This window comes from Salvelinus fontinalis, chromosome 1 (genome assembly GCF_029448725.1).
Source record: "Salvelinus fontinalis isolate EN_2023a chromosome 1, ASM2944872v1, whole genome shotgun sequence".
Lineage (NCBI taxonomy): Eukaryota > Metazoa > Chordata > Actinopteri > Salmoniformes > Salmonidae > Salvelinus > Salvelinus fontinalis.
In genome coordinates this window covers 64463428-64534468 of record NC_074665.1, presented here as the reverse complement: position 1 = coordinate 64534468, position 71041 = coordinate 64463428, and the positions used below count along the sequence as shown (strand labels likewise).

The 71041-nt window shown below is 44.5% G+C and overlaps 2 protein-coding genes across 2 annotated transcripts; one reads left to right on the top strand and one right to left on the bottom strand.

The window, feature by feature from the left end:
- Positions 1-25267: 25267 nt before the first annotated feature.
- Positions 25268-46163, bottom strand: LOC129859737 (mitoferrin-2-like). The gene is made up of 4 exons (XM_055929850.1): positions 45432-46163; positions 33290-33518; positions 28731-28787; positions 25268-27845 (listed from the first exon to the last, which is right to left on the bottom strand). Exons 1-4 carry the CDS (start codon positions 45780-45782, stop codon positions 27268-27270), a joined length of 1215 nt encoding a protein of 404 aa, XP_055785825.1. The 5' UTR covers positions 45783-46163; the 3' UTR covers positions 25268-27267.
- A 13713-nt stretch (positions 46164-59876) lies between these two features.
- Positions 59877-61843, top strand: LOC129859355 (BOS complex subunit NOMO1-like). The gene is made up of 2 exons (XM_055929074.1): positions 59877-61359; positions 61833-61843. The coding sequence occupies exons 1-2, from the start codon at positions 59877-59879 to the stop codon at positions 61841-61843; spliced, it is 1494 nt and encodes a 497-aa protein (XP_055785049.1).
- Positions 61844-71041: the final 9198 nt, after the last annotated feature.

The window sequence follows — 71041 nt, the reverse complement described above, 5'->3', positions numbered from 1 at the left end:
TGAAAAGGGTGGGGGGTGTTTAAAGGTGAAAAGGGTGGGGGGTGTTTAAAGGTGAAAAGGGTGGGGGGTGTTTAAAGGTGAAAAGGGTGGTGTGGGGGGAGTGTGTGTGTTTAAAGGTGAAAGGGTGGGGTGGGGGGAGTGTGTGTAAGTGTGTGTGCAGGCGTTAATGTGTTGTCCCAGGGCAGACTTGGGTCAGGAATCAGGAAGGAGATGGGTCATGGTTAATACCTCTGTTTAAAAGACAGAGCTGCTTCCCCGGACCCTGTCAACCCAGCCGCATTAGTGCTCCACACACACACACGGCCAATATTCCCACTCAGAGGACTGCTCTGCTGTGTTCCAGAAACTATTAGCTGATAGCATCGCAGCTTGTAGGAATGTAAACATTTACAGTAAAACCATAAGAGATCTCCTCCCCTCTGGGTGTGTTGTATCCATCACAGACAACCACATTTTCCCCCAAAGACGAGGGTTTTCTCTCATATTTCACATAAAAATGGATGGTTCATTGAATGATTACTCATGATACATGATTTCCTCTTATATTACATTGGTGTCAGCAGTGGGATTTTATTATATGCCTTTGGATAACAATAATCATCTTTTAGATTTTACCTAGGAAAATTGATTCCACTTCATACAGAAATAACTTTTTGACCCAGGAACATTTCCCTCAATGCGGCTTTGATTGAATTCTCCCTTGACCTTTCAGAAATGTTTGTAGGCACTACTCTTTCTTAAATAAACTTGTTTTGATTTCATGTTATTCTGAAGTTTGAAAATTCACAAATGTTTTCTCTCTCTCTCTCTCTCTCTCTTTCTCTCTCTCTCTCTCTCTCTCTCTCTCTCTCTCTCTCTCTCTCTCTCTCTCTCTCTCTCTCTCTCTCTCTCTCTCTCTCTCTCTCTCTCTCTCCCCCTCTCCCTCTCTCCCTCTCTCTGTGTGTGTGTTCTAAAGCATTGGGAGGGGTCATAGTGAGGATTAGTAAAGGCAGTCTGATAGATGAGACCACCCAGGGGAAGGAGGAATCAGGGTTATTTATGATCACTAGAAGGACTATAGTGTTTGAGTGGAGTCCATTAGATTATGAGGAAGTAAGTTTCTTCAGATAGATAGACACTAGACAAGATGCACTAGACTGGACAGACAGACTTTTCAGAGTCTGATCACAACGCTAACAACAACCCCTTGTCACAGATCTAAAAGAGCCTGAGTTGTGCAGTTGATCTTGGTTCAAAACCCAGTGGTATTTTATCAAAGTAGAAACCTCTAAAACCAAGCTGGACCTTCCTCTCGCCCTCACATCTATGTTATCTAATATTTCGAATATGATCTAATTATTTGTTTACTTACACTATGTGTAGTTTATTTACGGTAAAAACAGGGGCAACATGGGTAAATATGGCACTTTGCTTGGACATTCAAATAAATATTTCTCAACTCAACTTAAAAAGAAACTCATTGCTACACTCTCCTTCAGGAGAGAAACTCTCACAGAAACATCTATGTTCTCTTGCCTTGGACATGCTATGTGTGTGTGTGTGTGTGTGTGTGTGTGTGTGTGTGTGTGTGTGTGTGTGTGTGTGTGTGTGTGTGTGTGTGTGTGTGTGTGTGTGTGTGTGTGAGGGGGTTCAGGATCAGGAGTAGCTTTTCAGGGAACGTGTGTCCGGGGGGTGGTGTGTGTGTGTGTGTGTGTGTGTGTGTGTGTGTGTGTGTGTGTGTGTGTGTGTGTGTGTGTGTGTGTGTGTGTGTGTGTCACCGACCCCCTCCACAGGTGTGAGCTGTGAATGACACTGACCCGAAACTTGGGTTTCCAAAACAGAGGCTTACACTATGACTCAGGGGAGTGTGTGTGTTTCTTCGTGTACTATATATACAAAAGTATGTGGACACCCCTTCAAATGAGTGGATTCAGATATTTAGCCAGCTGCCTCTTGGCAGGGCAGGCCAGGCCAAGCCAGGGTGAATATTTGTGAAGCATCCTGTCCATAGAAGGCCAGCTGAGTGGATGATATCCTCCAACCTGCTACATCCCCTCCGACCGCTCCCACACACTCTCTGTCTCTCTAACACACACTCCCTCAGCCCCAGAGCTTTGGCCAGAGGAATTTAGATGTTTTAATTAGTGGTGATAAGCAGAGACAAGTAGAGCATTGAGAAGCTGACACAGAGCAACATCCACCATCACAAACCGATAACAACCACACTCACTCAGAAACTACTTACCACCTCTCTTCCTCTACTCCCCCTGTCTGCCTAGTCCTCCCTACTCAGGCTTTACCCAGCAAACATGACCCCGTTGGCCAATGTGGGTATTTGGTGGGCAAGGTGGGCATGGGCTAGCCCACATCAACCCGACACGGGCTAGCCAACAACAAACCCAATACAGGGTAGCCCACACAGTTTCTCTTGTAAAAATTATATGTATGATACAACTTGTTGGTTGTATTTCTGATACACTGTATCACTTTCCCTAAATACCTTTAAGGCTTGAAAATGATGCAATTCATGCATTGAATTAAGTATATTATAAGTAAATACATTCCTATTAAATAGCAAAGGCGTATCGGCCCAATGTGGGCAGCCTACATGGGACCAATATTTTAGCCCACATTATGCCAATGTGGACATGTTTGCTGGGTACTTACTGCCTCTCACGAGCATCCAAACCACTCTCTTCTTCTGTTCTCACAGCCTTCTCCACTCCCTCCCTCCATCCTTTTACTCCTCCACCGAGTGTCTGTGGTCAGGTAACACACATACAGTACACAGTGTCCGACAGGTCAAGGCCTGGACAAGTGCGTGTGCGTTAGAGAGAGCTCACGTGGGGGGGGGGGTTAGAACCGCCTGAGACTTTGTCCGACCTTGAACTGAAATTGTCTCTCTAGGAGGTCTAGTCACGTAGAAGGTACTCACACGTGCGTGCCCACACACACACATGCACACAGGCATGCACACAACACACACACACTAGTCACATAGTGGGCTGCAGAGCGAGATGGGAGGTTACTAAGTGTTCCTCTGTAAGACTTTCTGCAGGAGAGGAGTGGAGCGGATGAAGCTGCTATTGTTCATTTTAGGACATGGAGTGATAACAGCCAAGTCACCGTTCTGACATGAGACTGTGATAGCTTGTTTAGTGCTAAAGACTGTCCAAGATATTCTACGTGTGAGAGCATCAGCTACTGTACTCCACCAACAACTCCTCACTGCTCCAAAGTAGCTATATGTGACAGGGACTTAGTGAAGAGGAGTAAAAACACGCCCCAAAAACCTCATAGTGTGCTCACAGACACACTCACTGTGTCAATGTGTTTTCACCAAAGTTACTGTGGGATTTATCTCCAAACTTATCTTATTTGTTTTTTTTACCCCTTTTCCCCCCAATTACAAACTTGTCTCATCGCTGCCACTCTGGTGGTGTTGAGAGCCGTTTCTAAACAGGTAATAAAGGGGGAGGATAAAGAGACAAAACCTTAGAGACGTACAGACTTATCAGAGGTCTGAACAATCTTCATACGCCAACAGGAGACCATGTGCTGGCCATGACATAGCTTATCATTAGCAGAGGCACAGTCAAGTCCCTGTTTCCATGAAAAAACAATCTATTTCATTTACATTTCAACAACAGCTGGCTAAATGTGTATGACGTGTAAGTCTTTGTGCAGGGTGCATCTCCCCAACGGGCTCAGGAGAGGAGAAGGTCAAGTCATGCGTCCTCCGAAACATGACCCGCCAAGCTGCGATTCTTAACACCCGCTTGCTTAACCTGGAAGCCAGCTGCACCAATGTCTCGGAGCAAACTGACAACTGAAGTCAGTATGCAGGCGCCCGGCCCGCCACAAGGAGTCGCTAGAGCGCGATGAGCCAAGTAAAGCCCCCCAGCCAAACCCTTCCCTAACCCGGACGACGCTGGGCACCGCCCTATCGGACTCCCGGTCGTGACACAGCATGGGATTGAACCCCAGGCTGTAGTGACGCCTCAACACTGCGATGCAGTACCTTAGACACCTGCACCACACAGGAGGCCCCAAATGTATGTTTTAACAATGCTCATGAGAACACAGTGATGATTTATGCAGTTGAAGTAACCAATGCAAAAATGTGTTGCATGTGATGGGTAAGTATTCCAAACTATTTTTAGTTAAAGTTCAAGTTCTGTTGATAAAGTCTAAAACCTATTCATTATACATAGTTTGGTCCTGGCCTTGCTGTGTTGACTAGTTGACTAGTGCTGCAGGCACATTGTTTGACAGGAGAGGAAGACAGTGTTTCTTTTATAGTTCAAAGTACAGACGGCCTCTCTCTGTGTCCCTGACTGCACCTGCGCTGTTAAAGCCAGACACACACCGTTCCGTCTTGTCCACACCTCTGACAGATCAGTGACCTTGTTTTAAGCCTGTGGCAGGGTGTGTGCATGTGTGTTCATGTCTGTGTGTGCATGTGTTGCTCACTAAAGAGCTTGTCGGAAGATTTTACGACCTTGTTTACCTTTTGAAGGAATTTTGTCACAACATCTGAGATGGAGGAATGGGTTGCATGGGCAGACAGGGAGGGAGGGGTGTATGAAAGGGTAGAAAGAGAGAGTGGTGGACACCTGCACTCATCTGCAAGAATGCTAGTTTTCACCAGACCCTCTACAGGCTTAACCCTTAATGCCGAGGGGAGGTACGTGTGTGAGAGAGAGCGAGAGAGAGAGAAAAAAGGAGAGAGGGAGAGAGAAAGAGCGAGAGAGAAAGAGAAGACATGTATTGCCTGGGGACATATAGAAGGAGGAACACACACGTCCCGAAGCAACAGATGCCTTTGTGACATACAGATATAGAGTACCAGTCAAAAGTTTGGACACACTTACTCATTCAAGGGTTTTTCTTTATTTTTACTATTTTCTACATAATAGAATAATAGTGAAGACATCAAAACTGTGAAATAACACATGTGGAATCCTGAAGTAACCAAAAGAAATGTTAAACAAATCAAAATATATTTTACATTTGAGATTCTTCAAAGAAGCCAACCTTTGCCTTGATGACAGCTTTGCACACGCTTGGCATTCTCTCAACCAGCTTCACCTGGAATGCTTTTCCAACAGTCTTGAAGGAGTTCCTACATATGCTGAGCACTTGTTGGCTGCTTTTCCTTCACTCTGCAGTCCAACTCATCCCAAACCTCCTCAATTGGGTTGAGCTCTGGTGATTGTGGAGGCCAAGTCATCTGATGCAGCACTCCATCACTCTCCTTTATGGTCAAATAGCCCTTACACAGCCTGGAGGTGTGTTGGATCATTATCCTGTTGAAAAACAAATAATAGTCCCATTAAGTGCAAACCAGATGGGATGGCGTATCGCTGCAGAATGCTGTGGTAGCCATGCTGGTTAAGGTGCCTTGAATTCAAAATAAATCACTGACAGCATCACCAGCAAAGCATCCCTACACCATCACACCTCCTCCTCCATGCTTCACGGTGGGAACCACACATGTAGAAATCATCCGATCACCTACTCTGCGTCTCACAAATATACGGCGGTTGGAATCAAAAATCTCAAATTTGGACTCATCAGACCAAAGGACAGATGTCCACCGGTCTAATGTCCATTGCTTGTGTTTCTTGACCCCAGTCCTTCTTCTTATTGGTGTCCTTTAGTAGTGGTTTCTTTGCAGCAATTCGACCATGAAGGCCTGATTCACGCAGTCTCCTCAGAACAGTTGCTGTTGAGATGTGTTACTTGAACTCTGTGAAGCATTTATTTGGGCTGCAATTTCTGAGGCTAGTAACTCTAATGAACTTATCCTCTGCAGCAGAGGTAACTCTGGGTCTTCCTTTCCTGTGGCGGTCCTCATGAGAGCCAGTTTCATCATAGCGCTTGATGGGACTACACTTGAAGAAACTTCAAAAGTTCTTGAAATGTTTCATATTGACTGACTTTCATGTCTTAAAGTAATGATGGACTGTTGTTTCTCTTTGCGTATTTGAGCTGTTCTTGCCATAATTTGGACTTCGTTTTTTACCAAATAGGGATATCTCTGTATACCACCCCTACCTTGTCACAACACAACTGACTGGCTCAAACACATTAAGAAGGAAAGAAATTCCACAAATTAACTTTTAACAAGGCACACCTGTTAATTGAAATGCATTCCAGGTGACTACCTCATGAAGCTGGTTGAGAGAATGCCAAGAGTGTGCAAAGCTGTCATCAAAGCAAAGGGTGGCTTCTTTGAAGAATCTCAAATATAAAATATATTTTTTTGGTTACTACAGGATTCCATATGTGTTATAGTTTTGATGTCTTCACTATTATTCCACAATGTAGAAAACAATAAAATAAAGACAAACCCTGGAATGAGTAGGTGTGTCCAAACTTTTGACTGGTACTGTATATACACCGATCTACACATTAAGACACACCCACCATTTCTTTGTCCATATTTGTCTTCCTCTCTGATCCTGTATTTGAAGAAGTAAACAGAAACCCTCCTGTCCTTCCTTCCCTCGCTCCATCTCTCCTCTTTCAGTATCACCATTAGTCTTTGCACGCTGATGCCAGCTTGCATGTTGGGTGGCAATTAATCATGTTAGCCAATGCAGGACCGTTCACAGTACCCCCCCCCCCCCCCCACTGTACCACACACACACACACACACACACACACACACACACACACACACACACACACACACACACACACACACACACACACACACACACACACACACACACACACACACACACACACAGCCTTGACTGTACCCTCCCAGTTGTAGCCCATTAGATGTGGCGTGTCTCTCTAAACATTTAGATGTTTTAGATTTATTGGGGAAGCCGTTTACTCACTGCAAGGCTAGCATGATGTCTTTTATTGGACGAGAAGTGTGAGGTATCCTGTTTCACAGACACACAAATGTGTATGCACGCACGCAAATACACACACACATGCAAACCGAAGCACATGCCCACGCATGCACACACACTTTCTCCCATAATCTCATGATATCTTCCACAGCATAGACAAACAGTTAAGCCAGCTGTGCTCCATGCCTCAACAGCGCTATCCCATAGGGTGTGTGTGTAAGTGTGTTGTGTAGTGTGTGCTAATCATTTTCAGCTTGTATACTTGGTGGTGGGAAGAATATGTCTCTGTGCTCATCATCTGTAGTGCAGGTGCACTTTCTCCTCCACATCTGAATTCTCTGACACACATCCATAGATGAATGTCAATGGGAGAATATCTCTGCTGAAATTGAAGTTACAGATTTCTATCCACAGTAACTCATGACTTCCACTCTTTCTCTGTCCTTTGCTATGTGCAGGGAAGGCGGTCTCTCTGTCCAGAGTAACTCTATCTGTGACATTATCTGTGTGTCTGATGGTATCGTTACAGGTTGTGTTGTCCAGCCTGCTCCTGTGGTCAATAATGGGGATTAAACCTGATCACGACAACATATAGCATCTTTACTCACATCTCTAATTCACTCACACATTGTCTCAATGGTCAGATATGTTCAGTGTGTGCGTGTGTAATATTTTACTTGCTGCCAGTAAGTAATGGATCACTCATTTGCAGTTAAAATCTGCTTGGGTTCTTGAATAAAGATAAGCTGAAAGCTGGGTTAGTTGGTTTACTACAGGGAGAAGAGTAATGGGGAACTGCATTAGAGTCCAAACCTCCCAATGCTCTTGTCTTGTACTCTCCTGAAACACTCCTCTTTGGACAAAACACAGACCTTAAAGCACCAGCTACAACTATAACTGGTCGTTCCAGCAATTGGTTCCATTTTGAGTAGTGCAATTTATAGGATTTTTAAAAATGCTTCTAATTTTAACATTCTGTCATGAAGATCACATGTTCAACTTAATTCAAAATGTTTTCCCATCTCAACAGGTTGAATAAAAAAAAAGACTATACTAAGCACCTATTAAGGTAACCGTAACAGGGTTGATAATTTAATCATAAATCCCCTTGTGACAGGGGCAATTGAATGCTAGCTTCACAAACAAAATGCAATTCTTAAATAATTTCTGTCCTGTCTATCTATGGGTAACAGTTTTCCACCACAAAACACCAGAAAATGGCCAAAAGAGTAGAACCAGCTCACCTGCTTTTATTTCTTTTGGAAATAATATTTAAAAAGTAATAGTTTCACCATATTAAAACGAGAGTTCAGTTCACATAACAAGGTGCACCTGTAACAGTCCTGACCTGTTTTATGTTGTTTTTATGTGTTTATGGTCAGGGCGTTAGTTTTGGGTGGGCAGTCTATGTTATCTGTTTCTATGTTGGTTTTGGTTTGCCTGGTATGGCTCTTGATTAGAGGCAGGTGGTTTGCGTTTTCCTCTAATCAAGAGTCATATTTAGGTAGGGCATTCTCACTGTTTGTTTGTGGGTGATTGTCTCCTGTGTCCGTATGTTATGTTTGTACCACATGGGACTGTAGCGTTTGTTTGTTTCGTTTCGATGTCGTCTGTTTCCTGTACGTAAGTTTATGTTTAGTTATGTAAGTTTATGTTCAGGTCTAGTCAACGTCGTTTTGTTATTTTGTAGTTTTGAAAGTGTTTTGTTTCGTTTCGTGTTGCCATCTTTATCGTTGTTATAATAAAGATGGCTTATTTCCCACAAGCTGCGTTTTGGTCTTCAGATCCCTCTCTCCTCACCTCATCCGAGGATGAGGAGAGCGTCACCCGTTACAGAATCACCCACCACGCTAAGACCAAGCGGCAAAGGGAAACTAAACGGAGTAAGGGACAGGAGAGAAAGGAGCAATGGACATGGGACGATGTTTTGGATGGAAAGGGTGTCTACACATGGGAGGAGATCCTAGCTGGTAGAGATCGCCTCCCATGGGAACAGCTGGAGGCACTGAGGAGAGCGGAGGCTACCGGAGAGAGGAACCGGAGCTATGAGGGAACGCGTCTGGCACGGAAGCCAAAAAAGCCCGTAAGTAATTCCCAAAAAATTCTTGGGGGGGGGCTAGGAGATAGTGGGCCAAGGGCAGGTAGGAGACCTGCGCCCACTTCCCAGGCTTACCGTGGAGAGCGGGAGTACGGGCAGGCGCCGTGTTACGCAGTAGAGCGCACGGTGTCTCCTGTACGAGTGCATAGCCCAGTGCGGGTTATTCCACCTCCCCGCACTGGGAGGGCTAGATTGGGTATTGAGCCAGGTGTCATGAGGCCGGCTCAACGCGTCTGGTCTCCAGTGCGTCTCCTCGGGCCGGCATACATGGCACCTGCCTTACGCATGGTTTCCCCGGTTCGCCTACATAGGCCGGTGCGGGTTATTCCACCTCCCCGCACTGGTCGGGCAACCGGGAGCATTCAACCAGGTAAGGTTGGGCAAGCTCAATGCTCAAGAGTGCCAGTACGTCTCCACGGTCCGGTATTTCCGGCACCACCTCCCCGCCCCAGCCTAGTACCTGCAGTGTCTACACTACGCACTAGGCTACCAGTGCGTATCCTGAGCCCTGTTCCTCCTTCACGCACTCTCCCTGTAGTGCGTGTATCTAGCCCGGTGCCTCCAGTTCCGGTCCCACGCACTAAGCTACCAGTGCGTCTCCAGAGCCCTGTTCAAACTGTATCTTCTCCCCCTACTAATCCTGATGTGCTTGTCCTCAGCCCGGCGTCACCAGTGCCGGTGCCGCGCATCAGTTGTGGAGTGGGCTATGAGAATACAGTGTGCCCTGTTCCTGCTCCTCGCACTAGTAGGAGGGTGCTTATTATTAGCACGGTGCCTCCAGTTCCGGCACCACGCACCAGGTCTACAGTGCGCCGTATCCGGCCAGAGCCATCCGTCTCCCCAGCGCCATCTGAGCCATCCGTCTCCCCAGCGCCATCTGAGCCATCCGTCTCCCCAGCGCCATCTGAGCCATCCGTCTCCCCAGCGCCATCTGAGTCATCCGTCTGCCAGGAGCCTGCAAAGCCGCCCGTCTGCCATGAGCCTGCAAAGCCGCCCGTCTGCCATGAGCCTACAGAGCCATCCGCCAGACAGGAGCCGCTAGAGCCGTCAGCCAGACAGGAGCCGCTAGAGCCGTCAGCCAGACAGGATCTGCCAGAGCCGCCAACCAGACAGGATCTGCCAGAGCCGCCAACCAGACAGGATCTGCCAGAGCCGCCAACCAGACAGGATCTGCCAGAGCCGCCAACCAGACAGGATCTGCCAGAGCCGCCAACCAGACAGGATCTGCCAGAGCCGCCAACCAGACAGGATCTGCCAGAGCCGCCAGCGAGCCATGAGCAGCCAGAGCCGTCAGAGAGCCATGAGCAGCCAGAGCCGTCAGAGAGCCATGAGCAGCCAGAGCCGTCAGAGAGCCATGAGCAGCCAGAGCCGTCAGAGAGCCATGAGCAGCCAGAGCCGTCAGAGAGCCATGAGCAGCCAGAGCCGTCAGCCTGCCATGAGCGTCGAGAGCCGTCAGCCTGCCATGAGCGTCGAGAGCCGTCAGCCTGCCATGAGCGTCGAGAGCCGTCAGCCTGCCATGAGCGTCGAGAGCCGTCAGCCTGCCATGAGCGTCGAGAGCCGTCAGCCTGCCATGAGCGTCGAGAGCCGTCAGCCTGCCATGAGCGTCGAGAGCCGTCAGCCTGCCATGAGCGTCGAGAGCCGTCAGCCTGCCATGAGCGTCGAGAGCCGTCAGCCTGCCATGAGCGTCGAGAGCCGTCAGCCTGCCATGAGCGTCGAGAGCCGTCAGCCTGCCATGAGCGTCGAGAGCCGTCAGCCTGCCATGAGCGTCGAGAGCCGTCAGCCTGCCATGAGCGTCGAGAGCCGTCAGCCTGCCATGAGCGTCGAGAGCCGTCAGTCTGCCATGAGCGTCGAGAGCCGTCAGTCTGCCATGAGCGTCGAGAGCCGTCAGCCTGCATGGACCTGCCAGAGCCGTCCAGCCAGGACCTGCCAGAGCCGTCCAAACAGGACCTGCCAGAGTCCTTCAGCCGGGATCTGCCCCTTGTCCCGGTGTTGCCCCTTGTCCCGGTGTTGCCCCTTGTCCCGGTGTTGCCCCTTGTCCCGGTGTTGCCCCTTGTCCCGGTGCTGCCCCTTGTCCCGGTGCTGCCCCTTGTCCCGGTGCTGCCCCTTGTCCCGGTGCTGCCCCTTGTCCCGGTGCTGCCCCTTGTCCCGGTGCTGCCCCTTGTCCCGGTGCTGCCCCTTGTTCCGGTGCTGGTCCTTCTCCTGGTGCTGCCCCTTGTCCCGGTGCTACCCCTTGTCCCGGTGCTGCCCCTTGTCCCGGTGCTGGCTGTTTATTTAGGGGAAAGTAGTTTTAGGGTGGTCAGTGGAAGGGGTAGACAGAAGAGGGGAGTGACTATGGTGGTGTGGGGACAGCGTCCTGAGCCGGAACCACCACCGTGGTCAACTGCCCACCCGGACCCTCCCCTGGACTTTGTGCTGGTGCGCTCGGCGTTCGCACCTTGAGGGGGGGGTACTGTAACAGTCCTGACCTGTTTTATGTTGTTTTTATGTGTTTATGGTCAGGGCGTTAGTTTTGGGTGGGCAGTCTATGTTATCTGTTTCTATGTTGGTTTTGGTTTGCCTGGTATGGCTCTTGATTAGAGGCAGGTGGTTTGCGTTTTCCTCTAATCAAGAGTCATATTTAGGTAGGGCATTCTCACTGTTTGTTTGTGGGTGATTGTCTCCTGTGTCCGTATGTTATGTTCGTACCACATGGGACTGTAGCGTTTGTTTGTTTCGTTTCGATGTCGTCTGTTTCCTGTACGTAAGTTTATGTTTAGTTATGTAAGTTTATGTTCAGGTCTAGTCAACGTCGTTTTGTTATTTTGTAGTTTTGAAAGTGTTTTGTTTCGTTTCGTGTTGCCATCTTTATCGTTGTTATAATAAAGATGGCTTATTTCCCACAAGCTGCGTTTTGGTCTTCAGATCCCTCTCTCCTCACCTCATCCGAGGATGAGGAGAGCGTCACCCGTTACAGCACCTTAAAATGAGGGACAGGATTTTGTTAACCTTAAAATTAATCACATAATAATCGCCAGAAATAACTTAGTCAAAGAAACATAACTAGGGCTTTACAATGATGGTGAAAACTTGGAGAAATGTTTGGGTTACTAGAAGTCACATGTCAAAATGCTGAATTCTGGCACTTTAGCAAGTCTTAATTCATATTAAAAATCATATTTATTGAATTTTCCATGTGGTCTATATTAAAGGACACCTAATTTAATATAACAGACTTGTAAAATTCCACATGAACAATTTCTACTTAAAATATCAAAGGGAGCCTCCCGGGTGGCGCAGTGGTCTAGGGCACTGCATTGCAGTGCTAGCTACGCCACCAGAGTGTCTGGGTTCGCGCCCAGGCTCTGACGCAGCCGGCCGCGACCGGGAGGTCCGTGGGGCGACGCACAATTGGCATAGCGTTGTCCGGGTTAGAGGGTTTGGCCGGTAGGGATATCCTTGTCTCATCGCGCTCCAGCGACTCCTGTGGCGGGCCGGGCGCAGTGCGCGCTAACCAAGGGGGCCAGGTGCACGATGTTTCCTCCGACACATTGGTGCGGCTGGCTTCCGGGTTGGAGGCGCGCTGTGTTAAGAAGCAGTGCGGCTTGGTTGGGTTGTGCTTCGGAGGACGCATGGCTTTCGACCTTCGTCTCTCCCAAGCCCGTACGGGAGTTGTAGCGATGAGACAAGATAGTAATTACTAGCGATTGGATACCACGAAAATTGGGGAGAAAATGGGATATAAAAAAAAATATCAAAGGGCACTCATTTCGTGGAACAACCCAACTGTCACTGTCACACGCACGCACACACACACATGCACACACACGTGCACAGAGAGCATGTAAGAGCATCACTCTCCCATCACTATCCCCTTCATGTCCTCCCCTCTCTCCTGATGTGGGAGTGAGAGAAGCAGGCAGGTGGATTATCATCAACAGCTCCTCCATCCAGCATCACCCCTAAGAGAGCATGGGACCACAACCGGTGTGTGTGTGTCTCACACCTCATCCATTACATCCTGAGCCAGGCATCAGCACATTAGCACCAGAGCTTGCATAGAGAGAGACAAAGAGGGAGAGAGTGACAGAGATAGCGAGAGGGAGGGAAAGAGAGAGTGACAGAGATAGAGGGAAAGAGGGAGAGAGGGAAAGAGGGAGAGTGACAGAGATAGCGAGAGGGAGGGAAAGAGAGAGTGACAGAGATAGAGAGAGAGGGAAAGAGGGAGAGTGACAGAGATAGTGAGAGAGAGGGAAAGAGGGAGAGTGACAGAGATAGAGAGAGGGAAAGAGGGAGAAAGTGACAGAGATAGAGAGAGAGAGGGAAAGAGGGAGAGTGACAGAGATAGAGAGAGGGAAAGAGGGAGAAAGTGACAGAGATAGAGAGGGAAAGAGGGAGAAAGTGATAGAGATAGAGAGAGAAAGGAAAGTTGTATATTACGGTGAGAAAGTGACTACCTTATCCGCTTTACTTCAGAGTCCAGTGCCATACTGATTTGAGTGGGCTTTAAGATGATGAAATGCGGTTGTGAAAGATACAGTCACAAATGAAATGATTGGCAGTAGCACCCTTGATTAAAGATTAGCAAAAAAAGACCATTCTTCCATAAGTGCAAATCAAAGCGTATCAAGGATCTGGAAATACGCAGTTTAATGTACAGTTGAAGTCAGAAGTTTACATACACCTAGGTTGGAGTCATTAAAACTCGTTTTTCAACCACTCCAAAAATGTCTTGTTAACAAACTATAGTTTTGGCAAGTCGGTTAGGACATCTACTTTGTGCATGACACAAGTAATTTTTCCAACAATTGTTTACAGACAGATTATTTCACTTATAATTCACTGTATCACAATTCCAGTGGGTCAGAAGTTTGCATACACTAAGTCGACTGTGCCTTTAAACAGCTTGGAAAATTCCAGAAAATGATGTCATGGCTTTAGAAGCTTCTGATTTGACATAATTTGAGTCAATTGGAGGTGTATCTGTGGATGTATTTCAAGGCCTACCTTCAAACTCAGTGCCTCTTTGCTTGACATCATGGGAAAATCAAAATAAATCAGCCAAGACCTCAGAAAATAATTGTAGACCTCCACAAGTGGTTCATCCTTGGGAGCAATTTCCAAATGCCTGAAGGTACCACGTTAGTCTGTACAAACAATAGTACGCAAGTATAAACACCATGGGACCACGCAGCCGTCATACTGCTCAGGAAAGAGACGCGTTCTGTCTCCTAGAGATGAACGTACTTTGGTGCAAAAAGTGCAAATCAATCCCAGAACAACAGCAAGGGACCTTGTGAAGAAGCTGGAGGAAACAGGTACACAAGTATCTATATCCACAGTAAAACGAGTCCTATATCGACATAACCTGAAAGGCCGCTCAGCAAGGAGGAAGCCACTGCGCCAAAACCGCCATAAAAAAGCCAGACTACGGATTGCAACTGCACATGGGGACAAAGATCGTACTTTTTGGAGAAATCTCCTCGGGTCTGATGAAACAAAAATAGAACTGTTTGGCCATAATGACCATCGTCATGTTTGGAGGACAAAGGGGGAGGCTTGCAAGCTGAAGAACACCATCACAACCGTGAAGCACGGGGGTGGCAGCATCATGTTGTGGGGGTGCTTTGCTGCAGGAGGGTCTGGTGCACTTCACAAAATAGACGGCATCATGAGGATGGAAAAGTTTGTGGATATATTGAAGCACCATTCATGACATCAGTCAGGAAGTTAAAGCTTGGTCGCAAATGGGTCTTCCAAATGGACAATGACCCCAAGCATACTTCCAAAGTTGTGGCAAAATGGCTTAAGGACAACAAAGTCAAGGTATTAGAGTGGCCATCACAAAGCCCTGACCTCAATCCTATAGAAAATTACTGTCCAGTAGTCTTTGTATGTATTTGTGTACAAATACAGTATATACAAGAATTCATACTGAAATATCACATTTACTTAAGTATTCAGACCCTTCACTCAGTACTTTGTAAAAGCACCTTTGTCAGGGCCTCCCGAGTGGCGCAGCGGTCTACGGCTCTGCATCGTAGTGCTAGGAATAACTACAAAAAATATATAATATAAAAACACCTTTGGCAGCGATTACAGCCTTGCGTCTTCTTGGGTATGACGCTACAAGTTTGGCACACCTGTATTTGGAGAGTTTCTCCCATTCTTCTCTGCAGATCCTCTCAAGCTCTGTCAGGTTGGATGAGGACTGTCGCTGCACAGCTATTTTCAGGTCTCTCCAGAGATGTTCGATCGGGTTCATGTCCAGGCTCTGGCTGGGCCACTCAAAGACATTCAGAGACTTGTTTCGAAGACACTCCTGCCCTGTCTTGGCTGTGTGCTTAGGGTCATTGTCCTGTTGGAAGGTGAATCTTCCCCCTAGTCTGAGGTCCTGAGTGCTCTGGTGCAGGTTTTCATCAATGATCTCTCTGTACTTTGCTCCCTTCATCTTTCTCTCGATCCTGACTAGGCTCCCAGTCCCTGCCGCTGAAAAACATCTCCACAGCATGATGCTGCCACCACCATGCTTCTCTGTAGGGATGGTGCCATGTTTCCTCCAGACATGACTCTTGGTACTCAGGCCAAGGAGTTTAATCTTGGTTTCATCAGACTAGAGAATCTTGTTTTTCATGGTTTGAGTACTTTAGGTGCCTTCTGGCAAATTCCAAGCAGGCTATCATGCGCCTTTTACTGAGGAGTGGCTTCCGTCTGGTCACTCTACCATAAAAACCTGATTGGTGGAGTGCTGCAGAGATGGTTGTCCTTCTGGAAGGTTCTCCCATCTCCACAGAGGAACTCTGGAGCACTGTCACAGTGACAATCGTGTTCTTGGTTACCTCTCTGACCAAGACCCTTCTCCCCCGATTGATCAGTTTGGCCGGGCGGTCAGCTCTAGGAAGAGCCTTGGTGGTTCCAAACTTCCTCCATCTATAGAATGATGGAGGCCACTTTCTTCTTGGGGACCTTAAATGCTGCAGAAATGTTTTGGTACCCTTCCACAGATCTGTGCTTTGACACAATCCTGTCTCGGAGCTCTACGGACAATTCCTTCGACCTCATGGCTTGGTTTTTGCTGTTAACTGTGGGACCTTATAAAGACAGGTGTGTGCCTTTCTAAATCATGTTCAACCAATTGAATTTACCACAGGTGGACTCCAATCAAGTTGTAGAAACATTTCAAGGATGATCAATGGAAACAGGATGCTCCTGAACTAAAATTTGAGTCTCACAGCAAAGGGTCTGAATACTTATGTAAATGAGGTATTTCTGTTTTTTATTTTTTATAAATTTGAAAAAAATTCTGAAAACCTGTTTTCACTTTGTCATTGCGGGGTATTGTGTGTAGATTTCTGAGGGGAAAAAACAATTTGATTCATTTTAGAATAAGGCTGTAATGTAACAAAATGTGGAAAAAGGAAAGTGGTCTGAAGACTTTCAAATTCACTGATGTCACAGTTAAATTACGTTGTTCGGCCAGATGTGCTAGAGAGGAACAGCTTCTGCAGACGAAACACCATACATCAGGCACACTGTCAGCTACAATTATTACTGCTGTCCAGTAGTCTTTGTGTTCATCAGTATTACTGCTGTCCAGTAGTCTTTGTGTTCATCATTACTAATGCTGTCTAGTAGTCCTTGTGTTCATCATTACTACTGCTGTCCAGTAGTCTATGTGGTCATCATTACTACTGCTGTCCAGTAGTCTTTGTGTTCATCATTACTACTGCTGTCCAGTAGTCTTTGTGTTCATCATTACTACTGCTGTCCAGTAGTCTTTGTGTTCATCATTACTACTGCTGTCCAGTAGTCTTTATGTTCATCATTACTACTGCTGTCCAGTAGTCTTTGTGTTCATCATTACTACTGCTGTCCAGTAGTCTTTGTGTTCATCATTACTACTGCTGTCCAGTAGTCTTTGTGTTCATCATTACTACTGCTGTCCAGTAGTCTTTGTGTTCATCATTACTACTGCTGTCCAGTAGTCTTTGTGTTCATCATTACTACTGCTGTCCAGTAGTCTTTGTGTTCATCATTACTACTGCTGTCCAGTAGTCTTTGTGTTCATCAGTACTACTGCTGTCCAGTAGTCTTTGTGTTCATCAGTATTACTGCTGTCCAGTAGTCTTTGTGTTCATCATTACTAATGCTGTCCAATAGTCCTTGTGTTCATCATTACTACTGCTGTCCAGTAGTCTTTGTGTTCATCATTACTACTGCTGTCCAGTAGTCTTTGTGTTCATCATTACTACTGCTGTCCAGTAGTCTTTGTGTTCATCATTACTACTGCTGTCCAGTAGTCTTTGTGTTCATCATTACTACTGCTGTCCAGTAGTCTTTGTGTTCATCATTACTACTGCTGTCCAGTAGTCTTTGTGTTCATCATTACTACTGCTGTCCAGTAGTCTTTGTGTTCATCATTACTACTGCTGTCCAGTAGTCTTTGTGTTCATCATTACTACTGCTGTCCAGTAGTCTTTGTGTTCATCAGTATTACTGCTGTCCAGTAGTCTTTGTGTTCATCAGTATTACTGCTGTCCAGTAGTCTTTGTGTTCATCATTACTACTGCTGTCCAGTAGTCTTTGTGTTCATCAGTATTACTGCTGTCCAGTAGTCTTTGTGTTCATCATTACTAATGCTGTCCAGTAGTCTTTGTGTCCATCAGTATTACTGCTGTCCAGTAGTCTTTGTGTCCATCAGTATTACTGCTGTCCAGTAGTCTTTGTGTTCATCAGTATTACTGCTGTCCAGTAGTCTTTGTGTCCATCAGTATTACTGCTGTCCAGTAGTCTTTGTGTCCATCAGTATTACTGCTGTCCAGTAGTCTTTGTGTTCATCATTACTACTGCTGTCCAGTAGTCTTTGTGTTCATCATTACTACTGCTGTCCAGTAGTCTTTGTGTTCATCATTACTACTGCTGTCCAGTAGTCTTTGTGTTCATCATTACTACTGCTGTCCAGTAGTCTTTGTGTTCATCATTACTACTGCTGTCCAGTAGTCTTTGTGTTCATCAGTATTACTGCTGTCCAGTAGTCTTTGTGTTCATCAGTATTACTGCTGTCCAGTAGTCTTTGTGTTCATCATTACTACTGCTGTCCAGTAGTCTTTGTGTTCATCAGTATTACTGCTGTCCAGTAGTCTTTGTGTTCATCATTACTAATGCTGTCCAGTAGTCTTTGTGTCCATCAGTATTACTGCTGTCCAGTAGTCTTTGTGTCCATCAGTATTACTGCTGTCCAGTAGTCTTTGTGTTCATCAGTATTACTGCTGTCCAGTAGTCTTTGTGTCCATCAGTATTACTGCTGTCCAGTAGTCTTTGTGTCCATCAGTATTACTGCTGTCCAGTAGTCTTTGTGTTCATCATTACTACTGCTGTCCAGTAGTCTTTGTGTCCATCAGTATTACTGCTGTCCAGTAGTCTTTGTGTCCATCAGTATTACTGCTGTCCAGTAGTCTTTGTGTTCATCAGTATTACTGCTGTCCAGTAGTCTTTGTGTTCATCATTACTACTGCTGTCCAGTAGTCTTTGTGTTCATCATTACTACTGCTGTCCAGTAGTCTCTGTGTTCATCATTACTACTACTGTCCAGTAGTCTTTGTGTTCATCATTACTACTGCTGTTCAGTAGTCTTTGTGTTCATCATTACTACTGCTGTCTAGTAGTCTTTGTGTTCATCATTACTACTGCTGTTCAGTAGTCTTTGTGTTCATCATTACTACTGCTGTCTAGTAGTCTTTGTGTTCATCATTACTACTGCTGTCCAGTAGTCTTTGTGTTCATCATTACTACTGCTGTCCAGTAGTCTTTGTGTTCATCATTAAAACTTAAGGAAAACTTAAGGAAACATCGTAGGAAGAAGGAACACTCAAGAACACGGTTCTATAAAAAACCCTTTAAGTTTGTCAAAGACCTCTTCGCAAAGGAAAAGTGCGGAATCCTAAAAACTCCAAAGCCAGAACTGGAAGAACATCTGGAAAAGGTCCACCAGGACACGAAAAGGCATGAGCAGATAATCATCCCACATGACATCCCACCTATTCAACCACCAGAATTCAATCTGGACACTGACCCTCCAAAATGGAAGGAAGTAGAGAACGTTGTCCGACGAGCAAGAGCGGCCTCGGGTCCTGGGCCTAATGGAGTACCATATAAGCTCTACAAGAACGTCCCGGATGTTCTTCGCTTTCTTTGGAGGCTCATGAGGATAGTGTGGCAGAAGGAAATAATACCAAAGGCATGGCGAAGGGCTGGTGGTGTGCTAGTCCCGAAAGAGAAGGATGCGACAGACATCAGTCAATTCCGACCAATCTCCCTTCTCAACGTCGAAGGGAAGATCTTTTTCAGTATAATAGCACAGAGGCTGTCCACTTACCTGGAAAGGAACAAGTACATTGATACATCTGTACAGAAAGCAGGCCTTCCTGGTTTCTCTGGTTGCCTGGAACATACTAGTATGATTTGGCACCAGATCCAAACAGCTAAGAAAGACAAGAGAGACCTCTATGTCATCTTCCTCGACCTGGCCAATGCCTTTGACTCAGTTCCCCATGAACTCCTCTGGGAATCCTTCAACTTTTTCCACGTACCAGAACCCATCACTACACTGGTAAAGGCCTATTTCCAAGACCTGCAATTGTGTTTCACAACACCTGACTTCACAACAACATGGCAGCGCTTGGAAGTGGGCATAATGGCAGGCTGTACAATTTCACCTCTGGCCTTCACTATGGCCATGGAAGTCATCATCAGGGCATCGAGATGGGTGGTCGGCGGTGAGAGAACTAAGGAAGGGCTCCGTCTCCCACCTATCCGAGCATACATGGATGACATGACTACACTGACCACCACTGCAGCATGCACCAGGTGGCTACTTGCAAAACTGCAGGATAACATCAAGTGGGCCCGGATGAAAATCAAGCCAAGCAAATCTCGAAGCATCTCCATAGTCAAGGGACAGCTTAAAGATGTGAGGTTCTGCATTGGAGATGACCGATACCAACGGTGTCTGAGCAACCCGTCAAGAGCATGGGTAGATGGTACAACGAAAGCCTCCAAGAAAAAGATCAAGTGCAGCAAGTAAGACAGGACATCGCCAACGGACTTGAGAACATCAACAAGACCCTACTGCCTGGGAAGCTCAAGCTTTGGTGCCTACAGTTTGGACTTCTCCCCCGGTGTGTGGCCACTCACCGTCTATGAGTTCCCAATAACAACAGTGGAGAAGATGGAGCGAACCATTACCTCATACGTGAAGAAATGGCTAGGTGTCCCACGATGCCTGAGTAACATCGGCCTCTATGGCAAAGGGGTCCTTGAACTACCTCTTACAAGTCTAACGGAGGAGTACAAGTGCTGTCCAGTAGTCTTTGTGTTCATAGTTTACATACCAAATACGTCAGATGTCAGATAAGAGAGGCAAAACGTTCATTTGTTTTCAAACTAGTTACAAAGACACGCACACCCACAGACCAACATGGCTTAGCTCCAGACTAAATAGTTTATATTAGGATAGGCTGGGAAATGGTGTCAGAGAGACTGTATCCCCCCCACACACACCCAGTCAGGCTCTCATGAGGAGCATCACCAGAGGCATGGGTGAGCCAGCTACACCACAGACAGGAAGATATATGCAGGGCCAAACACACACAGTGAGAAACAGATAGACACACACACACAGACGGTTCATTATAACTTGCTGTTTGAACAGGTGTCTGGCTGACAAGAGACAGTGTTGTGTGTGTGTGAGTGAGTGAGATGAGTCAGTGAGACATCACTCTACACCTGAACCTGTGAAAGCCGATTCTTTCTAAAGCTGCTTGCCCAAAACATCACTGTCTTAGCTAACCAGAGGACACCATGCTTTAGGCTACTTCTCCTAGCTCTGTTCAAATGATTAAGACAACACACGCACTAAAGGACCTAACAAGGGGAAGTACTGGGAGAGATCACTTTCTAACATTTAAATGCTAATGGCTTTAATTTATTATCGGCAGGCTATCCAGGAAGTACATTCCCCTAACATGTGGTTTACAATGACAACGGAGATACAGCTGACGTTGGAAGTTTACATACACCTAAGCCAAATACATTTAAACTCAGCTGTTCACAAATCCTGACATTTAATCCTAGTAAAATTTCCCTGTCTTAGGTCAGTTAGGATCACCACTTTATTTTAAGAATGTGAAATGTCAGAATAATAGTTGAGAAAATGATTTATTTCAGCTTTTATTTCTTTCATCACATTCCCAGTGGGTCAGAAGTTTACGTACACTCAATTAGTATTTGGTAGCATTGTCTTTAAATTGTTTAACTTGGGTCAAACGTTTTGGGTAGCCTTCCACAAGCTTCCCACTATAAGTTGGGTGAATTTTGGCCCATTCCTCCTGACAGAGCTGGTGTAACCGAGTCAGGTTTGTAGGCCTCCTTGCTCACACACGCATTTTCAGTTCTGCCCACAAATCTTCTATAGGATTGAGGTCAGGGATTTGTGATGGTCACTCCAATACCTTGACTTTGTTGTCCTTAAGCCATTTTGCCACAACTTCGGAAGTATGCTTGGGGTCATTGTCCATTTGGAAGACCCATTTGCGATCAAGCTTTAACTTCCTGACTGATGTCTTGAGATGTTGCTTCAATATATCCACATCATTTTCCATCCTCTTGATGCAACCTATTGGGAAGTTCACCAGTCCATGAAGCTGCCACCCGTGCTTCACGGTTGGGATGGTGTTCTTCGGCTTGCAAGCCTCCCCCTTTGTCCTCCAAACATAACGATGGTCATTATGGCCAAACAGTTCTATTTTTGTTTCATCAGACCCGATGACATTTCTCCAAAAAGTATGATCTTTGTCCCCATGTGCAGTTGCAACCGTAGTCTGGCTTTTTTATGGCGGTTTTGGAACAGTGGCTTCTTCCTTGCTGAGCAGCCTTTCAGGTTATGTCGATATAGGACTCGTTTTACTGTGGATATAGATACTTTTGTACCTGTTTCCTCCAGCATCTTCACAAGGTCCTTTGCTGTTGTTCTGTAATTGATTTGCACTTTTTGCACCAAAGTACGTTCATCTCTAGGAGGCAGAGCGCGTCTCCTTCCTGAGTGGTATGACGGCTGCGTGGTCCCATGGTGTTTATACTTGCATACTATTGTTTATACAGATGAACGTGGTACCTTCAGGAGTTTGGAAATTGCTCCCAAGGATGAATCAGACTTGTGGAGGTCTTGGCTGATTTCTTTTGATTTTCCCATGATGTCAAGTAAAGAGGCACTGAGTTTGAAGATAAGCCTTGAAATACATCCACAGGTACACCTCCAATTGACTCAAATGATGTCAACTAGCCTATCAGAAGCTTCTAAAGCCATGACATAGTTTTCTGGAATTTTCTGAGCTGTTTAAAAGTCAACTTAGTGTATGTAAACTTCTGACCCACTGGAATTGTGATACAGTGAATTATATGTGAAATAATCTGTAAACAATTCTTGGAAAAATTACTTGTGTCATGCACAAAGTAGATGTCCTAACCGATTTGCCAAAACTATAGTTCGTTAACAAGAAATTTGTGGAGTGGTTGAAAAATGAGTTTTAACAAACTGCTGTTTTAACTTTTGATTTCTATTTTGATAAGAGAGGAAAGGTGTGTGTGTGTATGAAAACAGACAATGCAAACAGTGTACCAGCATCTGTGGAGTCCACTGCTCTGTTTATTGATCTGACAGGATTACAGGTTATAGTCAGAGATCTTTAAGACTGATCAGCTCCATTCATCATCCACGCCCTCAGTGTCAAGGTCCCTAATCAATCAATCAAGAAACCAATCAATTAATACATTTATGTGATTGATAATATACAACAGGGTAGACGATGTTACACCTGAATTGGGGAGGAAGCTAATCATAGAGCTACACTACATATATACAGAGGTATGTGGACACCCCTTCAAATTCATGGATTTGGCTATTTCAGCCACACCCATTGCTGACAGGTGTATATAATTGCGCATACAGCCATGCAATCTCCATAGACAAACATTGGCAGTAGAATGGCCTGTACTGAAGAGCTCAGTGACTTTCAACGTGGCACCATCATAGGATGCCACCTTTCCAACAAGTCAGTTTGTCAAATTTCTGCCCTGCTAGAGCTGCCCTGGTCAACTGTAAGTGCTGTTATTGTGAAGTAGAAACGTCTAGGAGCAACAGCGGCTCATCCGCGAAGCGGTAGGCCACACAAGCTCACAGAACGAGACCGCCGAGTGCTGAAGCGTGTAAAAATCGTCTGTCCTCGGTTGCAACACTCACTACTGAGTTCCAAACTGCCTCTGGAAGCAATGTCAGCACAAGAACTATTAGTCGGGAGCTTCATGAAATGGGTTTTCGTGGCCGAGCAGCCGCACACAAGCCTAAGATAACCATGCCCATTGCCAAGCGTCGGCTTAAATGGTGTAAAGCTTGCTACCATTGGGCTCTGGAGCAGTGGAAACACGTTCTCTGGAGTGATGAATCACGCTTCATCATCTGGAAGTCTGACGGACAAATCTGGATTTTGTGGATGCCAGGAGAACGCTACCTGCCCCAATGCATAGTGTCAACTGTGAAGTTTGGTGGAGGAAGAATATTGGTCTGGGGCTGTTTTTCATGGTTTGGGCTAGGCCCCTTAGTTCCAGTGAAGGGAAATCTTAATGCTACAGCATACAATGACGTTCTAAATTACTCTGTGCTTCCAACTTTGTGGCAACAGTTTTGGGAAGGCCCTTTCCTGTTTCAGCATGACAATGCCCCCATGCACAAAGCGAGGTCCATACAGAAATTGTTTTTTGAGATTGGTGTGGAATAACTTGACTGGCAAGCACAGAGCCCTGACCTCAACCCCATCGAATGCCTTTGAGATGAATTGGAACTCCGACAGCGAGACAGGGCTAATCACCCAACATCAGTGCCTGACCTCACCAATGCTCTTGTGGCTGAATGGAAGCAAGTCCCCGTAGCAATGTTCCAACATCCAGTGGAAAGCCTTTCCAGAAGATTGGAGGCTGTTATAGCAGCAAAGGGGGGACCAACTCCATATTAATGCCCATGGTTTTGGAATGAGATGTTCGACGAGCAGGTGTCCACATACTTTTGGTCATGTAGTGTATGTGTCTAAAGGTAACTTCAACCTTTAGTCTTTAGAACAGCTTATTAATTAAACAAACTTGGCATGTTCAGAAACCTTTAAATGGACCATTGGAAGTTCTACAACATGAGCTCTTTCCTTCTTGACCCTTTAGTTGGCCTCCCGGGTGGCGCAGTGGTCTAGAACCAGAGTCTCTGGGTTCACGCCCAGGCTCTGTCGCAGCCGGCCGCAACCGGGAGGTCTGTGGGGCAACGCACAATTTGCATAGCGTCGTCCAGGTTAGGGAGGGTTTGGCCGGTAGGGATATCCTTGTCTCAATATGTAATAAAATGTATGATCTCTACTTTAAGTCGCTCTGGATAAGAGCGTCTGCTAAATGACTAAAATGTAAATGTAGTTAGTCAGGGCCAAACCCTAACATGAGTAGGGCTGGCACAATTATTGTATAATCATGTAACTGACAATTATGGACAGTAACCGTGAACTAAAATAAAGTATTGTCCTAATAAATTCATTTTAGGAGAAGGGAGGATTCAACTTTATATTCAAGTAGATATACAGTATCTACAGTACAATTTCAAAGATTTTACTGAGTTACAGTTCATATAAGGAAATCAGTCAATTTAAATAAATAAATTAGGCCCTAATCTATGGATTTCACAACTGGGCAGGGGTGCAGACATGGGTGGGCCTTGTAGGGCATAGGCTGGGCCACCCACTCCGGAGCCAGGCCCAGCCAAACAGATTAGTTTTCCCCATAAAAGGGCTTTATTACATACAGAAATGCTCCTCAGCACTGGTCCCCCCCTCAGGCAATCCCGCAGGTGAAGAAGCTTGTTGTGGAGGTCCTTGGCTGGCATGGTGACACGTGGTCTGGGGTTGTGAGGCCAGTTGGACGTACTGCCAAATTCTCTAAAACGACACTGAAGGCAGCTTATGGTAGAGAACTTAATATTCAATTGTCTGACAACAGCTCTGGTGGACATTCCCTGCAAGTCAGCATGACGATTGCACGCTCCCTCAAAACTTGAGTCATCTGTGGCATTGCGTTGTGACAAAACTGCACATTTTAAAGTGGCCTTTTATTGTCCCCAGCACAAGGTACACATGGGTAATGATCATGCTTTGTAATTAGCTTATTGTTATGTCACACCTGTCAGGTGGATGGATTATCTTGGCAAAGGAGAAAAGCTCACTAACAGGGAAGTAAACAAATTTGTGCACAACATGAGAACATTTCTGGAATTTTTTATTTCATCTCATGAACCATGGGGCCACACGTTTATATGTTTGTGTTCAGTAATTACCCAATAGCAGTTTTACAAGAAATGGGTAATGTTGGTAATCATTTTAAAAGCAGGACGGCACGGTCGGAGGAGAACCTTAAATTTACAAAAGATGCATGCGGTCAAAATTATTATTATTTTTTTTGACAGAAGTGTGTTGTATTCATGGTCATAGTCACCGTTTAAAGATTACAAGCTCAAAACTTCTTTCAACAAAAATGACAACCGTGGCTATTTCCATGACAATTAATCGTTACTCAACATTCCATAATCGTCCCTAAACATGAAGACTGTGTGTAAACATCAATATTTTATGTAAACCATGCCAATAGGAGATTCTCATGAAATTCCACCATGTAAACATGGTTCTGAAGTTTGAATTTGGCTGTTAATGCATGGGAATCCATATCCTTTGTGTATGCCTGTTGGTCTCTGCTTTAGCCAACCTGTCCTGTCTAAACCTTTGTGTACTTGTTAATACTGGGACAGTCAGGCAGCCAGTCTAGGTAAAACAAGGGTGTGACTCTAAACCGACAGAAAATTGAAGTGTGTGTGTAGGTTATCCCATCCAAGAATTTGAGCTACTCAAAACAAAAATACAAAAATACGTGAGAACTGGGAAAACAACATCTCCTTACATCAGTACCAATCAGAAGACAGGATGGAGTTTATTGGCCAATGAAATGGCAATTATTTCTAGAAGCCAATCATGTCGCTTTAGATCTAGAACAGTGGTGTCAGCCAACTAAAGGTTAGTTCTTTGTGTTCCAGAATCAATACAAAAATAGCTCTATTCTGAGGAACTATTGAGAGTTAACGTACTTTACAAAATACTGGCAACAATAAATTAAGTCTATTTCAGCATTTTACATAAAATCTGATCCGATTAAAAAAAATGTTTCATTTAAATTCACATATATAGTATGCAACCATTTTGAGAGCAATTCCTGATTTCAAACCTTGAGAGGACTCCCTTTGTGTCTCTACCAGTTCTGAAGCGAAAAGGTAGAAGTTGCTCCTAACCATTGGTCTAGGATTAGATATTCTTTCATACCCTCAACAGTTAACATAAGAATTGAGAAACGACAAACTGATTCTAGATCTGGGGTTAAGGCCAACTTGTACCCGAAGCCTATAAACTATTGCCTGGGTTTACAAAGCAACACTAACGCCCCCTAAAGGCAGACTGTCACTCACACCTCATCATATTCTATTACTCCAGCATTATTGAGAGGAGCACAGTGGCCCCTGGTGGGGTTTACAGTGAACATTCTCATCCACATACAGTTAACGCAACAATTAACTTTACAGGTACTCCGCACTATAACCTTCATACAAAGCTGGGACACTTCCTGCTTACACATATCAACAAAAACCGAATCCAAATCTAATTGCTCTTTCAATCTGCACCTCAATAAGGGAATTTTGTTAATTTCTATCAGCAGGAATTGGCCCAGGTGTGTAGAATGATGTTATATTGCTGAGTCTACCTTTAACACGGACAGTTAGGACAGCGGTTGTCAAATTCATCACAACAATTCTTATGAAAGGGATTGGAAACTCATTAGCAAAATATTTAACAAAACTCACTGGAGACTAGCAAAACAGAATCAAAAATTGTTCTGGTTAGCATTTATGTGCGTTGATAAAGTAGTGTCAATACATGACATTCACTTTCATAGGAAATTGTAAATTTTCAGTTGCAAACAGTTTAGCAGGGATGTTATTAGTTGAACCACATCACAGTCTCTTTCTTATTGGCTGTCTGAACGGGGTAAAGAGGGTATTGGTTGGTTTATGTGCGTATCGATTCTTCCTCTCCACTGTTCCTCTCAATTCTCCCTTGCTCTGAACACCTGCTTGCCCCGAAGGGCGAAGGAAGGGGGTTGATAGAGAGAAAATGGAAGAGATGGCAAAGAGAGATGGCTGAATAAAGAGGATTTTCTTTATTTTTCCTTCTCTACTTCTCTCCCTCCCTCCTTCCGCTGCGCTATCCTCTTCTCGTGCTGGTGCTTGGTGATTCCGTACTTGAAGAACTCATAGACAGACCAGCTGATGGCTGTGGAGGGCATCTGATAGATCACCCTGGCCTGGACTCCTTTAAAGAATCCAGGCAGGCCGCCCAGCCTGTACACTGTCCGGAAGGCATGGGCCAGGCCTGTGATGTGTCTGTGTGTCCCCTGACCTCCACCCTGGCCTGCAGTGGGGAGCCCCACCAGGGACTCCTGGGTGTTGAGCAAGGTCTTGCAGACATCCAGAGGGGTGGTGGCTGCAGCAGCAATGGCCCCGGCCAGGGCTCCAGACACCATGTGTGAGGAGAGGTTGTACTGTCTGTGGGGGTTGAGGAGCTCCTGGAGGGACTCGTAGGTCATGAAGTGGAGCACCTGGAAAGGCACGTTCATGGTGAGCTGGGTGGTGTAGGAGCGGTAAAAGGCTGCGGCGCCCTCTCTCTGCCACACGGCACGCACACAGTCCATCACGCCTCGGTACGGAGAGTTATACATCTGCAAACGCTGCTTCACCACTGGACAGGGAGGGAGAAAAACAGATAGGAATAGCCAGAACAGAGCATAAGAAAGAGAATGCAGGCAGTAGAGGAATGGGGGAAAGAGAGCGGCAGTATAAAGGAAAAAAGAAGGGATAGTGAGGCAGAGAGGAAGGAAGGGATGGATAGGTGAGTAAAGAGGAGGAGTAGAGGGGAGGATTGGAGGGATGCAAGGGAGGATTGCCAGGTGTGTTTCCATCATTAGGGACCAAGAACATAGCCCAGAGGATAAAAAAGAAAGACAAATTATTGACCAGATATATATATATTTTTTAAAATGCAGTCATAACATACTCCAAGGCTGAGGAGGGCATTAGGATGTTCAGATTAATTAAGACATTAACAGAGATTTTTATTTAGACTGCTGAAGTTCAAAGCAGCGACCCAGGCGTTACCTTGGAATCTGAGACTAGCACCTATGTCCCTCGCCTCCACAGCTGCCTGAGGATCACCTGTCCAGGCATTTCAGTGGAAGGATACCCATCAAAGTCCGCTGTAGTCTACAGATGGTGGTGGAGTTCAATACAAAGTTGACAGGACCCAAGGGAGCATCTTTCTCCCCCCTCCCTCTCAACCCTGCTCGCTCCCTCAATCTCTATCCCAGTCTCTATTCCGATTTCATTCTTGGCACTGCTCCTCCCCACCACCCTACTCTCTTTCTCTCTGTCTCCCACACCACCTTGCTCCCCCCTCCCTAGCGAGCAGTGCAGAGTAAACAGGCTGGAGCTACAGCTGCAGAGGGAGCTCTGCTACAGCCATTTATCTGCAGCAAAGAACATCTCAGTCACCTGAATATATGCCATGTGTGAGAACGAGAAAGCAGGTTTAAGAGAGGGAAAGATATTTATAGATGGATAGATTTACCTTCAGATGGGTTCATGGCTGCGTCATGAAGCAATGTGGCCACACACCCCGCCGCACCTGTAACACATACACACTCAATGGTTAAACACACACAGAGAGAGAGAGAGAGACAGAGAGAGAGAGAGAGAGAGACAGAGAGAGAGACAGAAAAGACCAGAGATATAAAAGGAGGAAGATTGCAGAGAAGGAAAGAGTAGAGGAGAGGGAGAGAAGGAGAGACGAGGAGAGAGGGGTGAGGAGAGGCCAGATGACAGAAAATGCTCTAGCTCTCCCTAGCGGTAAAAACAGGCCATCACCACTCCTGCTGGACCAGAGTCAAACATCCCTTCCTCTACTGGGCAGGTCTTACCCTGCCTCTCCCCTGACCTGGAAACCAGGGAGGAGGGAAGAGAAGAGACAGACAGCTGACCTGGGAAGAAGGGAAGAGAAAGAAAGAGCAGAGAACAGATACAGGGATAAAAAGAGCAAGTATCTCTAGTACTAGCTTTGTCTGAGCAAAAGTAAAACTTTTCTTGTAGTGCAAATTAGGGATATGCAAGGTTATTTGAATTTTCAAATGTCGGAACGGACATTAGTATTTTAAATTAAAAAATCTAATTTGGCATTGTTACATACAAGGATATACACTCACCGGACAGTTTTAGGTACACCACCACTTTCATGAAAATGGGTCGCTCCTACAGACAGTGAGTCACATGGCCATGGCTTATAAAACAAGCAGGCAGACAGGCAGAGGCATTCAGTTACTGTTCGATTGAACGTTAGCATAGGCAAAACGAGTGACCGAAGCGACTGAGTTTTGGTGGAATGATCGTCGGTGCCAGGCACGCCAGATCTAGTATATCAGAAAGGACTGACCACCTGGGCATTTCACTCCCGGCAGTGTCTAGGGTTTACCAAGAATGGTGCATCATAAAAAACATCCAATAAGCAGCAGTCTTCTGAGCGATGAGATAGGTACAGATGAAGTCGGAAGTTTACATACACCTTACATTCAAACTCAGTTTCACAATTCCTGACATTTAATCCTAGTAAAAAATTCCCTGTCTTAAGTCAGTTAGGATCACCACTTTATTTTAAGAATGTGAAATGCCTGAATAATAGTTGAGAGAATGATTTCAGCTTTTATTTCTTTCATCACATTCCCAGTGGGTCTGAAGTTTACATTCACTCAATTAGTATTTGATAGCATTGCCCTTAAATTGTTTAACTTGGGTCAAACGTTTTGGGTAGCCTTCCACAAGCTTCCCACAAAAAGTTGGGTGAATTTTGGCCCATTCCTCCTGACAGAGCTGGTGTAACCGAGTCAGGTTTGTAGGCCTTCTTGCTCGCACATGCATTTTCAGTTATGCCCACAAATTGTTTATAGGATTGAGGTCAGGGCTTTGTGATGGCCACTCCAATACCTTGACCTTGTTGTCCTTAAGCCATTTTGCCACAACTTTGGAAGTATGCTTGGGGTCATTGTCCATTTGGAAGACCCATTTGCGATCAAGCTTGAACTTCATGACTGATGTCTTGAGATGTTGCTTCAATATATCCACATAATTTTCCATCCCCATGATGCCATCCATTTTGTGAAGTGCACCAGACCCTCCTGCAGCAAAGCACCCCCACAACATGATGCTGCCACCCCCGTGCCTCACGGTTTTGATGGTGTTCTTCGGCTTGCAAGCCTCCCCCTTTGTCCTCCAAACATAACAATGGTCATTATGGCAAACAGTTCTATTTTTATTTCATCAGACCAGAGGAGATTTCTCCAAAAAGTACGATCTTTGTCCTTATGTGCAGTTGCAAACCGTAGTCTGGCTTTTTTATGGCGGTTTTGGAGCAGTGGCTTCTTCCTTGATGAGTGGCCTTTCAGGTTATGTCGATATAGGACTAATTTTACTGTAGATATAGATCCTTTTGTACCCCTTTCCTCCAGCATCTTCACATGGTCCTTTGCTGTTGTTCTGGGATTGATTTGCACTTTTTGCACCAATATATGTTAATCTCTAGGAGACAGAACGCGTCTCCTTCCTGAGCGGTATGACGGCTGCGTGGTCCCATGGTGTTTATACTTGCGTACTATTGTTTTTACAGATCAACGTGGCACTTTTAGCCATTTGTTTAAAAAGGCACAGCCAACTTAGTGTGTGTAAACTTCTGGACCACTGGAATTGTGATACAGTGAGTTATAAGTGAAATAATTAGTCTAAACAATTGTTGGGAAAATTACTTGTGTCATGCACAAGGTAGATGTCCTAACCGACTTGCCAAAACTATAGTTTGTTAACAAGAAATTTGTGGGGTGGTTGAAAAACAAGTTTCAATGACTCCAACCTAAGTGTATGTAAACTTCTGACTTCAACTGTTTGTGCAGGCATAAGCTATGGACAACGAAGACAATTGCATTTTATCGATGGTAATTTGACTACCGTGATGAGATCCGGAGGCTCATTGTCATGCCATTCATCCTCCGCCATCACCTCATGTTTTAGCATGATAATGACACAAGGATCTGTACACAATTCCTGGAAGCTGAAAATGCCACAGTTCTTCCATGGCTTGCATACTCACTAGACATATTACTCATTGAGCATGTTTGGGATGCTCTGGAACGACTCGTACAACAGCATGTTCCAGTACCCGCCAATATCCAGCAACTTCGCACAGCCATTGAAGAGGAGTGGGACAACATTCCACAGGCCACAATCAACAGCCTGATAAACTCTGTGTGAAGGAGATGTGTTGCGCTGCATGAGGCAAAATGGTGGTCACACCAGATACTGACAGGTTTTCTGATTCATATTCCCATCTTTTTTTTAAAGACATCTGTGACCAACAGACGCATATCCGTATTCCCAGTCACGTGAAATCCATAGATTAGGGCCTACCGGTAATTTATTTAAATTGACCGATTTCCTTGTATGAACTTATAATTGTTGCATGTTGCGTTTATATTTTTGTTCAATATAATAAAATTAACTTTTCAATGTTGTTTTTATGACATGCACCCTTCACGTGTGTAGCTTGTTTATGTTGGCCAATCAAAGCTTATGCAATGCAATGAGATTACACCAATGCAATGCAAATTAGAAAAAAATGACAGAATTAAAAGTGAAAATGAGTAGACTACAACGATCAACCAACAAGTAGGCTGTTGTTTTATCTGAATGGGGTTGGGGAGAAAGCGCAGCATGTGGCCTTAATTAGCCTAGCCAGCTATAGTCAGACAAATAATTGTTGATGAAGCCCCCTCCCCCCCCCAAAAAATCACTCACAGCCGAAGATTAAAATTTTATCTTCATCCAATGTCTGACATGTATTTGGATGACGTCGTCGCTGCTCCCTGTGCACACTGAGTGAAAGTGCGCATGTGAAGTTGGGCCATGTAAACCGGATGCAACCCGGATATAGACGGTCCATAAATCGCTGCATGTAAACGCGAGCAGATTATGTTGAAAACAACGGATGCAGTCCCCACTTCTTTTATACCTCTGTGGCTCGCTCCCATCGCTCACACGCGGCCCCCTCAGCTGCAGCAATAGTGCCAGCCTCTCTCCTCACGCAGCAGTGCTCAGATTAAAAACCTTTTTCTGACGCATGTCTGTAGCGTGGACCCGGACACCGTAGCATGGTATGTAGTCAGAGGCCCTGGTCTATTTGTGGACCTGGCTGACTCTGCAGAACTCTGACCTCAGAGAGCATACAGACAATGTCAGATCAGCTCCATGGCCAGAAAGATATCCCTCCTAATACCCTGCTGGGACGGAATTAGCCCCGGCCAACAGCTGATCCACCACCTGAGTGGCTGGTGATGTTTATCACACTGGCAGGTGGCCCAACAAGTTTGATTCAGTCAAATCAAATGTCTTTTATAAAGCCCTTTTTACATCAGTAATTGTCACAAAGTGCTATACAGATACCCAGCCTAAAACCCCAAAGAGCAATGGAGAAGCAGAGTGGCTAGGAAAAACTCCCTAGAGGGCAGGAGCCTAAGAAGAAACCTAGAGAGGAACCAGGTTCTTAGGGCCTGCTTACTGTACTGGGTATGAGAGAGCCTGAAGTATAGCGCAGGCATTTTCCCCTCTACTGTCCAGGGGATGGGGGTATTAAGGGTGTGGCACCACCACTCTCCCACCACTCTGCTCCAGCTGTTAGAACTGGCAGACTGACTCACCCACACACATAACTCATTGTCTGAGAGCAAGGTTCATCTAGGTTAGTCCGAGCAGCATCCACTTAGTGTCCAGGGGAGAAGGGGGTCTTCTCTCCCTCTCTCTCTGCAGTGTGTTAGAGATTATCTCTACAGGACTACAGCAACATAGCTGTAAAAATACAGCAAAATAGTTTAATTGAATCTTCACTACTTGCGTGAGTTGCTAAAAATAGAATATTGGAAAAACCAAATGAACTGCTAGCATTTACTAGAAAAAACAATGTCATATAGTTATATTTCCAGGAAGTCAACAAGTAATCCAAAGAGTGGTTGCAGAGAAGTATAGGATTGGTGTGTGCATGTGCTAGTGTGTGATTTGAATGTGTGTGTGTGTGTGTGTGTTTTCCTGGTATACCGTTGGCCAGATGGCTGTTAGCCCCGGGGTGGATGATGTCACCCAGACTTTTCTTAAGTTTCTCGTAGCAGGCGAAGTAGAGGGCGTGCGCCGGACCCGCCCCCACAGCTGTGGCATTCAGCCCTCTCATTGGTCGCCAGACACCCTCGGTGGTTATGATTCGCCGAAGAGCATCCATCACATTCCGGTAACGGGCAGCAGGCTCAGGCTGTAGGCTCTGCATACGCGTCTACACAGGGAAGAGAGGTTAGAGGTCACACACCTACTGGTTACTTATTCATAACCTAACCCGCCATACCTAACCTTACTCCAACCATAACATTTTACTTAAAATTTGAGAACTACCATGTTAACAACCAATGAAATCTGAGCAGAGATGGGATGAATACACTGCTAACCAATCAAAACACAGTAAGTAATAAGTCAGTGCTTATACCTTCCACCCGCTAAATATTTTGAAAATGTTGAGTAGTCATGCCCACGCCCAGTTGAATAGAAGGAAGTGTTGAATAACGAGACCCAGGGTCAGAGAGGGACAAAAGCTGACTTCCTGTAAGCATCTGTCCCACCAGCAACACTCAAACAACCTGACTCCACACACAAACACAATCCTTATCGTTGGGCCAGTGTCAGGATTCATCCTCTCACAGTACATCTAGTGCTGTGAGAGGCAGAGGGTCTTCTAATAATGACCACATCACCACAAGCAAAGGAGGCCCTGGGCTCTCACATGCAGATTGTTTTCTGCACTGGTGTGTGCACGCTTTCAAGGAAATGTAAACAGGGCCTCGGGCCACCGTTATAGGCTGTGGAATTCTAGCCCTGTAAGAGATTTACATGTACCTTCGCAGATTGCTGCCATCTTGAAAAGGTCTTTCCTGCAATATATTTGATGTCAACGTGACTAATCTGTGAATAAAAGTGAAATTAAATGAAAACAGTTCCCTCGGCCCTGACACAGGTATACACAGTACCAGTCAAAAGTTTGGACACAGTTACTCATTCAAGGGTTTTTCATTATTTTTACCATTTTATACATTGTAGAATAGCAGTGAAGACATCAACACTATGCAATAACACAGCCCTGACAAAAAAAAGTGTTAAATCAAAATATATTTAAAATGTTTGATTCTTCAAAAGCAGCCACCCTTTGCCTTGAGCGCTTTGCACACTTTTGGCATTTACTCAACCAGCTTCACCTGGAATGCTTTTCCAACAGTACTGAAGGAGTTCCCACATATGCTGAGTACTTGCTGGCTACTTTTCCTTCACTCTGCTGTCCAACTCATCCCAAACCATCTCAATTGGGTTGAGGTCAGGTGATTGTGAAGGCCAGGTCATCTGACGCAGCACTCCATCACTCTCCTTCTTGGTTAAATAGCCCTTACACAGCCTGGAGATGTGTTGGGTCATTGTCTTGCTGAAAAACGAATGATAGTGGGACTAAGTGCAAACCAGATGGGATGGTGTATCGCTGCAGAGTGCATGCTGGTTAAGTGTGCCTTTAATTCTAAATAAATCACTGACAGTGTCACCAGCAAAGCACCTCCACCATGCTTCATGGTGGGAACTACACATGCGGAGATCATCCGTTCACCTACTCTGCGTCTCACAAAGACACAGCGGTTGGAACCAAAAATCTCAAATTTGGACTCATCAGACCAAAGGACAGATATACACCGATCTAATGTCCATTGCTCGTGTTTCTTGGGCCAAGCAAGTCTTCTCTTATTGGTGATCTTTAGTTGTGGTTTCTTAGCAGCAATTCGACCACGAAGGCCTGATTCACACAGTCTCCTCTGAACAGTTGGTGTTGAGATGCGTCTGTTACTTGAACTCTGTGATGCATTTAAACTCAGCAAAAAAAGAAATGTTCCTTTTTCAGGACCCTGTCTTTCAAAGATAATTTGATTTTTACAAATGAACTTCACAGATCTTCATTGGAAAGGGTTTAAACACTGTTTCCCATGCTTGTTGAATGAACTATAAACGATTAATGAACATGCACCGGTGGAACGGTCGTTAAGACACCAACAGCTTACAGTAGGCAATTAAGGTCCCAGTTATGAAAACGTAGGACACTAAAGAGGCCTTTCTACTGACTCTGAAAAACACCAAAAGAAAGATGCCAAGGGTCACTGCTCATCTGCGTGAACTTACCTTATGCCTCCTGCAGCATGCCTGAGGACTGCAGATGTGGCCAGGGAAATAAAATGTATTGTCCGTACTGTGAGACACCTTAGACAGCGCTACAGGGAGACAGGACAGATAGCTGATCGTCCTCGCAGTGGCAGACCACATGTAACAACACCTGCACAGGATCGGTACATCCGAACATCACACCTGCGGGACAGGTACAGGATGGCAACAACAACTGCCTGAGATACACCAGGAACACACAATCGCTCCATCAGTGGTCAGACTCTCAGCCTATTGCGCACAGAGGCTGGACAGAGGGCTTGTAGGCCTGTTGTAAGGCAGGTCCTCACCAGACATCACCGGCAACAACGTCGCCTATGGGCACAAACCCACCGTTGCTGGACCAGACAGGACAGGCAAATAGTGCTCTTCACTGACGAGTTGCGGTTTGGTCTCACCAGAGGTGATGGTCGGATTTGCGTTTATCGTCAAATAAATTAGCGTTACACCGAGGCCTGTACATTTACATTTACATTTAAGTCATTTAGCAGACGCTCTTATCCAGAGCGACTTACAAATTGGTGCATTCACCTTATGACATCCAGTGGAACAGCCACTTTACAACAGTGCATCTAAATCTTTTAAGGGGGGGGGGGAGGGGTCAGAAGGATTACTTTATCCTATCCTAGGTATTCCTTAAAGAGGTGGGGTTTCAGGTGTCTCCGGAAGGTGGTGATTGACTCCGCTGTCCTGGCGTCGTGAGGGAGTTTGTTCCACCATTGGGGGGCTCTGTACTCTGGAGAGGAATCGATTTGGAGGTGGAGGGTCCGTCATGGTCTGGGGCGGTGTGTCACAGCATCATCGTACTGAACTTGTTGTCATTGCAGGCAATCTAAACGCTGTGCGTTACAGGGAAGACATCCTCCTCCCTCATGTGGTAACCTTCTTGCAGGCTCATTTTGACATCACCCTCCAGCATGACAATTCCACCAGCCATACTGCTTGTTCTGTGTGTGATTTCCCGCAAGACAGGAATGTCAGTGTTCTCCCATGGCCAGCGAAGAGCCCGGATATCAATCTCACTGAGCACGTCTGGGACCTGTTGGATCGGACGGTGCAGCGAGACCAATTCCCCCAAAAAATGTCCGGGAACTTGCGGGTGCCTTGGTGGAAGACTGGGGTAACATCTCACAGCAAGAACGGGCAAATCTGGTGCAGTCCATGAGGAGGAGATGCACTGCAGTACTTAATGCAGCTCGTGGCCATACCAGATACTGACTGTTACTTTTGATTTTGACCCCCCCTTTGTTCAGGGACAGATACAATTTCTGTTAGTCACATGTCTGTGGAACTTGTTCAGTTTATGTCTCAGTTGTTGAATCGTGTTATGTCCATACAAATATTTACACGTTAAGTTTGTTATAAATAAAAGCAGTTGACAGAGAGAGGACGTTTCTTGTTTTGCTGAGTTTATTTGGGCTGCAATTTCTGAGGCTGGAAACTCTAATGAACATATTCTCTGCAGCAGAGGTAACTCTGGGTCTTCCTTTCCTGTGGCGGTCCTCATGAGGCCAGTTTCATCATAGCGCTTGATGGTTTTTGCGACTGCACTTGAAGAACGTTCTTGAAATTTTCCAGATTGACTGACTTTCATGTCTTGAAGTAATGATGGACTGTTGTTTCTCTTTGCTTATTTGAGCTGTTCTTGCCATAATATGGACTTGGTCTTTTACCAAATAGGGCTATCTTCTGTATACCACCACTACCTTGTCACAACACAACTGATTGGCTCAAATGCATTAAGGAGGAAAGAAATGACACAAATTCACTTTTAACAAGGCACACCTGTTAATTGAAATGTATTCCAGGTGACTACCTCATGAAGCTGGTTGAGAGAATGCCAAGAGTGTGCTAAACACATCACCGGGGAAATACTACCTGCTATCCAGGACACCTACACCACCCGATGTCACAGGAAGGCCAAAAAGATCATCAAGGACAACAACCACCCGAGCGACTTCCTGTTCACCCTGCTACCATCCAGAAGGCGAGGTCAGTACAGGTGCATCAAAGCTGGGACTGAGAGACTGAAAAATAACTTCTATCTCAAGGCCATCAGCGAAACATAGCTTCAGCGTGTAAATCAGCTAGAAAGATGTGTCGGCATCAAGTAATTGTCTCTGGCCCCCTCCCAGTTAGGGGGAGTAATGAGCTCTACAGCTAAGTCTCACAACTCAATCGCTGGTTGAAAGCAGTTTTCTGCCCCTGCCAAAAGATAGAATTTGTAGATAATTGGCCCTCTTTCTGGGACTCACCTACAAACAGGACCAAGCCTGGCCTGCTGAGGAGTGACGGACTCCATCCTAGCTGGAGGGATGCTCTCATCTTACCTACGAACATAGACACTCCTCTAGTTCCACAATGAGATGGGGTGTAGGCCAGGCAGCAGGCTGTTAGCCAGCCAGGCAGCAGGCTGTTAGCCAGCCAGGCAGCAGGCTGTTAGCCAGCCAGGCAGCAGGCTGTTAGCCAGCCAGGCAGCAGGCTGTTAGCCAGCCAGGCAGCAGGCTGTTAGCCAGCCAGGCAGCAGGCTGTTAGCCAGCCAGGCAGCAGGCTGTTAGCCAGCCAGGCAGCAGGCTGTTAGCCAGCCAGGCAGCAGGCTGTTAGCCAGCCAGGCAGCAGGCTGTTAGCCAGCCAGGCAGCAGGCTGTTAGCCAGCCAGGCAGCATGCTGTTAGCCAGCCAGGCAGCATGCTGTTAGCCAGCCAGGCAGCATGCTGTTAGCCAGCCTGCCAGCTTAGTAGAGTCTGCCACTAGCACAGTCAGTGTAGTCAGCTCAGCTATCCCCATTGAGACCGTGTCTGGGCCTCGACCTAGGTTGGGCAAAACTAAACATGGCGGTGTTCACCTTAGCAAATCTCACTGGAATAAAGACCTCCTCCATTCCTGTCATTATTGAAAGAGATAGTAATATCCCACATCTCAAAATAGGGCTACTTAATGTTAGATCACTCACTTCCAAGGCAGTTATAGTCAATTAACTAATCACTGATCATAATCTTGATGTGATTGGCCTGACTGAAACATGGCTTAAGCCTGATGAATTTACTGTGTTAAATGAGGCTTCACCTCCTGGTTACACTTTTGACCATATTCCCTGCGCATCCCGCAAAGGCGGAGGTGTTGCTAACATTTACGATGGCAAGTTTTAATTTACAAAAAAAACTGCGTTTTCGTCTTTTGAGCTTCTAGTCATCTATGCAGCCTACTTAATCACTTTTTATAGCTACTGTTTACAGGCCTCCTGGGCCATAAACAGCATTCCTCATTGAGTTCCCTGAATTCCTATCAGACCTTGGAGTCATGGCAGATAATATTAACATTTTTTGGTGACTTTAATATTCACATGGAAAAGTCCACAGACCCACTCCAACAGGCTTTCAGAGCCATCATCGACTCAGTGGGTTTTGTCCAGCATGTCTCCAGACCTACTCACTGCCACAGTCATACTCTGGACCTAGTTTTGTCCCGTGGAATACATTTTGTGGATCTGAATGTTTTTCCTCATAATCCTGAACTATCGGACCACCATTTTATTAAGTTTGCAATCGCAACAAAAAATCTGCTCAGACCCCAACCAAGGATAATCAAAAGACGTGCTATAAATTCTCAGACAACCCAAACATTCCTAGATGCCCTTCTAGACTCCCTCCACCTACCCAAGGACGTCAGAGTACAACAATCAGTTAACCACCTAACTGAGGAACTCAATTTAACCTTGCGTAATACCCTAGATTCAGTCGCACACCTAAAAAAACAAAAAAAAACATTTATCATAAGAAACTAGTTCCCTTGTATACAGAAAATACCCGAGCTCCGAAGCAAGCTTCCAGAAAATTAGAACTGAAATGGCGCTTAGAACTGAAATGGCGCTACACCAAACTGGAAGTCTTCCGACTAGATTGGAAAGACAGTACCATGCAGTATCGAAGAGCCCTCACTGCTGCTCGATCATCCTTTTTTCCCAACTTAATTGAGGAAAATAAGAACAATCCTACATTTATTTTTGATACTGTCACAAAGCTAACTAAAAAGCAGCATTCCAAAAGAGAGGATGACTTTCACTTCAGCGGTGATAAATTCATGAACTTCTTTGAGGAAAAGATCATGATCATTGGAAAGCAAATTATGGACTCCTCTTTAAATCTGCGTATTCCTCCAAAGCTCAGTTGTCCTGAGTCTGCACAACTCTGCCAGGACCTAGGATCAAGGGAGACACTCAAGTTTAAAAAAATACTATATCTCTTGACACATTGATGAAAATAATCATGGCCTCTAAACCTTCAAGCTGCATACTGGACCCTATTCCAACTAAACTACTGAAAGAGCTGCTTCCTGTGCTTGGCCCTCCTATGTTGAACATAATAAACGGCTCTCTATCCACCGGATGTGTACCAAACTCACTAAAAGTGGCAGTAATAAAGCCTCTCTTGAAAAAGCCAAACCTTAACCCAGAAAATATTAAAAACTATGAGCCTAAATCGAATCTCCCATTCCGCTCAAGAAAAATGTAGAATGTGTTGTGCAGCAAATCACTGCCTTCCTGAAGACAAACAATGTATACGAAACGCTTCAGTCTGGTTTAAGACCCCATCATAGCACTGAGACTGCACTTGTGAAGGTGGTAAATTACCCTTTAATGGCGTCAGACCGAGGCTCTGCATCTGTCCTAAGCTCCTAGACCTTCGTGATGCTTTTGATACAATCGATCACCACATTCTTTTGGAGATTGGAAACTCAAATTGCTCTACACAGACAAGTTCTGGCCTCATTTAGATCTTATCTGTCGGAAAGATATCAGTTTGTCTCTGTAGATGGTTTGTCCTCTGAGAAATCAACTGTAAATTTCAGTCTTCCTCAAGGCTCCGTTTTAGGACCACTATTGTTTTCTCTATATATTTAACCTCTAAGTGAAAACATTATGTTTCTGAATGACAACTTTCCCCGCTATGCGGAAGAAACACAGCTGTACATTTCGATGAAACATGGTGAAGCCCCAAAATTGCCCTACCTGGAAGCCTGTGTTTCAGACATAAGGAAGTGGATGGCGGCAAATGTTCTACTTTTCAACTCGGACAAAACAGAGATGCTAGTTCTAGGTCCCAAGAAACAAAGAGATCTTCTGTTGGATCTGACAATTCATCTTGATGGTTGTACAGTCGTCTCAAATAAAACTGTGAAGGACCTCAGCGTTTCTCTGGACCCTTCTCTCTCTTTTAACAAACATATATCAAGACTGTTTTAAGGACAGCTTTTTCCCATCTACATAAAAGTGCAAAAATCTGAAACTTTGTGTCCAAAGATTATGCAGAAAAATTTATCCATGCTTTTGTCATTTCTAAGTTAGACTACTGCAACCCTCTACTTTCCGTCTAAAGCAATAAATAATCTTCAGTTAGTGCTAAACACGGCTGCTGGAATCTTGACTAGAACCAAAGACTGTGATCATATTACTCCAATGCTAGCCTCTACACTGGCTTCCTTAAGGCAAGGGCTGATTTCATGGTTTTACTGCTAACCTACAAAGCATTACATGGGCTTGCTCCTACCTATCTTTACGATTTGGTCCTGCCGTACATACATACACGTACGCTACGGTCACAAGACACAGGCCTCCTTACTGTCCCTAGAACTTATTAGCAAACAGCTGGAAGTAGGGCTTTCTCCTATAGAGCTCAATTTTTATGGAATGGTCTGCCTATCCATGTGAGAGACGCAGACTCGGTCTCAACCTTTAAGTCTTTATTGAAGACTCATCTCTTCAGTAGGTCCTATGATTGAGTGTAGTCTGGCCCAGGAGTGTGAAGGTGAACGGAAAGGCACTGGAGCAACGAACCACCTTGCGGTCTCTGCCTGGCCGTTTCCCATCTCTCCACTGGGATTCTCTGCCTCAAACCCTATTACAGGGGCTGAGTCACTGGCGTACTGGTGCTCTTCCATGCCATCCCTAGGAGGGGTGCGTCACTTGAGTGGGTTGAGTCACTGACGTGATCTTCTTGTCCGGGTTGGCGCCCCCTCCTTGGGTTGTGCCGTGGGGGAGATCTTCGTGGGCTATACCCTGCCTTGTCTCAGGATGGTAAGTTGATGGTTGGAGATATCCCTCTAGTCGTGTGGGGGCTGTGCTTTGGAAAAGTGGGTGGGGTTATATCCTGCCTGTTTGGCCCCGTCCGGTGTATCGTCGGACAGGGCCAGTGTCTCCCGACCCCTCCGTTCTCAGCCGCCAGTATTTATGCTGCAATAGTTTGTGTCTCGGGGGGCTAGGGTCAGTCTGCTATATCTGGAGTATTTCTCTTGCCTTATCCAGTGTCCTGTTTGAATTTGAGTATGCTCTCTCTAATTCTTTATTTCTCTCTTTCTTTCCCTCTATCGGAGGACTAGGACCATGCCTCAGGACTACCTGGCCTGATGACTCCTTGCTCTCCCCAGTCCACCTGCTGCTCCAGTTTCAACTGTTCTACCTGCGGTTATGGAACCCTGACCCGTTCATCGGACGTGCTACCAGAACTGTTGTTTAAAACTCCTGAGATGCTGACCTGTTGCACACTCTACAACCACTGTGATTATTATTATTTGACCCTGCTGGTCATCTATGAACATTTGAACATCTTGGCCATGTTCTGTTATAATCTCCACCCGGCACAGCCAGAAGAGGACTGGCCACCCCTCATAGCCTGGTTCCTCTCTAGGTTTCTTCCTAGGTTCTGGCCTTTCTAGGGAGTTTTTCCTAGCCACCGTGCTTCTACACCTGCATTGCTTGCTGTTTGGGGTTTTAGGCTGGGTTTCTGTACAGCACTTTGTGACATCATCTGATGTAAGAAGGCCTTCATAAATACATTTGATTGATTAACAGCCATCACTAACACAGAGAGGCTGCTGCCTACATACAGACTTGAAATCATTGGCCACTAACAAATGGATCACTTGTCACTTTTTTAATTACACTTTAATAATAATGTTTACATATCTTGCATTACTCATCCCATGTGTATATACTGTATTTTATACCATCTATTGTATTTTGCCTATGCCGGTCAGTCATTGCTCATCCCTGTATTTATACGTACTTATTCTTAATCCATCCCTTTACTTAGATTTGTGTGTATTAAGGTAGTTGTGGAATTGTTAGATTACTTGTTAGATATTGCCGCACTGTCGGAACTAGAAGCACAAGCATTTTGCTACACTCACAATAACATTTGCTAACCATGTGTATGTGACCAATAACATTTAAATTTTAAGCTATCATCAAGGCAAAGCGTGGATACTTTGAAGAAACTCAAAGATATGACTTGTTTAACACTTTTTTGGTTACTACATGATTCCATATGTTACTTCATAGTGTTGTCTTCACTATTATTCTACAACGTAGAAAATAGTACAAATAAAGAAAACCCTTGAATGAGTGTCCAAACATTTGACTGGTACTGTATATGGACTCTTACTGACAGTTGTGGCTGCTTCGCGTGATGTATTGTTGTCTCTACCTTCTTGTCCTTTGTGCTGTTGTCTGCTACAATGTTATGTTTCTACCATGTGGTTGTCATGTTGTGTTGCTACCATGCTATGTTGTCATGTGTTGCTGCCATGCTATGTTGTCTTATGTCTCTCTTTATGTAGAGTCTCTATTGTCGTGATGTGCGTTTTGTCCTATATTTTTAATCCCATCAGGAGGCCTTTTGGTAGGCTGTCATTGAAAATAAGAATTTATTCTTAACTGACTTGCCTAGTTATATAACGTTTAAATAAAAAAATGTAGCCTTTGGTATGGTTTTGTATTGCAGAGAGCTTGCCCGGAAAGAGCATGTCTAATCTCAACCTTTGGATTGAGTGTAAACAACAATTTACGACATTATCTCTACTGTGCAATCTGTCACAACCCCTGCAAGCTATTTTACAAGGATTTTTAACTGTGTTTGTGTCAGTGCTAGTCCACTGGGGTCAGCTGTCAGCTTGAACTAGGTCTCCTCCATCTGTACAGATCTGGTAATGTGTTTAAAAGTAGGGCCAGTTAATGCCATGTTGTTTGACAGGTGACATGATTTATAGATCCGTAAGTCTGTGTAGCATCTAGCTCAGGCTGCCCTTCCTCAGCAGGCAGACAATTTCACTGTCTGGGCTGCACCTCAAAACTCTAAAGATACATCCTTGCTTCCTCTCCTCCGTTTGTACGGATCTGAAAACACAGTATATGTGAAAGGAACATGATGGCTGGATGCACACTGGGAACATCCTTTGTTTCAACTGTCCTTTCATGTCATTGAAAAGAGAGGAGACAGGGAGAGGAAGCCACTTCTGACTATTGCGACACAGCCCAAGTTGTTTGAGCAGCACCTGGAGCAGAGGTGGGAACTACAGCGGGGAAAGAAGATGAATCTCTGCTTTGTTCTGAGAGAGCCCTGCTCTCCCACCTGCCACAAACAGTTGACTCCTCTCCCTACCTACCATACCACTCTCACGCTGTTGATCTGTCTCTGCATAGCAGTAAACAATCATTTCAATCAAGGACCAACTCATGACTATCTCTACAGCAGGGCTCTTCAAGCACACCCGATTCTAATAATTAGCTGGTTGTTTAGGTGAAACAGGTTAGTTACAACTGGGGTTGGAGCGAAACAATACACGAGGGTAGCTCTCCAGGAACAGGGTTGGAGACCCCTGCTCAACAGGGACCACAAGATGGGAAGAAACCAGACATTGGCATGGCTCATGTGCTACAGCCCTTTACAGAGTATATCTAAATCATTGAGTGGGCTTGTCAAAACTGCACAGACCAATGTCATTTATCATCTCTTGTTTACATAACACCCGAGTCATTCCAGCTAAGTACATAATCCTAAACTAATGTATAGTCTTATGATAACATAACTTTTCTTAAATGTGTGCAGTGGTAGAGCAAACTTGTCAGCCAGAATTAGCACAACATAGTAGCATTGTACTCTTAATCCCAGAACATCTAGTCCTGTATTTTCCGTAAACAATGAACAGTTCCACCCCACCTAAATCCTGCTAGCCAGGCAGCAGTTAACATTGCTTTAGAAGACCACACCAGCGTTAATGCATTCTCTGCCTAGTTAAAAGCTACTTGTAGTTCGGCTATGTTTTTGGTGCTGCAAAGTGTAGACTATTTTGACAGAAGATAGTTTCACCCACCTATGGGTTCTCTTCTTGAATAGGGTGAACGTTCCGAAATACAGGGAAGTAGTTAATAGTAGTATGTACTAGTATGTAAATAGCGCTGTCCCGGCTATCAATGCGCTGTACATTGGTAACGTTATGCCTTGACTTGTATGTACAGGAGGGGCACACGTGCTGCTTCGTGCCAACTGTCTCCTTCCTCAAAGCAAATAACACAACTTCTCGTTTCATTTTAGAAGTATCAAAATAGCTTCCAAAATTTGCTCATGAAAATACGGAATAAAGGTAGCTAGCTAACATTCATTGTCAAACTGATAAGCCTAACCTATTATCTAGTAGGGGCTAGCTCGCTTGCTACTAGCTAATCAACATTGACCCCCAGGCTCGAGCTGATGCACAGGCCGACCTTGTTGGTTTGGTTAGTTAGCTAACGTTAGCTGAAATTGCTTTTTAATTAAGCAGGTGATGCTAACAACGGCAACATACACTGTTCGCTAAAAGTTTTCATATTAACTCCAATTACATCCTGTACGCCAAAGTTATTAACCGACTACCGAAATTATGCCGACTAAATAATTCGCAGTGGATGGGAGTTAATTGGCATGTTAAATTAGTTTCCTAGTTGAAATGCAAGCCTGTCCGGTTCGACCTTGCCTCGTCTGTGTTGAGACCTGCCAAACTTATTGACAAGTTGAAGCCACATGTCATGACGAGCCAAAGGAATGTCCAACCCTCATGTGCCCAATTTCCAATATCAGTCAGTTACAACTAGTTTACGTCTAAACGTTAGCCCAGCATAGCCTACCACGTTACCTTGACACAGTCGATGGGGAACATCAGGCAATGCTCCATAATCCCAGCCACTGCTCCTGCAACCATGTGGGTGCTGGTCGAAGCACCCTGCGGCAAACCTTCATAGTCGGGTTCCGAAGTATCTGCTAACGTTACTTCAGGGGGGCCGCCACTGAACTGAATTACCGTCTTAATCTCGGCCTCGCCTCCGATCCTGGGAGACAAACTCCCAACGAGGCTCTCCGACACTCCCCAGATCCTTCCCCCGAGCCATCGGACCTCTGCGCCGGCTGAGGCTCCAGCAACCCCGGCGTCCCCATCTGCTCTCTCTGCTGTCATCCGACGTCTTCTCAATAAACCATCCGCTTCCATTGGAAACACGATGGACAGTCTTTATGCCCAAATGGCACTCCGTTTAAAGCGATTTCGTGTTCCCGTTTGTAGGTCGTTTTTTTTTACATTCCCGTCCCAGATGTTTACCGGTCGAACAGTTTCCACTCCTGGCCTCAGTCCCCAGGGCGGACAACACCACGCAGTGTTTGGGACACACTCTGACCGTTTGACGCTGGAGGAAATGGGAACCGCCCATTGACAGAATTTCGACCTATTATAGATTTTTCTCAAATATAAATGATGTGTGTGTGATTTGAAATGGCTCATAACAAATATTTTCTAATACATGCTATTTTGTTAATCAATGTATATTACAAGTTGACAGGTTTCAAAAGTTGTGTTCTTGGATAACAACCTCTAAAGAAGGCGGGAACAGAATAAAAAAAACGATGTTATGATTGGATAACTCGGTTGACGCCGTTGTTTTTTTCTCCCCTCTGAGGCGTAGTAGCCTACCCATGGTATTAGCCTGGAAAAGCTTGTCAAGGACAATAGGTCATGACTAGGTCGCAACTTCTGCTCAAAAACAAGTACGGCCAGATGGAATGTATAATACCGGTAGTCAACTCAGCCAAAGGCAACCTTATTTACTCTATTATTTTCCCATGTCTCCTTTGTGATATAAGACTATAACTTGGGTTTATTGAGATGCAACAGATGGCAACGTTTCTTATTATTCATTCAATAGTGCTAGCGTAATTGTATGTATTTCCACTTACCTTTCTTTTCAAGGATGTAGTTTAGTTTATTTATATACTGTTATATAAATGCAACATGCAACAATTTCAAAGATTTGACTGAGTTACAGTCTATAATAAGATATCAGTTAATTGAAATGAATTCATTAGACCCTAATCTATGGATTTCACATGACTGGGCAGGGGCGTAGCCATGGGTGTGAGCCAGACCCAGCCAATCAGAATGAGTTTTACCTCACCAACGGGCTTTATTACATACAGAAATACTCCTCAATTTCATCAGCTGTCTGGGTAGCTGGTCTCAGATGATCCCGCAGGTGAAGAAGTCGGATGTTGGCACGTCGTCTGCGGTTTGAGACCGGTTGGACGTACTGCCAAATTCTCTAAAAGGAAGTTGGAGGCGGCTTATGGTAGAGAAATGAACATGAAATTATCTGGCAACAGCTCTGGTGGACATTTCTGCAGTTAGCATGCCAATTGCACACACCCTCAAAACTTGAGACATCTGAGGAATTGTGTTGTGTGACAAAACTGCACATTTTAGAGTGGATTTTTATTGTCCCCAGCACAAAGGTGCACCTGGGTAATGAAAATGCTATTTAATCAGCTTCTTGATATGCCACACATGTCAGGTGGATGGATTATCTTGGCAACGGAGAAATGTTCACTAACAGGGATGTAAACAAATTTGTGAACATCATTTGTCAGAAATACACTTTTTGTGCGTATGGAAAAATTTGGTGATCTTTTATTTCAGCTCATGAAACATGGGACCAACACTTTACATGTTGAGGTTATATTTTTGTTCAGTAGACTAACGCCCACATTTTTCATTATAGCTTGATCCCTAAAGACCAACCAAGGCTTACTACCACATTTCACATGGGGGAAATTCCACAGTAATTCAATATCCGCTCCGAATTAAGATTGAAAGATATCTGCAAAAATAATGGGTCATCAGCTAGGACATTACCCAATCTATTTTGGGTATTGAACTACAATATGTGAAGTGTGTTTACACACGGTAACAGAATTGCCGTAATGGCAAATATCAACATGGAGCCCTGATCTATACTACACAGAAATGCATCAATAATGATATGAATTTCATTCTCTTCACGGTGATGTATCCTAAATAGGTACACTACATTGTAGTGTACTCATATCTAGTGTGCTCTATTGTGTACTGCACATAACTCTACTATATTCTACTCTACTGTACAGGATTGTACTGAACTATTATTTTCTTTACTATACTGAACTACACTCTATTTTCTGTAATGTACTGTAATGTACTGTACTATGCTGTCCAAACGTGTTAAACATAGACGTCTATGATTGGTTCAGATTGACAAATCATTAACGTCTATGTTTGGGTAACCTCGTCCCCAGGCTATTGCGTACAGCACATATAGAGTGCATTCAGAGACCATTCAGACCCCTTCACTTTTTCCACATTTTGTTATGTTAGAGCCTTATTCTAGAACAGATTTTTTTTTAAATGTCTCATCAATATGCACACAATACCCCATAATGACAAAGCAAAACAGGTTTAACATTTTTGGGGGCAAAATTATCTGGCAGAAATACCTTACTTACACAAGTATTCAGACCCTTTGCTATAAGACTCGAAATTGAGCTCAGGTGCATCCTGTTTCCATTGATCATCCTTGAGTTAAATAAAGGTTAAATAAATAATCAAATCAAGTAAATAAATAAAAATGTTTCTACAACTTGATTGGAGTCCACCTGTGGTAAATTCAATTGATTGGACATGATTTGGAAAGCACACACCTGTCTATATAAGGTCCTACAGTTGACAATGCATGTCAGAGCAAAAACCAGGCCATGAGGATGAAAGAATTGTCCGTAGAGCTCCGAGACAGGATTGTGTCGAGGCACAGATCTGTGGAAGGGTACCAAAAGATTTCTGCAGCATTAAAGGTCCCGAAGAACAGTGGCCTTTTTTTTTAAATGGAAGAAGTCTGGAACCACCAATACTCTTCCTAGAGCTGGCCGCCCGGCCAAACTGAGCAAAAGGGGGAGAAGGGTCTTGGTCAGGGAGGTAACCAAGAACCCGATGACAGCGCTCCAGAGTTCCTCTGTGGAGACGGGAGAACCTACCAGAAGGACAACCATCGCTGCAGCACTCCACCAATCAGGCCTTTATGGTAGAGTTGCCAGACAGACCATGAGAAACAAGATTCTCTGATCTGATGACACCAAGATTGAAATCTCTGTTCTGAATGCCAGGCGTCACATCTAGAGGAAACCAGACACCGCTCATCACCTGGCCAATACCATCCCTACGGTGAAGCATGGTGGTGGCAGCATCATCACGCTGTGGGGACTTTGGCAAAGGTTCACCTTCCAACAGGACAACAACTCTAAGCACACAGCCAAGACAATGCAGGAGTGGCTTTGGGACAAGTCTCTGAATGTCCTTGAATGGCCCGGCCAGAGCCCGGACTTTAACCCAATCAATCATCTTTTGAGAGACCTGAAAATAGCTATGCAGCGACACTCCCCATCCAACCTGACAGAGCTTGAGACGATCTGTAGAGAAGAATGGGAGAAACTCCCCAAATACAGGTGTGCCAAGCTTGTAGCGTCATACCCAAGACGACTCAAGGCTGTAATCGCTGCCAAAGGTGCTTCAACAAAGTACTGAGTAAAGGGTCTGAATAGTTATGAAAATGTGATATTTCAGTTTATTTTATTTTATACATTTGCAAAACAAAATGACCTGTTTTTTGCTTTGTGATTATGGGGTAGTGTGTAGATTGATGACGGAACTATTTATTTAATATATTTTAGAATAAGGCTTTAACGTAACAAAATGTGGAAAAAGTCTGAATGCTTTCTGAATGCACTGTATGTGTAGCCAAGGTATTTCTACGAAAAGTGTACTAAGTGTAAAGAGGCTCTCTTTCGCCACTCCGCTTCTCAGACTCTCCATCTCTTGTAGTGGGAATAGGGCCTAATACATTTAGATTTTGTCTAGTCAGAAGTACCCCACATTGCGTGCACAACATTCCTTAACTCCACTAAATGAACCAAACAATATTTGCCATTCTTCCAGTCTCAGGCCATGACCCATGAGCAACTGATCTTCCATCAGGGAGACAATAGGCCTACTTTGGCCCTTGGCCCTTTAAGTATATCATGGATACCCCCTAGAGAAGGATGTGCATCTATGTTATCAGGTTCATCGCAGCAGCAACATCAGCAGATTCTTCAGGCGGTTAAAAACAGGCTGCGTGTTGCAGATATTTTGTTAACTGTATATTTTAGAAAATGCATGATGCTCTTTTCATGGGGAGCTGGCCTAGGTACCAATGTCCTTTCTAGGCTTAACAGGGTATTTCTATAGTCACTGTTCTGGATAAGCTCTGAACACTCCCCAGGTTAGTTTGTTAGAATAAGGCTCCTGCTATAAAATACTTATTACCTAAGTCATTTTCATGACCATGATTAACCTTTTGTTTATCAATCAGCTGGGAGCCTTTCTGGGTAAGTCTCTAAGAGCTATGCACACTTGGACTGTACAATATACTTCAGTGATGCCAACCATGACGCAGGGCTCAAGTAGCTTGTTAGCTACAGGGATGGTGGTCTTCAGACGTCTGGACAGAAGGCGTTGCGCTGGGCTGCTGTTTTCGGTGGGTGTGTTTTCGGTGGGTGTGTTCCTCCACTGTAAGATGGCTTTCCAGGGGTTGTTGCGTAAGCCTTGCGTAACAGTTTTTTTGCAATCTTGACAACTGACTCTACCTTGCCACTTGCCTTTGGGTGCCTTGAAGAGGAGGTCATGTGGCCAAACTCCCATTCTGAGGCAAAACACTTGAACTGTGCAGTGAATTGTGGGCAATTGTCCGTGATGACCTTGTCAGGGTGGCCTTGCAAACTGCGCCTTGCAGCGCTTTATGACCGTCTCTGCAGACAAGTCAGGGAGCAGTTCAATTTCCCAAAACTCAGAGTAGTGTTCAACGATGAGAAGTTAGTCCTTTTGTCTGTGGCTGCATTAATCCATGCTGACGATTTGCCAGGCCCTTGTGAGAAGTTTGTGCGACATCATGGTTTTCTTTTGCTGTTCATGAGTGTACTCGTTGCCTGTGGTACAGCTGCTGACAAAGTCTTTAATTTCTACTTGCATGTTTGGTCAGTATAATGTTTTGCGTGCCTGGCGGTGGCATGCGTCACATCCAACGTGACTGGAGTGTATGCGGGTAAGCATCTCTGGACGTAGTGATTTGGGGATCATGACCTTCTGACCTCTGAACAAGATGTGATTTTGTTCACTGATCTCATCTTGAAAGGTCCAGTATTCTCTCAATGTGAAAGGTGTCTCCTCTTTCAGGTACGGCCAGCCTGAGAACCATGGACTTCAGTGACTGTAGGTGTTCGTCCTTGTCAGTGTGTTGCCTGATCTAAGCTAGGCGGTGATCTGTGACTTTTAAGTAGTCCACCTGATTGATCTGTTGAACATCTTGTGGTTCCTGCTGTAGCGAACAGATGGCATGCCGCTGATAGGCAGTGCTTCTGCCTGTACATTGTGCTGTTGCCCTGCTTAGTGTGTTGCTGATGTACATCTCTGGTCCTGGCTTGTAGACGACCTTCAGGCTGTAGTTTTGTAGAATCAGGAGCACACTTTGAAGCCTATTGGGCACGTTGAGGAGAGGTTTACTGGATATGGCAATGAGTGGTTTGTGGTCAGTTTCAGCGGTGACCAGCTCTCGACCATATAAGTAGTGATGGAAGTGCTGGCAGGAGAAGACGATGCTGAGGCACTCTTTCTCAATTTGTGCATAGGTTTGTTCGGTGGGGGTGAGCGCTCTCGAGGCAAACGCAACGGGCTGGCCTTCCTGCGTAAGGCAGCATCCAAGTCCACTTTGGCTGGAGTCGCTCTGGATTGTGACAGGATTCGTAGCGTTGTAGTAGTGCAACACTGGCATGGATGAAGCCATAGAATTCATCTCCTGCACCACTGCCTCGTGTTTGGGTAGCCAGTGCCATGGTGTGTCTTTTTTCCAGCAGCCAGCGCAGAGGCTCATAGACTGCTGATAGGTGTGGCATGAACTTTGCAAGATAGTTTGCAAAGCCGATGAGACGCTGCACTCCTTTTGCATCAGACGGATTTGGCATGTCGAGGATCGCTCTGATCTGGGTCCGGCTTCAGGCCTTTGGCCAAGAGAATGTGGCCATGGAAGTGAGCATCTTTCATCTTGAACTGATCGGCAGTGCTCCATCAGTGCTAGGAGCTTGACATCGTGGTCACGTTCTGCTTCTTTGTCTGTGTCACCACAGCCTACGATCAGGACATCATCAGCTATAGGTTCAATGCCCTTACGTCCAGCAAGTAACTCATACTGCTGGCGTTGGTATACCTCAGGCGCCTCAGACACACCAAACGGGAGTTTGAGCCAGCGTTTCCGACCCCAGGGTGTCCAGAATGTAGTCATGAAGCTGCTTGCTTCGTCCAGCTTGCATTGCAGGAATGCATCTCGGGTGTCCATCAATGGGAAAATCCTGGTCTTGGGAAGCTTGTAGATGACATCCTCCAGTGTCGGTATGATGTTGTGGGAGTATTTCAGTGCTTGGTTCAGATGCTTTGGGTCGATGCAGACCATCATCTTCTCTGGCTTTTTCACTATGACCATATTGCTGATCCAGTCAGTCGGTTCAGTCACAGATGTCATGTGGCCATCAGCCTCATACTTGTCCCGTTGGGCCTTCACAGCTGGGCCTTCATTGCAATGGGCACATTGCGAGGAGCACACTGGAATGCAGTGACGCTCTCATCCAATTCAACGTGTACCTCCCCAGGTACTGATTCAACAGACCCGTTGAATACATCGTCATATCTGCTGAGTAGTTGTTCTTTGGACAGGGGCCCATGCTGGACATGCTCCACGATTTGCAGGTAATTTGGTACATTGCACTGCATCAGTCCCAGGCGTTCACATGTAGAGCCTGAGAAGAGAGGATGTTGACTGGATGTTGACAGACACAAATGTCAAGTTCAATAGCTATGTTCAAGCATTGTAAAAGTCCCTACATACGGGGTCCTGGGAACAGCCCAGCTAGTCGATTACCTATCAACTAGACTTCGTAAACAGATGCCTCTATCTTTGTAGTGACTGGGTGTATTGATACACTATCCAAAGTGTAATTAATAACTTCACCATGCTCAAAGGGATATTCAATGTCTGTTTTTTTCCATCTACCAATAGGTGCCCTTCTTTGCAAGGCATTGGGAAAAAAACCTGGTCTTTGTAGTTGAATCTGCGTTTTAAATTCACTGCTCAACCGAGGAACCTTACAGATAATTGTATGTGTGGGGTACAGAGATGAGGTAGTCATCTCTGACTTGCTAAGCAAATGTTTACTCCTGAACTTATTTAGGTTTGCCATAACAAAGGGGTTGAATACTTGACTCAAGACATTTCAGATTTACATTTGAACCTGATTTGTAAAAAATTCTAAAAACATCCTTCCACTTTGACATTATAGGCCAGTGACAAACGGCAAAATGTGGAAAAAGTCTAGGGGTGTGAATACTTTCTGAAGGCACTGTACATGCTTCTGAATTCTTGCATTATTCAAGAGTAATATGGTTTGCTGGCATTATTTAATAGTGTAATATGTTTTAGAACAACTATTTCATTGTTGAATAATTTGTGCTTATTGGCTAGTGGCTATTGTAATATTTATGGCCAGTTTGAGCTGCGGATTAAGAATGTTGCGTTACCAGGCACAACAAAATGTAAGGCAAAGATGTAATGTGAATTGAAATGTAGAAATCGCTTTCGACACCCCACTCCTCAGATTCCTTCATATCTCGTATTGGGAATAAGGCCAGAGATTTCTACATTTCAATTCAAATTACAACCTTGTCTTACCTTTTGTTGTGGCTGGCAACACAACAGTCTTGGTCCGCAGCTCAAATTGACCGTAAATATCACAGTAGCCACACTAGCCTGTAAGCACAAACTATTTAACAATCAGAGCAACTTTTCTTCTAAAACGTATTACACTATTGAATGCAACCAAACCATATTACTCTTGAATAATGCAACAATTCACAAGTATGGGCAGATAATTAAAGGGTTTATTTTCTCGTCCGTACATATTAAATTAGCTGACAATCCACATCTAACTCCAGCTAGCTAGCATGCTTCATGATCAAGTAACATTAGCATATCAATGAACATTTACCCCTCCATTACAAATACAGTGCCTTGCAAAAGTATTCATCCCCTTGGAGTTTTTCCTATTTTGTCCAAATTGGTGAAGTGAAATTAAAAAATAGACTTATAGCTGTAATTGCTGCAAAAGGTGGCTCTACAATGTATTGATTTTGGTGGGTGAATAGTTATGCACGTTCAAGTTGTCTGTTTTTTGTGTTATTTCTTGTTTGTTTCACAAGAAAAAATATTTTTCATCTTCAAAGTGGTAGGCGTGTTGTGTAAATCAAATGATACAAACCCCCCAAAAATCAATTTTAATTCCAGGTTCTAAAGCCACAAAATAGGAAAATGCGAAAGGAGAGGAATACTTTCGCAAGCCACTATATGAATTTAATGTAACGTTATCATACTGTACATAATATAAAATAGGCTACACTGCTAGGTAACATTAGCTAGATAAACACAAGTCCTGCATCCTCACAATATGCTGGCGTTTAGCTGAACCATTGCTAGAAAGGAGCATTTAGGCCTACACTAGCAAATTAAAGTTCTTAGAACAAACCAGGATTCATATGATTAATATCATAGAAGTCATTATGAGGTAAAATGCTAATTGAGACTGAAAACATTGATAATTCGCTGATGTCAGTGGCTCAATGCAGCCAAGCAAAAAAAACAACAGTTGAGATTTAAATTTCCGCTGACAATTTCAGAATGTAACAGGCTTGAAAGGACAAGAGCTATGTTAGGTTCAGAACTTTTGCTGCCATCATGGCACATTGATCAGAATGCAGTGAGGATTTTATATTTGTATTTATTGAGGATCCCCATTAGCTGCTGCCAAAGCAGCAGATACTCTTCCTGGGGTCCAAACACATTAATGCACTTACATCACACATAAAACAAAAGATAAAACAGTACATCATATAACATTATTACACCACTACATATCTACAATATAAAATGTATAATACCACTATACAAAAATATTACAATGTACAGTACGTGTGTGTAGAGTGCGTGTGTGTGTCTGTACCTATGCGTGTGTCTCTTCACAGTCCCCGCTGTTTCATAGGGTGTATTTTTATCTGTTTTTAAAAATCTGATTCTACTGCTTGCATCAGTTACCTGATGTGGAATAGAGTTCCATGTAGTGAGGGCTCTATGTAGTACTGTGTGCCTCCCATAGTCTGTTCTGGACTTGGGGATTGTGAAGAGACATCTGATGGTATGTCTTGTGGGTTATGCATGGGTGTCCGAGCTGTGTGATCACAGTTTAAACGCACAGCTCTGTGCATTCAGCGTGTCAACACTTCTTACAAAAACAAGTGCTGATGAAGTCTATATCTCCTCCAACTTGAGGCATGAGAGATTGACATGCATATTATTCATGTTAGCTCTCTGTGTACATTTAAGGGCCAGCCGTGCTGCCCTGTTCTGAAACAATTGTAATTTTCCTAAGTCCCTGTTTGTGGCACCTGACCCCACAACTGAACAGTAGTCCAGGTGTGAGAAAACTATGGCCTGTAGGACCTGCTTTGTTGATAGTACTGTTAAGAAGGCAGAGCAGCGCTTTATTATGGACAGACTTCTCCCCATCTTAGCTACTGTTGTATCAACATGTTTTGACCGTGACAATTTACAATCCAGGGTTACTCCAAGCATTTTAGTCACCTCAACTTGCTTAATTTCCACATTATTCAATACAATATTTAGTTGAGGTTTAGGGTTCAGTGAATGATTTGTCCCAAATACAATGCTTTTAGTGTTTGAAATATTTAGGACTAATTTATTCCTTGCCACCCATTCTGAAACTAACTGCAGCTCTTTGTTTAAGTGTTGGAGTGATTTCACTCTCTGTAGTAGCTGACGTGTATAGTGCTGAGTCATCCGCATACAGTACATAGCCAGTGGCGTGTCATTAGCAAAGATTGAAACAAGTAAGGGGCCTAGACAGCTGCCCTGGGGAATTCTTGATTCTACCTGGATTATGTTTGAGAGGCTTCCATTAAAGAACACCGTCTGTGTTCTGTTAGACAGGTAACTCTTTATCCACAGTATAGCAGGGGGTGTAAAGCCATTACAAATACCTTTTTCCAGCAGCAGACTATGATCGACAATGTCAAAAGCCACACTGAAGTCTAACAAAACAGCTCCAACAAACATTTTCTCATCAATTTCTCTCAGGCAATCATCAGTCATTTGTGTAAATGCCATGCTTGTTGAAGGTCCTTCCCTATTTGTATTTATTATGGATGCCCATTAGATGCTGCCAAGGTAGCAGCTACTCTTCCTGGGGTCCAGCAAAATTAAGGCAGTTGTGCAATTTTTTAAACATTACAAAACATTCACAACAGATTTCACAACACATTAATTGTGTGCCCTGATGCCTCCTCATTACACACCACATACCAGAAAATATGATTTACATCATCAACATAGGAATCACTACAAAACTTATTTTATGACTTCTTATACACTATATTAGGCCCAGGTTTTCTGCAGCATTAGTAAAGATGTGATCAATACATGTTGATAAATTCATTCAATCAATCAAATGTACTTATGAAGCCCTTCTTACATCAGCTGATATCACAAAGTGCTGTACAGAAACCCAGCCTAAAACCCCAAACAGCAAGCAATGTAGATGTAGAAGCACGGTGACTAGGAAAAACTCCCTAGAAAGGCCAGAACCTAGGAAGAAACCAAGAGAGGAACCAGGCTATGAGGGGTGGCCAGTCCTCTTCTGGCTGTGCCGGGTGGAGATTATAACAGAACATGGCCAAGATGTTCAAATGTTCATAGATGACCAGCAGGGTCAAATAATAATACTCATCGTGGTTGTAGAGGGTGCAACAGGTCAGCACCTCAGGAGTAAATGTCAGTTGGCTTTTCATAGCCGATCATTCAGAGTATCTCTACCGCTCCTGCTGTCTCTAGAAAGTTGAAAACATCAGGTCTGGGACAGGTAGCACGTATAGCCCACGAAGATCTCCCCCACGGCACAACCCAAGGGGGGGCGCCAACCCGGACAAGAAGATCAAGTCAGTGACTCAACCCACTCAAGTGACGCACCCCTCCTAGGGATGGCATGGAAGAGCACCAGTACGCCAGTGTCTCAGCCCCTGTAATAGGGTTAGAGGCAGAGAATCCCAGTGGAGAGATGGGAAACGGCCAGGCAGAGACCGCAAGGTGGTTCATTGCTAAAGTGCCTTTCTGTTCACCTTCACACTCCTGGGCCAGACTACACTCAATCATAGGACCTACTGAAGAGATGAGTCTTCAATAAAGACTTAAAGGTTGAGACCGAGTCTGCGTCTCTCACATGTGTCGTGTCTTTGACTATGCCAGATTAATTGATATGACATACTATTCTATAAAATAATTTCTCCGTAATTAATATTACCTGATTGAACTAATCATGTAAATATGAATTAACTAGAGAGGGACACCACAAAATAATATTTATAGAGCTGTTATCTTTCGAATAAACTCTTAAAGATTTAGTAATATTTTACTAAATAGCAGTCACATTAATCGTCATTTTATTCAGTCATCTGAAAGTTGTAAGTCCTTGATTATCTGCAAGAATCCTGGCTAACAAGTTGAATCAGCAATACAAAATTGGGTTTAATTATTTATTTACTAAATACCTAACTAATCACACAGAAACACACATACACAATTAAATCATAACTTGATCACAAATTACGACATACAGAAAAACGTCCCTAGCGGGCAGAATCGATATGACAGCTTGTTACACAAAGGAAAGGGGGGGGAGTCCTAGTAAAAGAGCGGGAGACTTGACATAGGCGAGCTGTGCTATCGTAAATACAGTATCTTATGCATTCTAAATTACCGCCCATTTGAAGAGGAAAATGCAATCAATATTTACTCTGAGCTGCGCTTCAGTAGGTTGGTGGTAGATGGCCCGTGTCATCACCCGAGTCCTCTGTCCTTTGAAGAATGTCTCATTCACAATCAAAGTCCATGCTGATGTTGGCTTCATCTATAGTGATTATCTGAACCATTCTGACACTGGATCGTCATCCTAGAGTACCCGGAACAGGAAGTTATCTTCTGGGAAAATGGCTTTTATAGTGGAGGAGAGGGGTGTGTCTGAAAGGTTTATTACCCAGGTCTCTTCACAGGGGCGGGCCCCTGGTTGAGCAGAAGCCAAATTTATGAAAACACAGATCTCTCATTTGGAAGGTAAAATTACATTTCACCTCTTCACAAACAATGTCATATTCAAACATTTGAATTAAACAACAATTCCATGTGAATCCGATACCTCTGACGTTTAGACTTTTCACAGTAGCGTTTATGTCATTCTATCATTGATGAGAATGTGTCAGAGGGCAACCGAACTGACATAATATACCTTAAGTACCACCGCATATGTACAGTTGGTTGGATTACCAGAATATAGTTCATTTCCCCCAACTTCTGATGTTACCCAGAATCTCTATGTTAACCCATGGGTTTCCTTATGTCACATCAGTTATAGTGGGGAGAGAGAAAAAGGGGGAAAGAGGTATTTATGACTGTCGTAAACCTACCCCCAACCCAACGTCATGACACATGGATAGGCAGACCATTCCATAAAAATTGAGCTCTATAGGAGAAAGCCCTGCCTCCAGCTGTTTGCTTAGAAGTTCTAGGGACAGTAAGGAGGTCTGTGTCTTTTGACCGTAGCGTACTTATGTACGGCAGGACCAAATCGTAAAGATAGGTAGGAGCAAGCCCATGTAATGCTTTGTAGGTTAGCAGTAAAACCTTCAAATCAGCCCTTGCCTTAAGGAAGCCAGTGTAGAGGCTAGCATTGGAGTAATATGATCACAGTCTTTGGTTCTAGTCAAGATTCTAGCAGCCGTGTTTAGCACTAACTGAAGATTATTTATTGCTTTATCCGGGTAGCCGGAAAGTAGAGGGTTGCAGTAGTCTAACTTAGAAGTGACAAAAGCATGGATACATTTTTCTGCATAATCTTTGGACACAAAGTTTCAGATTTTTGCAATGTTATGTAGATGGAAAAAAGCTGTCCTTGAAACAGTCTTGATATATGTTTGTCAAAAGAGAGAGAAGGGTCCAGAGAAACGCTGAGGTCCTTCACAGTTTTATTTGAGACGACTGTACAACCATCAAGATGAATTGTCAGATCCAACAGAAGATCTCTTTGTTTCTTGGGACCTAGAACTAGCATCTCTGTTTTGTCCGAGTTTAAAAGTAGAACATTTTCCGCAATCCACTTCCTTATGTCTGAAACACAGGCTTCCAGGTAGGGCAATTTTGGGGCTTCACCATGTTTCATCGAAATGTACAGCTGTGTTTCTTCCGCATAGCAGGGAAAGTTGTCATTCAGAAACATAATGTTTTCACTTAGAGGTAAAATATATAGAGAAAACAATAGTGGTCCTAAAACGGAGCCTTGAGGAAGACTGACATTTACAGTTGATTTCTCAGAGGACAAACCATCTACAGAGACAAACTGATATCTTTCCGACAGATAAGATCTAAACGAGGTCAGAACTTGTCTGTGTAGACCAATGAGTTTCCAATCTCTCCAAAAGAAGGTGGTGATCGATGGTATCAAAAGCAGCACGAATATCTAGGAGCACGAGGACAGATGCAGAGCCTCGGTCTGATGCCATTAAAGGGTCATTTACCACCTTCACAAGTGCAGTCTCAGTGCTATGATGGGGTCTTTAACCAGACTGAAGCGTTTCGTATACATTGTTTGTCTTCAGGAAGGCAGTGAGTTGCTGCACAACACCTTCTACATTTGTTTTGAGTGGAATGGGAGATTCGATTTAGGCCCATAGTTTTTTTATATTTTCTGGGTTAAGGTTTGGCTTTTTCAAGAGAGGCTTTATTACTGCCGCTTTTAGTGAGTTTGTTACACATCCGGTGGATAGAGAGCCATGTATTATGTTAAACATAGGAGGGCCAAGCCCAGGAAGTAGCTCTTTCAGTAGTTTAGTTGGAATAGGGTCCAGTATGCAGCTTTTAGGTTTAGAGGCCATGATTATTTTCATCAATGTGTCAAGAGATATAGTATTTTTTTAAACTTGAGTGTCTCCCTTGATCCTAGGTCCTGGCAGAGTTGTGCAGACTCAGGACAACTGAGCTTTGGAGGAATACGCAGATTTAAAGAGGAATCCGTAATTTGCTTTCCAATGATCATGATCTTTTCCTCAAAGAAGTTCTCCCATGAGGAGTGGTGCTGGAAGCTCAAGTCAGTGGAGGTGGAGGTGCTGGACTCTGACGTGCTGGGAGTAGAGCTCAGACAGATAGGCTACATCCTCCGCTGCTCCCTGTCCCACACCATCACCCTGGAGTTCTTCCAGGATGGCAGCAAGCCGGAGAACGTTGGCGTCTATAACCTCTCCAAGGGGGTCAACCGCTTCTGTCTCTCCAAGCCTGGTGTGTACAAAGTGACTCCTCGATCTTGCCACCAATTCGAACAGGACTATTATACCTACGACACGTCAGACCCCACTATCCTGACTCTGACTGCAGTGAGACATCACATGACTGGCCTAATCACCAGTGATAAGATCCTGGATGTCACGGTCACCATCAGATCCTCCATAGAGTCTGAGCCAGCTCTGGTCCTAGGCCCTCTGAGAAGCCTGGAGGAGCAGAGACAGGAGCAGCAGCTGCAGGAGATCGAGCTGCGGCGCCAGGAGAGGGAGAGACGCGCCCAAGAGGCTGAGGATGGCGGTGACAGTCAGCCCCCCATCCAAGAGAGAGCTGATGAGCTCACCAGCCCCTTTCACTACGAATTTTCTTACTGGGCCAGGGCTGGGGAGAGGATCACTGTGACTCCCTCCTCCAAGGAGCTTCTCTTCTATCCGCCGGAGATTGAGGCTACTATCACTGGAGAGTCTTGTCCAGGGCGTGTGGTGGACATTGCGGGGCGCGCTGGTCTGTTCCTGGAGGGCCAGGTGACTCCAGAGCTGCAGGGGGTCGAGATCTCCATCACCGAGAGAGGAGCCAAGGCCCCCCTCCTCACCGTCGTCACCAACGAGAACGGGGCTTACAGTGTCGGTCCCCTGCACAGTGACCGTCACTATGACGTCAGTGCCAGTAAGGAGGGCTTCATCCTCAGCATTGTGGAGGGAACCCAGGGAGACTTCAAGGCCTTCGCCCTGGCTGGAGTCACCTTCAAGATCAAGTCAGAGGATGGTCACGCTCTGTCTGGAGTCCTGCTGTCTCTGAGTGGAGGATCGTTCAGATCCAACCTGCTCACCCAGGACACTGGTGTCCTTACCTTCAACAACTTGAGCCCGGGTCAGTACTACTTCAAGCCCATGATGAAGGAGTTCAGGTTTGAGCCAGCCTCTCAGATGATCACCGTAGAGGAGGGACAGAACCTCAGCATCGACATCACCGGATTTAAAACAGCATACAGCTGCTACTGGGCAGCTCAGTCCCTGAGTGGAGATGCTGAGAGGGACGTGTCAGTGGAGGCAGTGGGACAGGCAGAGTGTAGTATCTACAGCGAGGACACGGTCACAGACGAGGAGGGACGCTTCAGGCTCAGGGGCCTGCTGCCTGGCTGTAGATACCTGATCCAGCTGAGAGCACAGGGCAACGACCACATCGAGAGAGCCCTGCCTCAGCACCGCTCCATAGAGGTTGGGAGCACCGACATAAAAAGTGGTCCTATGGACAGATACGCCAATCTCCGCTGTGGACTTTTGCAGCTCCTTCAGGGTTATCTTTGGTCTCTTTGTTGCCGCTCTGATTAATGCCCTCCTTGCCTGGTCTGTGAGTTTTGGTGGGCGGCCCTCTCTTGGCAGGTTTGTTGTGATGCTATATTCTTTCCATTTTTTAATAATGGATTTAATGGTGCTCTGTGGGATATTCAAAGTTTCTGATATTTTTTTATAACCCAACCCCGATCTGTAATTCTCCACAACTTTTTCCCTGACCTGTTTGGAGATCTCCTTGTTCTTCATGGTGCCACTTGCTTGGTGGTGCCCCTTGCTTAGTGGTGTTGCAGACTCTGGGGCCTTTCAGAACAGGTGTATATATACTGAGATCATTTGACAGATCATGTGACACTTGGATTGCACAGAGGTGAACTTTATTTAACTAATTATGTGACTTCTGAAGGTAATTGGTTGCACCAGATCTTATTTAGGCGCTTCTTAGCAAAAGGGTGAATACATATGCACGCACCACTTTTCAGTTTTTTATTTTTTAGAATTTTTTGAAACAAGTTTTTTTTTTTTTCACTTCGCCAATTTGGACTATTTTAGGTATATCCATTTCATGAAATCCAAATAAAAATCCATTTAAATTACAGGTTGTAGTGCAACAAAATAGGAAAAACTCCAAGGGGGATGAATACTTTTGCAAGGCACTGTATTATACAATACAGAGGCACATGGGGCGAAGGTTTGGATGGAGTTGAATATGGAGGTTAGGAGTTGGGCTAGTAAGGCCTCTGGGTGTGATATGAAAGATGTGGTGGTCTGGAAGGGAGATACAAAAGGGAAAACATTAGGAACACATCAACATAAAGGTGAAGACGTGACAAAGTAGTGAACTAGTGCTCAGAGAGAAGCATGCTGCTTGTATGGGGAAACAGAGGTTTGAAAAAGGCAAGAGAGGTGATTAAGGGAGTGGGAACAGGTGTGAATGGAAAGGGGATGCCTAGTCAGTTGCACAACTGAATTAATTCAACAAAAATGTGTCTTCCGCATTTAACCCAACCCCTCTGAATCAGAGGTGTGGGGGGCTGCCTTAATCAATGTCCACTTCATCAGCACCCAGGGGGCAGTTGTTTTTGGGGGTTAACTGCCTTGCTCAAGGGCAGAACGGCAGACTTTTCCACCTTGCCAGCTTGGGGATTCAAACCAGCAACCTTTTGTTTACTGGCCCACCGCTCTTAACCGCTTGGCGTGGCCTATGGTAATTGGAAGCAATTGGAGTCCTGTTGGGCTGCCATGACCCTTCACAACAAGACTGACACTCAAATTTCTGGTAAAAATTATATAAAACTAGTATAAAAAAGAAGACATTTTAGCTGTGAAATTGCTCAGCCAATACATTTTTTACTGTAACAGTGTTGGCTCAACAAGATAATACACTGCGCTGCTTAGAGGGGGGTAACTGTCGGGCTAGTGGCACGCGCTACCTCCAGAGGTAGTGGTCGAGACTTGAGAAGTTCGCAAGTCTACATTGCAGTAATAATGTGTAGCCGAGGGTATTTTTGTGAAAAGTCTAGTCAGTGTGAAGACCCTCTTAATTGCATAGTGATGAGTATTACTTTCATTTCTTTTCAATTGGTTATCTAGTGGGCCACATGCCACATCGAGATTAGAAAAGGGTAGGTCACTAAAATAAAAAAATATGGAGGCAAGGTGAATCAGAGTATGTGAGTGGAGCTGAGCCGTCTGAAATCCCGCTCATCAGTCACTGAGTGATGCTTGCTGCTCCCGGCACCATGTCCTTTCCAACAGTTCCACTAAAAACCACTCTTCACTCTCAGGAAAAAAAACTGCCACTCCAAATTAGCTCCATTAATTAAAATCTCAATTTAGCCAACACCCATCTATTTTTTGACTACCTGGACCTACCATTTGGTTTTGTATTGAAGTATTGAAACCAAACCATATGTTTTGAATTTAAAAAAGTATTTTAATAAACAATATGAAAAGATGACTGTAACAAGCACATAATTTCAAATAACCTTCATGTAGTATTAAACAGCATATACACGCTAAATAGGTCAGGCGAAGGAAAGAACATTTATTATTTCAGCCAGGTCACCCTTGATACAAGTCAGTATTCGATGTCCATCCATGTCTGAGGACGTCGGGAGTTTATACAATAGGCTATCTGTCACGTTCCTGACCTTATTTCCTATATTTTGTCTTTGTTTAGTTGGTCAGGACGTGAGCTGGGTGGGCATTCTATGTTATGTGTTTCTATGTTGGGTTCTTTTCAATTAGCCTGATATGGTTCTCAATCAGAGGCAGGTGTTTTACGTTTCCTCTGATTGAGAACCATATTAAGGTAGGCTGTTCACTGTTTGTTGGTGGGTGATTGTTCCTGTGTCAGTGTTTTTGCCACACGGGACTGTCACGGTAGTTATTTTGTATCGCATATTGTTTTGTTGTATATTAAATCACTATGGAAACTAACCACTCTGCGTATTGGTCCGATCCTTCTCGCCTCTCCTCGTCCGATGAGGAGGACGATATAGACTATCGTTACACTATCATTGATTTTTTTCCATAGATAGGGTTATTTTGCCTAAAAACCTTTAGGCCTATCAAAACGGGAAAACTCATTGAAAGAGGTAATATGTCAGGCATATTGGGCAAAAATCTATGATCAAATCAAATTGTATTTGTCAAATGCTCCAAGTACAACAGGTGTAGACCTCACCGTGAAATGCTTACTTACAAGCCCTTAACCAACAATGCAGTTCAAGAAAGAGTTAAGAAAATATTTTCTAAATAAACTGAAGCAAAAATAGTAAAAAAAAATAAAAAGTAAGACAAAAAAATAACAATAACGAGGCAATATACAAGAGGTACCGGTACCGAGTCAATGTTCGGGGGTACAGGTTAGTCGAGTTATTTTGTACATGGAAGTAGGGGTAAAGTGACTATGCAAAGATAATAAACAGTGAGTAGCAGCAGTGTAAAAACAAAGGGGGGGGGGGGGGGGGGGGGGGGTCAATGTAAATTGTCCGGGTGGCCATTTGATTAATTGTTTAGCAGTCTTATGGCTTGGGGGTGGAAGCTGTTAAGGAGCCTTTTGGTCCTAGACTTGGCGCTCCGGTAGCGCTTTCCGTGCGGTAGCAGAGAGAACAGTCTATGACTTGGGTGACTGGAGTCTTTGACAATTTTTTGTTTGACACTGCCTAGAATATAGGTCCAGGATGGTAGGAAGCTTGGCGCCAGTGATGTACTGGGCTGTTCGCACTACCCTCTATAGCGCCTTACGGTCAGATGCCGAGCAGTTGCCATGCCAGGCGGTGATGCAACCGGTCAGGATGCTCTCGATGGTGCAGCTGTAGAACTTTGAGGATCTGGGGACCCATGCCAAATATTTTCAGTCTCCTGAGGGGAAAAATGTGTCGTGCCCTCTTCACGACTGTCTTGGTGTGTTATGACCATGATAGTTCATTGGTGATTTGGACACCAAAGAACTTGAAACTCTTGACCCGCTCCACTACAGCCTCGGCGATGTTAATGGGGGCCTGTTCGGCCCGCCTTTTCCTGCAGTCCACAATCAGCTCCTTTGTCTTGCTCACATTGAGGGAGAAGTTGTTGTCCTGGCACAACACTGCCCGGTCTCTGACCTCCTCCTTATAGGCTGTCTCATCATTGTCGGTGATCAGGCCTACCTGAGCAAACTTAATGATGGTGTTGAGTCGTGTTTGGCTACTCAGTTGTGGGTGAACAGGGAGTACAGGAGGGGACTAAGCACGCACCCCTGAGGGGCCCCGGTGTTGAGGATCAGCGTGGCAGATGTGTTGTTGCCTACCCTCACCACCTGAGGGCGGCCCATCAGGAAGTCCAGGATCCAGTTGCAGAGGGAGGTTTTTAGTCCCATGGTCCTTAGCTTAGTGATGAGCTTTGTGGGCACTATGGTGTTGAACGCTGAGCTGTAGTCAATGAACAGCATTCTCACATAGGCGTTCCTTTTGCCTAGGTGGGAAAGGGCAGTGTGGAGTGTGATTGAGATTGCATCATCTTTGGATCTGTAAGGGCAGTATGCGAATTGGAGTGGGTCTAGTATTTCCGGGATGATGGTGTTGATGTGAACCATGACCATCCTTTTAAAGCACTTCATGGCTACCGACGTGAGTGCTATGGGGCGGTAGTCATTTAGGCAGGTTACCTTCGCTTTCTTGGGCACAGGGACTATGGTGATCTGCTTGAAACTTGAATGTAGGTATTACAGACTCGGCCAGGCCATGATGGTGTTGATGTGAGCCACGACCAGCCTTTCAAAGCACTTCATGGCTATAGACGTGAGTGCTACCTTCGCTTCCTTGGGCACAGGGACTATTGTATAGATAATAGAACAAAAATGAACAAAACTTTTAAGAGATCAATTTTTTGCCTTTGTGAAACTCGCTCTGCACTCAAATTGTGCTCGCTCCACTCCTCACTCCGCTCCACTCACATACTCTGGTGTGAATGAGAGTGAAGGTCGCCCCCATGTTCACTCCGTGTCATGACACCTTGTGAATTGACTAAAGCCTGCTTATACGAATCCTGATGACCCAACAGTTAGGAATGCTTCTCTCTCAGAGATCGCTTAGATCAATGGCTACAGGCCACACATCATCTCATCCACCAGACTTCTCTCTGCCATCAACTAGATAATCTGACCAGAAAACAAGCTAATCGTGTTTCAGTTTGGAGCTGTTTTAACACTATTATCTCCTCTACTCCCTGGGAGGATCTTCAAGGCATTGCCGTTTTGAATTTCTGCCGACCAAGGTGAATGAAGTGTTAATTTCTGCTTACAAGAGCAAAGGCCCTGGTCCTGATCGGGTTAGGGTTGATTGTGTGTTGTCCAGAGGCACTCCTTAAATGAAAGCCAAGCAAGGAGGAGGAGAAGGGTCATCCTTCTTGTTTGACCCTAATGTCTCTCTAACACACTCTAACATGTCCTGGGAGAGATGTTTTACAGGAGGCTAGCGGGAAACCTTAGATCACTAATAACACAGTACCATCAGAACACACACAAACGCACAAGGAGAGAAATCCTAGATCACTAATAACACACTACTTCATTCCCTCTCCTGTGGGATGACAGGAGTTCTTTTACACAGCATAAGCAAAACAAGAGAGAAAGTTCACATTATACCCACTGAAAATTAGACCATAACCTGTTTATGTCCTGCTGTGTTTGGTTGTTTTTGCACGTTCAGTGCTCTTCCTTGGGTTACAGAACAGATCCCTTCCGTGTGGGCTCTCTGTATTCCCCTGGCTGCTGCATTGCTAGCTGATCTATTGCCTCTTATTGTATTAAACACAGGCGCTGGACCACTTAAGATGCTGATGGAGCCCAATCTGACACTGCCAATAGCAGCACTAAGAAACCATCTTCTGTTAAGGAGACTCTCAAGTTGGGCCCTTCACTTAAGATTTCCTTTGTGCTGTTATTGAAACTATCTGTCTGGGGTCTGTCATGATATGTGGTTCTGTATGGCTCAATTGGTAGAGCATGGTGCTTGCAATGCCAGGATTGTGTGTTTGATTCCTGGGACCACCCATATGTAAAATGTATGTGTGCCTGCCTGGAAGTTTCTGTGGATATAACTTTGTGCCCCTGGATTTGACCAATGTTGTTGAATGTGCTTTAAATATGCTATTGTAATAGCAATGGTTAGAAGGGAGATGGGGCTTCAGTTACCACAAAAATGTCACCTCAACATTGCTGCATCAACATGCTGCACCACCAATGCCATACACAGTATTTATTTTATACCTATTTTCAACATTGTGAAATCATCTGTCTTTAACTGGTATTAAAAGTTGATATTGCTCAGTCTAATTGTGTGTCTAGTCACTGGCTGATTCCAAATTTAATTCAAAATTAATTATAGGAATTTGAGTCAGTGTTATACACTGCTAAAATCAAAACCACACTGTGATAAAGTTCAGTGAATAATGTGAATTTGGCCTTCATTCATTCCACCTGCAGTAGTGTTCCATGTGTGGACTTTGCCCAATTGCTTATGAGTCTATGACTGCATTTAGACAGGCAGCCCAATTCTGATCATTTTTTCCCACTAATTGATAGTTTGAACAATCACATCAGATCTTTTCAAATCAGATCTTTTTCAGAGCTGATTGGTCAAAAGACCAATTACTGAGAAAAAAATATCCGAATTGGGCTGCAGCCCTCGAGATGCCTCTGTATTGGGGTCTGTCTGTATATCGGTTGAGGACACATTGTCGGTTTTATGTAACAACTGCACCACCATGTGGAAAAGTATGAAATGGCAAGCAAGGATAAAAAAAACTTTAAAAAAAAAAAAACTAAGACACGCACACACCAGAAGTTATGGCTTCGTAACAGGATGATAGAATTCTGAAAGATGTTGCAGCACAGAGTACAGGAGAGATAGTCAAGGACCGATAGAATAGCCGATAGAAAAGTGCTAATATCACCCCAAAATACCGTCCCGACCGATTATCGGTCGATCTCTAGTTGGCAGCACTTTTTACTGTATTCTTCACACATCTCTCGCTGGCATGGTCAAGTTCCTTTTTCTTTACATAGGGATGTGAAGATATGAAAACTATTTCCACTACATAGCAACAGTGGGGAGGGTGGGGAGGAAGAGAGAATGAATGATTTGTTATTTAGCCATCAAAGAACAATATTTTAGTTCACACATGCAAGAGTAAATGTACACAGTCCAAAATTGATCCAATACCGCTATCCTTTCTCGTGAGAACAGCATCTCTACTTCTTAATGTATTCTTACCAGTGGCGATTTTAGCATGTAAATCTTGGTGGGCAAAAAAAAAAAAGAAGTGGGATGCATGCCAGAAAAGCCACTACACAACGCAACACTAAACAATACATTAATTGCACTTTAACGGTGACAAACGATACCCACAAACTGTTAGGGCCTACATAAAGCTGTCCCAACAGCAGTCCCAACATCTTACCGCTGCTACACCTGGCTATCAGCGGAGCCTTGTCTGGCAGCGAAACAGTTCATTCAGTTTCATTTACTGCATTTTAAAAATACATAGCTGATATGGCTGACTTGCTTAAACAAATGAGGTTTCTAATGACAATTGAGGTGTCAAACTATGGCATAAGGGGACGATAAGCGGATAAGAGGCAATCCTTAATTTCAATTAAGACATTAATGAGCGTGCTAGGACGGAAGTAACGTTAGTCAATATGACTATTTGTTTAGCATTTTTGAAATGTACAGCGACAGGATTCAGAACATGGGCCATTCTAACAGTGTTCTCTCTGTACCCCAAGTCAGAACCGTAGGATAAATAAAGGGGGCATATAAGCAGAAAATGAAAGCTCTTACAATATTAATTTCTCTAAAACAGGTTATAGGCTACAGTAGAACATTCAGAATGGTAGGCAAAATGAAGAGGGGTAAATAGACCAAATTATTAGGGTGAGGCACATGGGCTACTAACATCTTACTACACAACATACAGTTGAAGTCGGACGTTTACATACACTTAGGTTGGAGTCATTAAAACTATTTTTTTACCCACTCCAAACATTTCTTGTTAACAAACTATAGTTTTGGCAAGTCGGTTAGGACATTTACTTTGTGCATGACACAAGTAATTATTCCAACAATTGTTTAGACAGATTAAGTGAAATAATCACAATTCCAGTGGGTCAGAAGTTTACATACACTAAATTGACTGCCTTTAAACAGCTTGTAAAATTCCAGAAAATTATGTCATGGCTTTATAAGCTTCTTATAGGCTAATTGACATCATTTGAGTGAAATGGAGGTGTACCTGTGGATGTATTTCAAGGCCTACCTTCAAACTCAGTGCCTCTTCGCTTGACATCATGGGAAAATCAAAAGAAATCAGCCAAACTTAGACCTCCACAAGTCTGGTTCATCCTTGGGAGCAATTTCCAAACACCTAAAAGGTACCACGTTCATCTGTACAAACAATAGTACGCAAGTACAAACACTATGGGACCACGCAGCCATCAACCCGCTCAGGAAGGAGACGCGTTCTGTCTCCTAGAGAGAGGAGCATACTTTGGTGCAAAAAGTGCAAATCAATCCCAGAACAACAGCAAAGGACCTCATGAAGATGCTGGAGGAAACAGGTACAAAAGTATCTATATACGCAGTAAAACGAGTCCTATATCTACATAACCTGAAAGGCCGCTTACCACTGCTCCAAAACTTCCATAAAAAAGCCAGACTACGGTTTGCAACTGCACATGGGGACAAAGATTGTACTTTCTGGAGAAATGTCCTCTGGTCTGATGAAACAAAAATAGAACTGTTTGGCCATAATGACCATCATTATGTTTGCAGGAAAAAGGGAGAGGCTTGCAAGCCGAAGAACACCATCCCAACCGTGAAGCACGGGGGTGGCAGCATCATGTTGTGGGAGTGCTTTGCTGCAGGAGGGTCTGGTGCACTTCACAAAATAGATGGCGTCATGAGGCAGGAAAATTATGTGGATATATTGAAGCAACATTTCAAGACATCAGTCAGGAAGTTAAAGCTTGATCGCAAATGGGTCTTCGAAATGGACAATGACCCCAAGCATACTTCCAAAGTTGTGGCAATATGGCTTAAGGACAACAAAGTCAAGGTATTGGAGTGGCCAACACAAAGCCCTGACCTCAATTCTTTAGAAAATTTGTGGGCAGAACAGAAAAAGTGTGTGCAAGCAAGGAGGCCTACAAATCTGACTCAGTTAAACTAGCTCTGTCAGGAGGAATGGGCCAAAATTCACCCAACTTATTGTGGGAAGCTTGTGGAAGGCTACCCAAAACATTTGACCCAAGTTAAATAATTTAAAGGCATTGCTACCAAATACTAATTAAGTGTATGTAAACTTCTGACCCACTGGGAATGTGATGAAATAAATAAAAGCTCAAATAAATCAATCATTCTCCGTACTATTATTCTGACATTTCACATTCTTAAAATAAAGTGGTGATCCTAACTGACCTAAAACAGGGAATTGTTACTAGGATTAAATGTCAGGAATTGTGAAAAACTGAGTTTAAATGTATTTGGCTAACGTGTATGTAAACTTCCCGACTTCAACTCAACACTTAGTATTACTTTCTTATCTACAGTGTACATATCTCCCTGGCATATTACATAATATATGCAGCAGCATACAATACATTTTTGGACTTACCTTGTTGTGCAGTGCTCACTTGAACAGGAAGATGACGCGGCAGTCCTTGGTGGGAAAATGTTGTTATCAAAGTCTGGCATTCTCTGGATTTATGATGCTTTCAAAACAACTGGAGGCTGGATTTACAATTCCAAGTTGGATGACCGTTCAAAACGTATTTTCCCAGTTGGAGCTTGTTTATTCCCAGTTGTCTTGAACTCACTGAAGTGAAGTCAAGTTTTCGCAGTTCCGAGTTAGTTGTTTTGAGCGTGGCACAAATCCTGCTTCATTGATAGCATGGCTAATGTTAAATCAGCATGGCTAATGTTTAGAATTTTTAATTTGGAAAAGAGCCCCTTAATCCCAGATTTGGGACCACACAGCCACTGTCACTGATTCCTTCCAAACCACTTGTTGAATTTGCGATTTCCAACTTGTGTAATGTTTATGTCCAATGGCCGATGAGCACCGATACGTTTAATCTATAACTT

Bases quoted from the DNA above. Each gene is read 5' to 3' on its own strand.
- LOC129859737 (XM_055929850.1), bottom strand. From the start codon at position 45,782: ATGGAAGCGGATGGTTTATTGAGAAGACGTCGGATGACAGCAGAGAGA. The intron at 28,788-33,289 runs GTATACCAGGAA...TATGTGTTACAG, and splicing joins TAACAGCCATCTGGCCAACG to GTGCGGCGGGGTGTGTGGCC. The intron at 27,846-28,730 runs GTAAATCTATCC...CTCCCTGTCCAG, and splicing joins AGCCATGAACCCATCTGAAG to TGGTGAAGCAGCGTTTGCAG.
- LOC129859355 (XM_055929074.1), top strand. From the start codon at position 59,877: ATGATCTTTTCCTCAAAGAAGTTCTCCCATGAGGAGTGGTGCTGGAAG.